Raw genomic sequence first — 71,301 nt, 5'->3', positions numbered from 1 at the left:
TCTGTCGCGGTACTTTTGGTCTAAAAAACGTTCTTATGTCCATCTTCACACATGCGTTTCAGGCAGAGAGTGTAGAAAAAAACAGGCACTGCAGAGGAAGCCGGCTGCTGAAGGGCTTCTTCTTCAGTGGTGGAGGCTCAGGCAGGCTGTATACAAACTACTGCTAGCTGCTCTCTCTCTGTTGGACTTTGGTACTGCATGTTACTTCAACGTTTGAGATCCGGGGCTTTTCATTAAAGATTCGGGGCTTCAGCCCAAGTAGCCGGGCCTAACGCCGCCCCTGGGCAACTGTATTGAAAATTAGAGTAAGCAAGGGCCATGAGTTTTACTTTTTGAACAAAATCAGCTGAGATGGCAAACTGAAGCACTGCAGCGCTCCATGAGCTTCTCTACATTAGAGCTGGAGCTCAGATCACCAGAGACTGGATGGGACTGTGGAGGACAGACTCCTTTAGGAGCGGCTTGTTAATAAACATAACAATCGCAGCGCAATAAAAAGCAAGTTATGTCCAAGATAAATGGAAGTCTGCGGCAGTGCAGGAACCGCCCCCATACCCCCTTTATGCCGTCATCGCCTAATCTTTTATAAAAAGGATACAATTGCGCCAGATTACCGCCATGGTCTCAGAAATTATAAACGACCTTAGGCTCCCCGATGCTGCCACGGCGTTGCGGCTAATTGACGGCACTGCTTTGTAAAAACAGCTAGTGTGTATAGAGAAAGATGTATTGCATTTTGAAATGAAATGCTCATTTATATTTAACAAAATGTGTTTTTGAGAAAAAAAAGGCAAGTGTGTTTTGTAGGTGTGTGCTGTGAAAAGTGTTTGAAAAACCTATCTGAAGTGTAAGGGCTTGTTAGCTATTGAAAAAAAACTGTAAAAAGTCCTTCCCCAGTGGCTTATCAAGCCAACAGACATGTTAAAATATCCGACCAGAATATGGTCGTAATGGCATTACTTCACCTTGAAACTCAGAGAAATCATTAATAAAATCCATATTCTGCTTTGGAGGGCATTAAATTAGCATTATTAAAAACATAGTGGAAGACCCAAGTTCAAACACACTTTCTGATATTCCTGTCAGTGGTTTCCAAAAATCACTGCAATTTTCAACACTTAGATGCTACTTCTATTTGAACTAACAAATAACATCAAAATTCTGAGTAGTTTATTGCAATACAATGAATATTTAGGATTGTAGATGTTAGCGGACTGGAGCAAACCACTTTAGTCTTGGCCCAGATTTTATTAGCAGTTAGCATGTCATTCAGGTCAGAAATAAACCCCATATACCCAAATTGGGTATGTTCAAAAAGGTTTAAAACCGTGAAGGGACTTCAAATAGATAAAACTTCTACGTTTCCACAAACTGGCACTTCTAAAGATGAGAATAATCCCTTTAAGCAGCTCTCTGCAGTTTGTTAATAAATACAATTTAAGGTGTTTATGAATTGTGCTAAATTATGTATTAATTTTAGGCAAGCATGAGAGCAGGCTTTTTACTATGACATGTCTCTAACGAATTAATTAATCTGAATCAGCTCAAATGCATGCATTTTAAGTTCTCTTTTTGTTTTAAAGCTTCTTTCCGGAGTATTTCTCTTATCTAATGGCACCATCTAGTGGCTGACAAGCGTATCGCACAAAAACGCTGTTCCTTTGTTTTTTAAGATGGCAACTTCACGTTTCTGTTTATAAATGTGCTTCTGTAGCCAACAAACAGAGCTAAAACACGTTGTTTTACAAGTATTATTCTCATGTCATGTTGTGTTTTCACATATTTATATTTTAGAGACTTTCTTGTCCGTGAAAAGTTAATCAACTCTGCATCAGCCGAGGTAATTCTTAAATGTGAAGCATCTAAGCGGCAGTCTAATGCTATTGTTTAGTTCTGGTCGGCGCTCAGTTTCCTATTGCACGGAGCTCTGCCGGGCAGGGGGCGTGCTTAGCAACAAAAAAAAAAGGACGCATTGCTTATATTATATCACAGTACATGATGAGATAATCACTTTTACGGATTTCTGACAAATCATACATAATTGTTGAAAGAAGAAAACTCCAGAAAGCAGCTTTAAGTAACATTTACATAAAAATGAATAGTAACAGCCACTGAAATGTGTTTTGGAACTAAAGCAGGAGTAACCAGTTCATGAAACTGGGTAAACACTTTTGGGACATGATGCTCAAGAGTTTGACCTGCACTAAGGGACAAGGTCAGGTGACCCTAACTTGAAAACCTTTGATGATTGCTGACCAAACCAAACCCAAAGCGTGTTTCAACCTAAATGATTAATAACTTATCAAATCAAGTGCAATAATCAAACATGCTAGAGTCCACAATGTGCATCTGTTGCATCATCTGCAGCTCAGAGCTTCCCTTTGAAAGGCAGCCTGTCACCACAGACTGTCACAAGCCCATCAGCCATGAAAGCGGTTGTGCTTGCCTTGGTCCTGGCCTTCGTGGGTAAGTCGGATTCTCCATTTGGCAAAGTGAATGACTTTCAAAATTATTTTGAAGTTTGTCTTTGTGGTTTTTTTTCTTCTTCCTTTTAAACTTGGTAATTTAAAAATGTATTAAAATTCTAGGTATACACTGTCTATTGTTTGTTTACACTCAGTTGCAGCTGATAACATCTAATGATTTATAAGTATGTGTTTAGTTAAAAATGTGCTTGTGATTACTTGGAAACATACATTTAGGCCCTAAAGGCCAAAACATGCTTTTGTATTTTCTATACACTAAAATCCAAGTGAATCTGAATAATGACTTCAGAGCTACTTGAAATGATATTTTCAATATTGCTAGCTGTGAAACACTTCTTAAAACACATACACAAACACACAAACACATACAATTTAAAAAAAAAAAAAAATATCATGAACTGAAGACAAAAGAGTAAAAAGACGATACTTATACTTATTTTATTTGACTAACAGGCTTCCAATCAGAGTTCATAGAAATACATAACACTTATTAAGATCAGAATCAGAGTCAGAAGGGTTTTTTTGCCATATGTGTGAGAATCACAACATTAGGAAATTGCTGCGGTACTTGGTGCAAGGAAAATAAATGATAAGCAAAATTTGAATCAAGAAATAACCACAATTTAATGATAATATAGGGAATCAATAATTAAAGAAGCAGCTACTTTATACGAGTCAGTGTAGGTACTATCCAGAGCAGGTCAGTTCAGGTGCACGCAACACTAGGGTCACTGACCGGAACAAAGCTGCTGGAGTGGACAGATCTACGATTGTCATTCATGAGTCCAACCACAGAGGGGAAGAATCTGTTTTTGTGGCTACATTTGATCTAAATGACAATGCTATTTAAAAAATTTTTTTACTCATTGATCGTCAAAATTATCTGAATGTCTCTGGGTGTTATTCACTCCACTACTTGTTTCAGCAGTTGAAGATTTCCCCGTTTCTTATTGCCATGTCCTTATTTTATTACTGATTTTATTTGTAGCATTTATGAAAATTTAAAAAATCTTTTAGAGGGAATTCTGCTTACAAGGAAAACTAATAACTTTCTTTCCTTTCTTTTTTAGCCGCCCAGAGTCCCGATTTTGGTAAGTTCAATATTTGACTGTAATCTGAAAAATCAGTTACTGTGGAGTTTCAGTTGAAGCTAATGCTAGCAAAAAATTAATTATTTCAATGCATAAGGTTGAAAAAAATTATGGATGCTTCATAAGAGTTATATTTTTTAACTAAGCAAATCTGTGTTTACAGCCCCTGAGTTTGAAGCCGGTAAAACATATGTGTACAAGTATGAAGCTTTCATCCTGGGTGGACTTCCTGAAGAAGATCTGGCGAGAGCTGGAATCAAAATCAGCACCAAAGTTCTCATCAGTAATGAAGCCCAGAATACATATGTGCTGAAGGTAAGTGCTAAAAACCAAAAACAGAACATTTCCCTTTACTTTAGTTAAAGGGGCATTATGGAAGTTTGACAGCCAAAACATGTATAGAAATAATAAATTTCTTCTTCATACATTCTCCTGCAATGCCCTGATCCTGTAGAGTGAGCCCTGGCATTTTTACTGTGATTGCCTATTTTTCTGTAAAATCACAGAAAAAGAGAGCTGCTCGGGCCGAGCAGGCTGCTTCATGCGCGTTCACGCTCAGGCATAGCCCTCCGAACCATTCTTTGATCATTGTTTCACTGTCATCAAGGATATAAATGTTACAGATACATAAGATGTCACTGGTGCTGTAGCACGCCTAGTAAGACAACAGACTATCATGCAGAAGACCCAGGTTCAATTTTGGATGTGAGCATAGTTCATTTAGAGTTTCTGTTTTACATTACTGGTATTTTTTTTTCCCAGTAAGATGCCCAAAATTTTATTTGAGACTCGCCGAACTGCATTGAATTCACAGATAAAAAAGATGTGGGTTCAACTTTCATTTTGGAACAATTTTTCAAGCATGATCTGAGCATGCAGGAGGACTGACCCATCTTAAACCTTTGTCAGCTGTGCTGAAGAGAAAGATACAGAACCAAATTATTTCATTAATTAGCTGCGCATTCTCCTGTCCTCCGGGCTACACACACACGCACACACACACACAAACAAACATACACACACACACAAAGGACTGTCTCAGAGGCCTATTTGCCTCCACGTGTGAAGCTGACCCCCATCAGCTTCACAGAGCTCTGTCTCAGCTGTTATTTTTGTTAAGGAGTGTGCATGTACAGCCGTTACGCTTTTGGCCTGAGGGGGCAATCGCGAGCATAAAAATTCAAAACTCCGTAAAGTCCCTTTAATAAAATATATACATTTTTAATTGTAAATGTGAACATTGCAGCTTGTGGAACCTGAGCTCTATGAGTACAGCGGCTATTGGCCAAAGGACCCAGCAGAGCCAGCTACCAAGCTGAAGGCAGCCCTGGCATCTCAGTTTGCAATTCCCATCAAGTTTGAGTATACCAACGGTGCTGTTGGAAAAATCTTCGCTCCTGAGGAAATCTCGACTTTGGTGCTGAACATTTACAGAGGACTGCTGAATATTCTGGAACTGAACATCAAGAAGACCCACAAAGTCTACGATCTGCAGGAGGTTGGTCAAGTGTTGGTGGTCCATTTGTTATGTATATCTAAAACAAGAAATTAAATAGTGATACTAAATACCTGCTGTGCTTTACAGGCCAGTACTCAGGGTGTGTGCAAGACTCTGTATTCCATCAACGAAGATGAGCGGCTTGAAAACATCCTTCTGACCAAGACCAGGGACATGAACCACTGCCATGAAAGGATCATGAAGGATATTGGGTTGGCATACACTGAGAAATGTGAAACATGCCAGAGGGTAAGTTCAAGCTTATTAAATGCAAAGTAAACATGTGTGAAATCAGAACCGTGCCTGAACATGTGATTGTATGAACAGGAATCCAGGAACCTGAAAGGCACCACAACATACAGTTACGTCCTGAAACCAGTTCCCAGTGGCCTGATGATCCTGAAGGCAGAAACCAATGAGCTGATCCAGTTTTCACCTTTCTCTGAGGGAAATGGAGATGCTGAGATGAAAACAAAGTAAGTTAAATCTTCCTGAGAACCTGAGAATGAAGTTGTATTATCCGGGATGAATACAGATGTAACTTGCCTTTACCATTTCCACTTTACTCCAAAGGCAGTCTTTAGTGTTCCTTGAGGTCAAGAAAGAGCTTATTCCAACCATAAAGGCTGAGTATCATCAACGTGGATCTCTCATGTATGAGTTCTCTGACGAACTTCTCGAGACACCCCTTCAGCTTATCAAGATCAGCAATGCTAAGGCCCAGGTAGAAATTCAGACTGATCAAAACCATAAAAAGGAAAATACGTAAAACTTCACTTACAACAATGACACTGTGTCAATTTTATGTTCTTAGATTATGGAGAGTTTGAATCACCTGGTATCCCATGATGCTGAGATTGTTCATGAGGATGCCCCTCTGAAGTTTTTGGAACTGATCCAAATCCTGCGTAAAGTTCGCCGTGAAGACCTGGAGATGAACTGGAATCAGATCAAAAAGATGCCCACTCAAAGGTGGACTTCTGTCACATAACAAATAGCAGGCAATGAAAATAATGGGTATTTTTATAGAAACGTAATGTTTTTTTTGTTCATTTAGACGCTGGTTCTTGGAGGCCATCCCTGCCGTTGGAACCCCTGATGCCCTGGAACTCATCAAGGAGATATTCTTGGCTGAAGAGATTAGTGTTATTGAGGCAGTTCAGGCTTTCGCCACAGCCGTGCACATGGTCACAGCAGACACTGAGACTATCAAGATTTTTGAGGTTGGTAAACAACAAATATGTGACATTGTTAAGAGGATGAACCAATGCATGAAACATTTCTTCTTTATGCATTTCTTTAGTCACTGATTACCAACCACAAAGTCGTGGAAAACCCAGTTCTGCGTGAGATCATCTTCCTTGGCTACGGTACCATGGTTTCTAAAGAGTGTGTTGAGTCTGACTGTCCTGCTGAACTCATAAAGGTGAGATATCTTTCTTGTTTCATAATTTGAGGAAAATGTTTTAAAAGAAATGGAGGTTTTGACATTCCATCTCCCTCCACAGCCCATCCAGGACCGTCTTGCTGAAGCTGTTGCTAAGAGTGAGATAGAGAAGATCATCCTGTACATTAAGGTTTTGGGAAATGCTGGACATCCTGCTAGTCTCAAGTCAATCACAAAGCTCATGCCCATTCATGGCACTGCTGCTGCATCTCTGCCAATGAGAGTCCACGCTGAGGCCATCATGGCTCTGAGGAACATTGCAAAGAAGGAGCACAGACAGGTGAGACCTCAGTCTTAAAAATGTCAATGGGTCATGCCATTTCATCCAGTCTGCTTACAAAGCATGCTTTTCTTTTATGAAATAGGTTCAGGAACTGGCCCTTCAGCTCTACATGGACAAGGCTCTCCACCCAGAGCTTCGTATGCTTTCATGCATTGTCATTTTTGAGACAAGGCCTTCTATGGGATTGGTGACCACTATTGCCAACGCTGTAAAAACTGAGGAGAACTTGCAGGTTGCCAGCTTCACCTACTCTCACATGAAGTCCCTGAGCAGAAGCCCAAGCACCATCCACTCATCAGTGTAAGTGAGCTATCTGGGTGTCATTGTCAGAGAACAAAGATGAACATCCTTATTCACTGATGTTAATATCTTTGTGCTTCCATCACAGGTCTGAAGCTTGCAGTGTTGCTATGAAAATCCTGGGTTCCAAGCTGGATAGACTGAGTTTCCGTTTCAGTAAAGCCATCCATGCTGACTACTACAACAGTAAGCCATTTCTAAAATGACACATATTTCAGCAGATTTTTTAGAGTAAGCACGGCCTCACTCACTCAACTTTTCATCAGACACCTTGATGCTCGGTGCTGCTTCCACTGCTTTCTACATCAATGATGCCGCCACTATTCTCCCAAGAACCGTTGTTGCCAAGATCAGCGCCTTCCTTGCTGGAGCTGCTGCTGATGTCCTGGAGGTACAGGAAATTTGACAGCTAACAAGCTGCTTTGTAACTACATTTTAGGTTCCTGTTTTAACATCAGTCACTTTTACTTGGTTAGATTGGAGTGAAAACTGAGGGACTTCAAGAGGTTCTTCTCAAAAACCCTGCACTGTCCGACGATGCTGACAGGATCACCAAAATGAAGCGCGTCATCAAGGCTGTAAGCTAAACCACGAGTCACTTACAAAAGGATAAATCATTACACAGTCACACATCTTGGAACAGGTTTCTGTTTCTTTGTTCACAGCTGTCTAACTGGAGGTCCCAGCCAAACACTGAACCTCTGGCTTCAGTCTACATCAAGTTCTTTGGACAAGAGATTGCCTTCGCCAATGTTGACAAAGTCATGATTGACTGGGTTGCTGAGGTATGAGATGGACATCACCATATCAACTTCAAGGCAAAGTTGATCACACAACACTCATGATGAATTTTACCCCCCTGCAGAATGCCAGGGAAATCCCTATTAAGGAATATGGAAAGAAAGTTCTCAAGACTCTGCTCCACTCTGATATCGACTTCCACTATGCTAAACCTATGCTGGCTGCTGAGGTGCGCCGCATCCTCCCCACTGCTGCCGGTTTGCCAATGGAGCTCAGTCTGTACACCGCTGCTGTGGCCGCAGCTGCTATTAAGAGTGAGTAACTAATCAGTAAATAATCTGTTTGGCATAAAACTGTGTGGACTTTTTCAGATAGACTACATCATACAAAATGTATACAATCCTCAACGTTGTCTGGTGTGAAATTTTATTTAAAAAGTAGCCTCAAAATAATTCTGTTTCCATAGTCAAGCCCACCACATCACCACATCTGCCAGAGGACTTCGAACTCAGCAAACTTCTGGAGACAGATATTGAGTTGGAGTCTGAGATCAGGCCAAGGTAAGTTTAATTTCCAACACTTGCTGAATGAGGATTAAGAAGTCCAGGTTGTTAAACTGAACACTTTCTTTTCTCTTTAGTGTTGCTGTGAACACATATGCTGTGATGGGGGTCAACACTGCCATTCTCCAGGCCGCTCTGGTAACAAGAGCTAAAGTCTACTCTGTTATGCCAGCCAAGATTGCTGCAAGACTCAACATCAAGGATGGCGACTTCAAGATTGAAGCTCTTCCTGTGTCTGTGCCTGAAAACTTTACATCTGTGAAGTAAGCCTCACCTTTTGCATCAGACTGTAACTTTGAAATGCTTAATCATGACTTCTATCTGCATTGTTCAAATGGGACTATTCTCCCTAACTGTTCTCTTGTCTTTTGAACAGTGTTGAGACCTTTGCTGTTGTGAGAAATATCGAGGAGCCTAATGTTGAGAGAATCACTCCAATTCTCCCAACCGAAGCCTTGAAATCCATCTCAAAAAGGACTGTTTCATCTTGGATTGCATCCTCAGATGACATTGACGTGGTAAATTTCAAAACACCTTTAAAACAAACACAAGTCTCTATAATTGAGAATATGATTAAAATGTGTTTCTCTGTACAGTCAAAGTCCTCAGAGATCCTTCCCCTGGAATCTGAAGCCAACCCCATTGTCAACTACAAAGTTCGTCCATTTGCAAAGAGATACTGTATTAAGAACCACGGTGTTGGACTGAGGGCCTGCTTCAAGGTTGAAACTGAAAGTGTTGATTTCATGAAAAACACAACCCTGTACAATCTGGTTCTGCAACGCAATATCTCATTTTCTGTTAAACCAAGTAAGCACTTAGAAAACTTCTCTTCTGAGCATTTTGTACACCGGTAAAGCAATACTGATACTATGTGTCAATTGTTTCAGTTGAAGGTGAAGAAGTTGAGAGGCTGGAGATGGAGGTTAAAGTTGGGGCAAAGGCTGCTGAGAAGCTCATTAAGCGCATCAATTTAGATGAAGAAGAAAATGTTGAAGATGCAGGACCAGTCCTGATGAAGCTCAACAAGATCCTGTCCTCCAGACGCAACAGCTCATCATCATCATCATCATCATCATCATCATCATCATCATCATCCTCTGCCAGCTCCAGAAGCTCTTCTTCAAGCCGTTCCTCCAGGACATCTTCTGTCTCTTCCAGCTCTTCATCTCGTTCAATCAGAAAGAACATCAATGCAGCTGTTTTGCCAAGCAACAGCAGCAGCAGCAGCAGCAGCAGTAGTAGCAGCAGCAGCAGCCGCCGTCGCAGCAGCAGCAGCAGTAGCAGCAGTAGCAGCAGCAGATCTGTCAGTGATTCAGCCAGGACCAGCTCTGCATCAAGCCTTGCATCTCTCTTTAGTGACAGTTCAAGTTCCTCTAGCTCCAGCGCTCTTGACTCCAAGGTAAAAGCCGGTTTTGATCTTGAATGTTTATTTGGACATCATCAAATTTTGTTTGAGAAATGAATCCTAACCCTGATAATTATGCTTCTTCTTGAACAGCAAGTGATTGAAAAATTCCAGAAGAACCACAAGAGGCTTGTAAGTTTCATGATCAATCAACAATCTTTGGAAAAAGAAATAACATTAGTTTTGACCTGCTGCTTTATAATCTCAATAATTTGTTTCAGATTGTCACTGCCACAGAAGCATCTGAAAGCAGAAGCAGTGCTGCTAGCTTTGAGGAAATCTACAGAAAGGTAAAGTTTGGTCATCGGACATAACTCATCAAAGTATTCAGACCTTTTCTTGGATAGTTTTAAGTGTCAACCAGAAGTAATGAGGCATACCTGTTTCTGCAGAACAAGGGCCTTGATGAAGAAGATATTGTCTTGGTCGTCATCCTCCGTGCTGTCAAAAAAAACAAGAAGATGGTGGGTTATCAAATTGCTGCCTACTTGGACAAACCAACTGCCAGGGTTCAACTTATTGTTGCTGCCCTTGCTCCTGAGGACAAGTGGAGACTCTGTGCTGATGGAGTTCTGTTGAGCCAGCACAAAGTTACTGTAAGGCACTGTCGTCTCATTTCACTAAAACTTAAAAGTTTGCTTTTACCATAAAGCAAGTAATTCTTTGTCTTAATAGGCTAAAGTAGCCTGGGGAGAAGAATGCAAGCGATACAGCACCTTGGTTACAGGAGAGACGGGTCTTGTTGGTTCAAGCCCTGCAGCTCGCCTCAGACTTTCTTGGGAGAGACTTCCATCTGCTCTTAGACGTTATGGAAAAATGTAAGAAAAGCTATGCATTCTTCTGTATGACCATCAATATGGGTATTATGTTAAAGACAACATGACATTTCAAACTGTCTTTCAACAGGGTAGACGAATACATTGATTCTGAAATCCTGGATGACTTGGTTCACACAAAGAGCAAAAACAGCACCAGGCAGATCTACATCACTGTGGCTGCAGAGTCTGATGAGATAGTTGACTTCATTGTAAAAACACCAATGGTATGAAACTTCATGTAGTTCTGCCAAAACAATGTTACATTAAGGCTTTTGTGATAACTGAGATTTATTATGATCACAGAATACTACCTACAAGAAGAGTCTGCATCTGCCTGTCTCCATGCCAATCAACGAGCTCAAACATTACATCCCCTTTGATGAAGTCTTTGAGAAAGTTCACTTCTTGATCACCAAGGCAGCTGCAGGTATGTCTAGAATTATAATGTGCCAAATTGAATGTAGCCCAGAAAATTGCAAAGCACTTCTTTGGTTTTTTCTTCCAGTTGAATGTAGCTACCTCGACGACAAACTGACCACCTTCAACAACAAGACCTACACACATGAGATGCCCTCATCTTGCTACCAGGTTCTGGCCCAGGACTGCACAGAAGAACTGAAATTCATGGTTCTCCTGAGGAAAGACTCCAAGGAACAACATCACATCAATGTCAAAATTGCTGACATGTAAGTTTACAACACAAGCAAGAACAAATCTTTGATTATCCTTTATAAGCCAACCAATCCTAACAATGTTTTCTCCGTAATGCTTGTAGAGACATTGACCTGCTGCAAGAGAAACACAATGTGACTGTTCATGTCAATGGAATGGAAATTCCCTTCACCAGTCTGCCATACCGTCACCCAACAGGTTTCTTTAACAAGTTTATATGGCATGATTATCATTAACTTCAACAAAATCATTTGTATTTTCCCACTTTGAAGCCACAGTAATAGCAATGTGTATTGAATAACCTTTTCCAAAAATGAACCATACCATTTGTTTTATAGCTTCCATTGAGATCAGACGCCACGAAGATGGTGTTGTTGTGTATGCACCAAGCCATGGTCTCCAAGAAGTTTACTGCGACAATGATTCATGGAAGGTAAAAAGGAGCATCTATATATTCAAAAGATTAGAACTGAGACAAGGACATTTCAAACATGTCAGATTAATTCTAGCTACTAATGTTTCATCTAATTTTGCTTTGAAGATCAAAGTTGTGGACTGGATGAAAGGCAAGACCTGTGGACTCTGTGGAAAGGCTGATGGGGAAATCAGACAGGAGTATCGTACACCCAACGGGCGTCTGGCCAAGAACTCAGTGAGCTTCGCTCATTCCTGGATCCTGCCCTCCGAGAGCTGCAGGGATAACTCTGGTTAGACACAAATTTAAGAAGTCTGAATCCTATCCCAAAGTTGCATTTGCAAAGAATCTGTATTAAACTCTTTTATCAACCCTTTTCTCTCACAGAGTGTCGTCTGAAGCTTGACTCAGTGCAGATGGAGAAACAGGTGACCATCCACGGTGACAACACTAAATGCAACTCTGTTGAGCCTGTGCCACGCTGTCTGCCTGGCTGCATCCCAACTAAGACCACCTCTGTCAATGTTGGCTTCAGCTGTCAGTCTATTGGTGAGTCAGAATTAAAAACAAGGAGATTGAAAATAAAACCAATGTTAAAATACAGTTTCTAACCAATTTGTTCTCATTTTTACAGATTCTGATACCAACCTCTTCGACAGAAGTGTGGACATCAGGGAAACCACACAGGCTCACCTTTCCTGCAGCTGTACTGCCAAGTGTTCATAAGACAACCATCACTTGTCAACCACTAATATAATGCATTTTATCTGTAACTATAAATAAACTGCATTTGAAAATCATCTAACTGAACAATTATTGTTTCTTTTAGTTTTTTAATTAAAATGAAATTCAAATTACTGTGTGACAAGCAGTTCTGTTGTGATTGGCATTTGAGAAGTTGGCATTAAAAATGTCAGCTACAGAAAGAACTGAAAGGAAAGACAATTAATCATTTCACATATGAAAAAAAGGTAAAGAAACCCCCCAAAACATTACAAATCTCTTAATAAAAATTTAAGTGACAAATAAATAATCAAATATTGTAAAAAAATAATTCACATAAAAATTAACAACGTTTTTAATGAAACTATAAGACTACACAGGTCCTTCTCAAAAAAAAAATCATGTGATAAAAGCTCGTTATTTTCTGTAATGTACTGATAAACATTAGACTTTCATATAGATTAGATTCATTACACACAACTGAAGTAGTTTAAGCCTTTTATTGTTTCTAATATTGATGATTTTGGCATACAGGTCATGAAAACCCAACATTCCTATCTCAAAAAATTAGAATATTCCATCCGACCAATAAAAGAAAAGTGTTTTTAATAGAAAAAAAGTCAACTTTCAAATAATTATGTTCAGTTATGCACTCAATACTTGGTCGGGAATCCTTTTGTAGAAATGACTGCTTCAATGCGGCGTGGCATGGAGGCAATCAGCCTGTGGCACTGCTGAGGTGTTATGGAGGCCCAGGATGCTTCGATAGTGGCCTTAAGCTCATCCAGAGTGTTGGGTTTTGCGTCTCTCAACTTTCTCTTCACAATATCCCACATATTCTCTATGGGGTTCAGGTCAGGAGAGTTGGCAGGCCAATTGAGCACAGTCATACATGGTCAGTAAACCATTTACCAGTGGTTTTGGCACTGTGAGCAGGTGCCAGATCGTGCTGAAAAAGGAAATCTTCATCTCCATAAAGCTTTTCAGCAGATGGAAGCATGAAGTGCTCCAAAATCTCCTGATAGCTAGCTGCATTGACCCTGCCCTTGATAAAACACAGTGGACCAACACCAGCAGCTGACATGGCACCCCAGACCATCACTGACTGTGGGTACTTGACACTGGACTTCAGGCATTTTGGCATTTCCCTCTGCCCAGTCTTCCTCCAGACTCTGGCACCTTGATTTCCGAATGACATGCAAAATTTGCTTTCATCCGAAAAAAGTACTTTGGACTACTGAGCAACAGTCCAGTGCTGCTTCTCTGTAGCCCAGGTCAGGCGCTTCTGCCGCTGTTTCTGGTTCAAAAATGGCTTGACCTGAGGAATGCGGCACCTGTAGCCACTTTCCTGCACACGCCTGTACACGGTGGCTCCGGATGTTTCTATTCCAGACTCAGTCCACTGCTTCCGCAGGTCCCCCAAGGTCTGGTATTGGTCCTTCTTCACAATCTTCCTCAGGGTCCGGTCACTGAGGTGCCTTGATACAGAACTCTGGGAACAGCCTATTCGTTCAGAAATTTCTTTCTGTGTCTTACCCACTTACTTGAGGGTGTCAATGATGGCCTTCTGAACAGCAGTCAGGTCGGCAGTCTTACCCATGATTGCGCTTTTGAATAATGAACCAAGCTGGAAGTTTATAAAAGCCTCAGGAATCTTTTGCAGGTGTTTAGAGTTAATTAGTTGATTCAGATGATTACGTTAATAGCTCGTTTAGAGAACCTTTTCATGATATGCACATTTTTTGAGATAGGAATTTTGGGTTTTCATGAGCTGTATGCCAAAATCATCAATATTAGAAATGATAAAAGGCTTGAACTACTTCAGTTGTGTGTAATGAATCCAGTGGCGGCACCAGGGGGCGCTATAGCTACCCCTGGATTAGTCATTGCACCCCCATAGCACTCCCAAGTAAATATTAGATTTTTTTTACAATTTAATTTTAATTTAATGTGTGGATGTGATAATATTTAACATACAAAACAAAAATAATCAGTAAATTATCATATAGATAGTTAAAACTTAAACCAAAACAGGAAATTAATGTTAACCTTTGACCTCATTTTCCACCTGTGAACGAGTGAAAGGTAGAGCTAGTGGTAAAATGGATCAGTTTTTGTTGTCCAAATTTCCACAGGTTCGGTCAGAAACAAATGAATCTTTGGAAGTGATCTCAGACCCACAAAAACCTACGGATCTGGATGAAGAGAGTCAACCCTCAACCGCCGCAGCAGTCGAGGGTTTTGCCGCTGGAAATGCTAACACTAACGTTAGCTAACCTTGCAACACTATATATGGTTTTCTGTGTGGCTGTATGTGTTTATGATTTCATGGAAAAGTCAGCGATTGTTCATATGTTTATGATGTATATTAATGATTGCTTCAGGTGTTGTTGAGGTTTTGTGCACGCATGTATATCTGCTAGTGTTGAAGGTGTTTTAGAGAACAATAGGTACGCATAACCACTTCCTTCATAGCACCCTCAGTAAAAAGACTAGCTCCTTCATAGCACCTGCAGAAAAAAATTTCTGGAGCCGCCACTGAATGAATCTAATATACATGAAAGTCTAATGTTTATCAATACATTACAGAAAATAATGAACTTTATCACAATATGCTAACTTTCAGAGAAGGACCTGTAAGCCTAAATAAAGTATGCAATTTCAAACTTTAAAGAAGTAATAAACAATTTAATTATTTGTACTAATGCAGGAGTAGACTATCCTTAATACATGCACTTTATTAGATTTAGCATTACCTTAAGCCCAGTTCAAATAGAAGTATTTTTAAATTGTCTGATGTCTTTCAAAACATGAGTTCACAAACGTAACAATAAAATTATTGGATGTAACAGTTTTGGTCTTAGTGTACAGCAACACAGAAAAAAACTACACACAAACCGATTACACGCATTAGAGCTACAAATGCTAATATGCAAAGCAAGCTAGCTTAAAACATTTTTTTCATGTTTCTTAATGTTCCAACATAATACAGCTATGAATATGTTGTGGAGATTTAACAAAAAATAAATAAAAAAGACAGAAAAAAATGATTCTCTCATATTTGTTTAAAAACCTCAGCCAATTACACTGCTTGGTCCAAAACCAATATTGGACCATCTGGTTATCTGTCTCACTGAACTGCTTCACTTCCACATGTACCAGGGTCCTATATCCATTACACACATGTGCATTTTGCAACAGAACTCTCTAATATATAATATCAGAAAAGGAATAAAAGCCAACTGCTACCACTTTAACAATAGGATAAACAAACTACCACAGCCCCAAAGGAAATACACCATTTGAAGTTACAGGGGAAAAAAGATGTTTGGATCTATGGCAATTGGTGTTAAGCGTTCTGGTCAACTAGGGCAATGCAGGTTCCGGTATCCAGCAAAAGTGGATAAGGGGTGATAGTTGGCAGGAGGGGTAATATTCCTGTGACTGTGTTTGTTTTTAAAACCTAGCTTGTTTAGCAGTTTTAATATTCCCTGGTCAGGCAGGAGGTATTGTGAGATCCAAGGTGACAGAGTACAAAAACATAGTAGAGGAGGAGTGTACAACGCAGCACTCTTCTATCACCTTGTTTTCTGATTGGCTACATGTAATTTTCAATTGGCAGCACCCTTTATTTGTCCTCAAAAATCGGACCAAGACAATCAAAAACATTTGAGAGTTCGGATTTATGGTCCAAACATTTTTGACATGCTTTCGAGCAGATAAGAGCACTCACAGCAGAAATACAGATTATCTTTACAGCTATTGTGTTAATTAGGCTGTCCTTGAGATTTTTGGGAGGGGAAGATTGTGTCAGAAATCTACATATGGTAAGCGAATGATTCACATACAACCCCAGAAAAAGTTCTAACATAAAATTTAGTTAATAATCCAGTACAAATTTTAAAAAATCTTTTATTTAATTGTTTGGTCAACTTCCTTATTGCATTTAGAAAAACTGTTGCATTAATCTATATATTTTTAAAACTCCAAGAAACTATTTTAAAATAATTAACTACCTTAGAAAATAGTTCAATGAACATCAGACAACACCAGCTGTAGCATTAACCAGCAAGCTCAGCTGAGAAACAACTTATCAAAAACATGATAATTTGTACACCCAAAATGACCAAAACATCCTCAGATATATATTTACCACATACTGTGAAACACTGAAACGATAATTATCAAAAAGAAATAACTATTTCTAATTTTGCTCCCATTAGGCCCATTTCCACTATCGGGACTTCGGCGTAATCTTACCGGACGCTTGCAGCATGCCTCAATTTCACCGGGCTGGCCCGAAAGAACCGTTGTCCAGGCCATTAACCAGTGGAGTATCTGATCTGGGGTATGTACTCAGAAAGGCCCGGTAAAGTTGCTGGATGGGACTTGTGGTTAACTCATGCTGATTGGTTTGACATCAGCCGACTTGGCCAAAACAACCAGCATTGGTAAAATTGGGAATTTCTGGTGAAGTTGAATAGAAGGAAAATAAATCAGTGTTTCTAAAATTCTAACAGCAAGATGTGTGGCATGTGGCAGAAATCACCCCACAGCATCGTAATTTACGGCGCTTTGTGGTCTCACATAGAAACACAAAACACTGCTCTTCTGGTCATTGAAGGCTGCATTTTACATGACACATCCATGCTGAACGGATTAAATTACAGCATACTTTGACAGAAAAAAACTTTTAATGTTAACGTCTGCAGACACCTTTCGGCGTCAGTAACATCATTCACTACCGGAACAATTACAATGTGCTATATCTTAGCAGAGAAAGGGCAGATTTTACATGGTTACAACAGCTGAAAGACAGAGACATTGTATCTTCTGGACAGTTTGCTCCCTCCCTGAAACTCCTAGTGGAAAAATAGCTATGAAGACAGAAAACCATAGGGAGCCTAAGTCTCCTCCCTTTCCTGTCGGCTCATGGGTCCCCGGAAGAACGAAAAAATGAATGCAAGCGGTGGGGGGGGGTGTTGCTGTTGAGTGATGGAGGAGTAACCCCCAAATTCCACTACCTCCGCTCCTCTCCGGTCCGGTCCGCCCCCGCCCTCCGCAGCCGCTCGCTTCCGAACTCAATTTTTACTGGTACCCGCTCTACAACGGCTCCGCTCCGGAGACCTGAGGTGGGCAAATAAGCGTGCGCGGGATTTTCAAGATCTTGCGATACGGTCTGAGCAATAAACGCGGAAGTTAGATCCAAACACCCGTTGTGTGGGAGAAGCATCGGCATGAACTGTTTAATCTGCCTGTCATTTGTGTTGAGAGATCAGAAGTGTTTGGATCAACAAAGTGTGACTACTTTGATAGTAGAAACTGTATTTATGGCTTACTTTTGTGCATTTAAACTTCAGCCGCCACTGATAGTTGTTAAAAGTTGTTAAATCTGTGCATATGAAACAAAAAACGCCTTTTGTTTATCGATGTATTGTGAAAAATGGAAGTTGTGCTTGCTCCTTTTCCTGTTGGACGGTTGTGATTTCTGTCCATTTACTGCGGAGGTGCTCCGGCGTCCAGCGAAAATAGGATCGATTCTATTTTTGCCGGACGCCGGAACAGAGGGCGGCGCACGGCGCCGCACTGCCGGAGCACGGCCGCAGTAGTGGAATTGCTCTGATTGACTACAACGGGACCGATTTTGCTCCGGCGTTCGTGTCGGAGCGGAACGGAGGTAGTGGAATTTGGGGGTAAGACGTGTTCGGTCGAGCTCTGATATCTTTATCCTAAAAAAACACTAAATTTCTTCAAATCCGGTCTTAAGTTACGGGGAACGACTTAAGAAGATACAGAAGTTCATTATCAAGGCCAAGGAGGAAAAAGTCATGTCGAAAAAGGTGAAAATCGAGAAGAACGACCAACAAGATGAAGGCCCCAGCCAACCCTCGGACTTGAGTGACACATCTCTACCCGGGGAGATGGGAGGCGAAACGGATCCTCCCAACCGGGAAATACTAGCTGCCATTGCTAACCTTCGTAGGGTCGTAGCCCAGATAAAGAATGATATATGCACCACCATAGATGCACGTATAGAAATGGTCTACGCGGAGCTGAGAGGGGAGCTAGCTGGAGCTAAGAGGGAAAATCAGACCTCTATTACAACCCTTGAAGAAACCGCAACCTCGCACGGGAAGACTATTAAAGAGCTGGAGAAGTCAGACTCACATCACTCTGATGATGTACTCGCTCTCCAATGCCAGGTAACAAGACTGAACTCCGAAGTGGGCAAATTAACTGAAAAGTGTGAGGACTTGGAAGGTAGATCAAGAAGACAAAATCTTGTCCCCGGGACTATGTAGCCGATCTTCTAAAAGACGTGCTTTCTCTAGACGAGAAGCCACTTATTGACAGAGGACTCTGCAGAGAAGTCCTGACCCCCGAGAACCTCCGAGACCCATCATCCTGAGGCTACACTACTACCATACGTGTGAGGACATCCTACGGGAAGCCAGCGCGACGAAACAACTTTTATTCAAAGGCAAGAAGATTCAAGTATTTCCTGACTACCCTCCATCCATGGCTACACGAAGAGCTCTGTTTAACCGCGCCAGGGAACTACTGCGCGATAAACCCGGACTCAGGTATGGCCTGCTCTACCCTGCAAGACTATTAATCACTCACAATGGCACACAGACATCCTTCATTGATCCTAAAAAAGCCAAAGAATACGCGGAACGCCTTTCTGATCCAGGGTCATCTGCGGGGACTGCAGACTGATGGACACAAGCTCCCCGAGTGACTCTCTTCACCGGGAGCAAGCTAGCCTGGTGGCTAACAATAACATTCACTGCAACCTGAAAATTAGCAAGCAACAATTCAACTAACACTCCATTGCAGGTCGGTAAAAAGCTATGTGCAGATTAATGGTCATGTTCTCTACGATTTAGAGGCCATAACATTTCGGTACCCAACTTCTTATATAAACGAGCGTTATTAATCCACTGTATTTAGCTCTATGATTATGTTCAATGCGTTTAAATGGACTGTCAATGGGACACATTCTCACCTCCTGTTTCTAAAACTATAGTTAAAGGACTATTTTGTTATCGGGATAAACAAATGAAAATAAAGATAAAGTTTGCAATTTGGATTGCCTCCTTCAGGCATATATAACTGCTAATAGAATGGAGATGCTACACGTGTGTATGTAACCCCCTACTTGGTCCCACTCCCCATGTACATGCTTCTTATGTTGAAATCTGTGCTGATAGCTCAGAGCTGATGGACTGATTTTGAAGTTAACAGTTCACCCGTTGGTGTGGAAGTAACCGTAGATATATGTTTTAGTTTTTTGTGTTTTGTTTTTGTTCTTTTTTTATATTCCCTAAGAAGGCTTCCGCCATTCACTTTTAACTGGCCAGAGTGGTTTATTTTGTTTCTTGTTAATGTGTGGTTCAGGTTGACAAGGGGTGGGAGACGTGGGTTGGGAGGACAAGGCCTTATAAAATTGATTATCAATAAGTGAGAACACGAGCGACAGTACCAAGCAGCAGAAAAACCTCACCTTTTCCAGCTGGAATGTGTGTGGAGTAAATAATCCAGTTAAAAGAGGAAAGTGTCTGTCGCATCTTAAAACCCTGGCCTCGGACATCATATTTTTACAGGAGACCCACCTGAACAATAAATCGCATAACAGGCTCAGGGCAAGGTGGATAGATTTACCATTCGACCTTTTCTTCCATAGCCAGAGACGTAGCAGTCTTAATTAGAAAAGGAACACCTTTTCTGCAGAAAAATATAATAACTGATAAAGAGGGCCGTTACATTGTAGTGATTGGAGAGATCCAGAATGTGCCGCTTACACTGGTAAATATATACGCACCTAATACGGATAACCCGGTATTTTTTCAGAAGGTGTTTGCACTAATACCAGATCTGTCACAGACAAATTAGATAATTGGGGGAGACTTTAATACCGTTTTGGATGCATATCTAGATAGATCCTCCATAAAGAAACCTCAGAGAAATGCCTCAAGTGAATTAATAAATACATATATTAAAAACAAAAATATCCTAGATATAAGGAGGGTGATGAAACCCTAAGGACGGGACTATTCCTTTTTTTTTTTGCCCGTACATAATTCCTATAGTAGGATAGACTACTTCCTAGTTGATACTAAATTGCCACTCTTTGTAGTGGATGCTCAATATCAAAGCATTGTAATCTCAGATCATAGCCCACTTTCCTTCTCATTATGTTTAGATCAATAAGACAAACCGCATACCTCTTGGCGGTTAAATCCCCATCTGCTCACAGATAAAAAAAATTGTGATTACTTAAAAGATCAAATTTCACTGTACTTTGAGATGAATGACACTCCTGAAACGTCCCCCTCTACTCTCTGGGAGGCATTTAAAGCCTACATTAGAGGCAGTATAATTTCATTTGAAGCGTCTAAAACGTTGCTGAAATATGAATATAACCTAATTTTATCGGTAAAGATAAGCAGAGCATTCCTGTATACTCGACAGCGGTGCTTCGAATTTGGGGATAAGCCACATAAATTGTTTGCACGTCAGCTCCAAAAAATGGAAAATGATAGGACAATACATAAAGATAAGGCCAGTGATAATACGTTGCTCACAAAACCCAAAGATATTAATAATAGATTCGCTGAATGTTATAAAGAACTATATACTTCTAAATCCATTTTAGACCCTGAGACTATGAATAAATTCTATGGTAAATGTAATCTACCCAAACTAGATGACGAGATTGTAATTCATTGAATGCAGAGCTCACAACCCAGGAGGTTCAAGCTGTCATTAGTACATTAAAGTGTAACAAAGCGCCAGGTCCCGTTGGACTCCCCGGAGAACTATATAAAAAATACAGTGAAAAGTTGTCTCCCTATCTACTGTGGGTATTCAAACATGCTCAAGAAGACGGGGCTCTACTGCCGACCTTAACTGAAGCTGTGATCACGGTAATTCATAAAAAAGGAAAAGATCCACAAGAAGTAGGTGCTTATCGCCCTATTTCGCTCCTGAATGTTGATGGGAAGCTATTTGCTAAAATACTTGCTAACAGACTGAGCCCTTTATTGGAGAAGTTGGTTCATTCAGATCAGACGGGCTTTGTACCTTATAGAAATTCCACCTTTAATATTAGACGCCTCTTTAATATTATGTACTCAAGAAGGGATCCACACTCGGATCTTGTCATACTCGCACTTGACGCTGAGAAGGCGTTTGATCAGGTCGAATGGCGATACCTATTTGAAGTACTCAGTAGATTCAACTTTGGAAATGGTTTTTTGTCACTAAATAAGCTTCTCTACAAAATCCCAACAGCCCAAATTCTAACCAATCGCACACTGTCTTCCTCATTCGGGCTGTGCAGGAGGACGAGACAGGGATGCCCCATCTCCCCTTTAATCTTTGCTCTTGCTATAGAGCCATTGGCTCAAAGTATTAGGCTAGACCCACAAATAAAAGGATACACTACTAAAGACACAATTAATAAAATATCTGTATGCATACGGTATTCTTTATCTAACATGCCCAAAAATTACTATACCAGCACTTTTAGATAAAATCAATCTATTTGGAACCTTCACAGGATACAAGATTCACTGGACAAAAAGCATTTTACTCCCAGTTTACAGGGAGGACCTAACATTCCTCGCTAATTTTCCGTTTAGAATCACCTTAGAAAGATTTACATATTTAGGAATTGAAGTAACAAGACAGTATGCCTCACTCTTTCAATACAACTTCCCTCCTTTAATAGAGAAGCTGCACTCAAAGTTATTGTTCTGGGACACGCTTCCAATTTCTATGATCGGAAGAATAAACGCAGTTAAGATGGTCCTATTGCCGCAGCTGTTATATCTCTTTCAGAATATTCCACTATTCCTCAAAGACATTTTTTAAGCAATTAGATTCTTTAATAATTCCTTTTGTGTGGGGACATAAGGCTCCCAGAATAGCTAAGAAATCTGTGCAGACCTAAACTTGCTGGAGGATTAGCACTTCCAAATTTTCTATTTTATTACTGGGCCTCAGTGATTAAAATGTGCATCTTCTGGCTAAATACCACAAAGTCTCCACCTAATTGGCTTCAGATGGACCGAGAAGAATGCCAACCATATTCATTGGCTACAATTCTACTGGTCCCAACTAAGATCAGTCGGTTATTATACAACAACAATCCGGTTATTCATGACACAATTTGTATTTGGAAACAAATTAAATCCAGCAATAATCTCAAGGCCATATCCTTTGTATTGCCCATAGACAGAAAGCCTACCTTCGCCCCATCTGACTCGGGTGGAGCTTTCTCTAGGTGGAATCAGAAAGGCATTGAATGTGTTGGAGATCTGTATGTACAAGGGGCGTTCGCCTTGTTCTCCCAACTACAGTAGAAGTTTGGACTGGAAAAACACATTTTTCCAATATTTACAAATTAGAGATTATATACGTAGGCATTCTGAGGATTTTCAGACCGAACCAAAAACTTTATTTAATAGATGACTGCTTGAAATTGCAGATACATGAACCTAAACTGATAGCGCATATTTATAAGAACCTCTTGTTATTAAATTCCCCGCCTGCCCATATATATATATAGACACAAATGGGAGAAAGATTTTGGGGAACAGATTGCAGAAGATTTGTGGAACAGTGCCCTTGAGGAGATTTGCACCTGTTCACATAGTGCAAGACATTGTCTTATTCAATTTAAAATCATACATAGACTTCATTTCTCAAAGGAAAAACTACATAATATATATCCTACAGTATCACCTTTGTGTGATGAATGCAAAACCTCCGTGGCAGCTCATCTCCATGTCCTTTGCCCAAAAATAGGCAATTTTTGGTCTGAGGTCTTCAGTGTGATGTCCGAGGTGGTGAAATGTGTGATAGAACCGGACCCTTTATATATTGTTCTTGGAGTGTCTGAAACCTTTAACAAATTCAACAAAGCACAGCGGTGCTTCATTTCATACGGTCTTATAATAGGGAAAAAAGTTATCCTTACGAGGTGGAAGAGTGAAAAACCTCCAACAGACAAAATAAGGCTGGAGGAATTAACAAATACATTACATCTGGAAAGAATAAGATACGTTTTGAAGGACAAACTCCAATATTTTGATGCAACTTGGCAACCCTTTATACAGTACCTTGCTAATATTAAGCTGATTTAACCTTGCTCTTCTAATTAATTAGTAGGGTCCTGGAGAAACTCCAAAACAAGGTCTTCGTCGGGATGGTGGGGTGGGTTAAGTCTCCCATTTTCATTATTTTTAGCCTTGTCTTATTTCCCTATTTTGGTTAACCTGTCAGGTTCTGTTTTCTTTGCTGTTATGCATGTGTTTTGTTATTATAAGTTTGTATGTTTACACTGTAAAAGCTTAACAAAAATAGAGGGGAAAAATGAATGCAAGTCAATATGGCTAAAAGAGCTCTTTTCTAATCTGCTTTGCCTTACGCCCTGGATCTCACATATGATGTACTTCAATTTAAAAGGTAATGATGTGTTTCGACCACACCTGTCACGTACTTTGAGATTCATCAACTTGTAAAAATTTGTACTTGCTATGACTACAAGTCTGACATCGTTACGTCGCATATATGACGTTACCACAGAACCTCCTCTTTCCTAGCGTAGCTGTTACTTTCTACATGGTGAGATTTATGGTGGTTCTTTCCTCCTTAAAAAAATGATTTGAAGTTTGCTAAACTTACAGCCACTTTACATCTGCTTTTCTCCGTGTGTGGTTTGATGATGTTAATTTGGTGATGCGCATTTGTAGTCCTGGACATATTTTCACACAAAACCTAAAATAACTTTTGCTCCCATTTGAAAATAAGCCCTTTCTTGGCATCAGAATATCTAAAATTCACTGACATAATATGTGAAATCCATGGCACATAACAAACAGGATTAGAAAATAGCTTTTATAGCCCCATTGACTTGCATTAATTTTTTCATTCTTCCAGGGACCCATGGCCCATAACTAGATGGGCGTGACTTAGGCTCTTATATATTAACTTATATATAACTCTTATATGTTAACTAGAAACTTTTGGCTTTGAAAAACGTATCTTTTTTCGATGTGGGTTTTTTTTTTTGGCCAGTCAGGCTATTTTCTAAAATCACCAAACTCTGACAGCAAATATAGATTAAATGAGAAAAGTTTTTGGCTTCATTTGGAGCTGAGGTCTTTGTCGTCATTCCACAGTTTGTCTCTTGGATGAATATTTTCACAGAGGACGCTTCTTTCTCTTCCAGGTTTTGTTGATCTGGAGACAATAAGAGTTGGATTTTTTTTATTCAAATACAATACATGAATGCTTCAGAAATTAAAATGCAAATAAAAACTCTGTACCCATTTTCTGGGATAAGGTCAAGTGTGTGCTGCAAGTTGGAGATGGAAGGCGATGTGATAAAAGCACTGGGTGAAGAAGTTGAGTTTGAATAGCAGGAACTGAGCTTTTCTGGAGCCAACTGTGCACTCGAGTCTGCTTCAGCTGGTAAAATAAGAAAATAACTAAGTGACTGCTGTGATAAGATATTAAAAAGTGTTCCTGATTTCTATTTATTCTGCAAGTATTTCTAAGTAATAACTGAAAACTGTATAGTTTGCTAGTGAAAATATTGATTTTTCATCATAGTCAAAAAGTGGTCCAATATTAAAGTGTTCTATTATGTATGTCTTTCGAAGATTTCAATATATAAATACATTACATTTAAACTTTAATCGACTGTCATGCAAAGTTTCACAAGCAGTAGTTCAGGGAGAGACACTCACAAATCAAAATGGCACTTGAAGACTTTGATAGCTGGGGTTTAATAGAGTTTTCAAATGGACTCAAGCTTAAAAAATGGTGTTTAAGCCATGTTGCTCGATCCTCTTCAAAGACTTTTCTCTGAAAGGTAAATCAAAAAACAGATCATTTTAGAAACTATTCAAAAACTTGTGATTTTCCTAACAACTGTGTTTTCCTGATTAGTAGTTTTACCTCATGGCTCAGTCTAATAGCTGCTTCAGTAAAGTTACTCCTCTCTTTCTCAAAGATCGTTCTCTGTTCCTCCAGGTTTTTCCACTCCCCTCTCAGGCGCTCCTTCTCCTGAAGCATGTAACTGTCATTCAGGAGTAGAGCAGCATCTTCATCACAGGGGGTGCTCAGTTTCTGCTGCAACAAGAGAAAGTCCAAGCACATTTCCAGTCAACAATCATTTCATTATGAAGAAGTTTTGTTTGTTTGTTAATTCACATAAATAAAAGTGCAAAAAAATCATGTCATTACTTTAAAATGGTGGATTAAACTTATCTTCTAAACTGTGGCTCTAAAGTGAACTTTTTTTTCTAAACGAAAAATTAAACAACTTTTTTTCTAAACATTGTCAATTACAAAAATCAAACAAACACATAAAAAGAGTGTAATTGCAGTGCTGAGTTTGCTTTGTTTCCACAATAGGGGACACATCGGGATGATATTTACCATTTTTATCAGCATCGGCTAATATACCTGCTTGGTAATGGCAATTTAAATTCAGGGATATCTCCAGGCAGCCCGATGCTGCGGCAGAATTTTATTTAATTATATATTCATGTTCCTAAACAAAATCTGCATATTAACTGCTCAAATAATTATTTTCAACTAGATTGTCATTTTAATTACATGTTTTGCATCAACTGACGTTATTAGCAACATTTTATCATTCAGATAAGATGGAAAACATTTAGATATTGGCCACGAAAATCAGCCCAGAAAAATCTGCTGCACATATCAGCCATCTGCTTATCTTGATCTTCACAAATCGGCATTGGTGTCAGAAATAGGAAAAACACTATCTGTTGAATTCTACTCCACAGACCTCGATAACCCAGTAAATGTGTTATTATTTTAGACAAGCCCAAAATTCAACAAACTCTGTTCAGGAAAACCCTCACAAACTTCGTGTGGTCATTAGCATCTAATTCAAAGTAGTTGCCTTTAGCCTCTTTTGGGCCATTCCCATCTGTACCGGGTCGGCCCGGGCCGGGTAGCCCCAGTCGGCCCCAGCCTGGCCCGGTTGATTCCACACATCCTTGCCTTAAGCCCATGTGGGCTGATTCTACCCACCAATCAGAGGCTTGCTCTAATGGAAGGTGTGAATTTGCTGTCAGCAGTGGGCGTATTGGCCCTGGTCGGCCTGAAGCAGTACCCCTCGGGAAGAGGGCCGAGAATGAGCCTTGGTTGGCCCGGAAAAATTCCAGGCCACCCAGATATGTAAACAACCTACGCTACCCGGCCCGGGCCGACCCGGTACAGGTGGGAATGGGGCTTCAGTAAAGAGAATCACAGTCTTGCCTGTAGGTGATGCTGTTGTGTCTGAATAAAGTCTTTGCACTGCTGAATTTCAAGTTTGAGTCTTTCCATTTCCTTCTCACAAGTCTCTCGAGGAGGAACAGGATCACCGGTTGTACTTTTGCTCATCTGAGTCAAAGACACTAGAAAGGTAAAATGGAAATTAGTCATTTTCAAAAATGTTTTTTTTATTTACCCGTTTCACATCAACTACACACACACACACACACACACACACACATATATATATATATATATATATATATATATATATACACACACACACATAAACAAATATTTGTTTCGTTTTAAAGTATTGATAAAGTATTTAAAGCATTGATAAAGAAAAATGTAAAGCAAGATTGTTTCCTAATAAAACATGCTGTTTCTTGACCTTTTCTGCATTCTGTAGTACATTTGGGTCAATTAGAACATTTTTGTATTCTTGTTCTTTACCTTTAACTGTGAGCTAAATGGAACTTTTGTGCAGACAGGACTTGAATTTGTTGTTTGTTGATTAAATGTATTCTGATTTTAATTTTTTTTAAGTAAAGACACATTTTCCTTAAAATTCATCTAAGTTATCTATAGTGACAAGCATCTAATCACCTTGGCTGTCCAGTCTTTCGACGTGGCTCTTGAGTCGTCTCCACTGGAGGCGAATACTGTTGGTGAGTTTCTCCCGAGCATGAACACAAGTCAGCTCTGAGTCAAACACCTCTTCCTCATCCTCCTCTGAAGCGGCCTTAAGTGAGATTTAAAAAAAAAGTCTTTTAAATTTCCCTTCAAATTATGTATGAAGATGTTAAACTGAAGCAAAAACAAATTGCCCCACCTGTGTGCCACTTAAGTCAGCTTTCTCTCCTCTCAGGGACAGTTTTCTTGACCTGAGTACGGACATCATTTCCTTTTTCATCTGATGTAAAACTTTTTTCAGCTCAGCATTTTCCAACACAAGCTCCCTTTGTCTGGAGTCGTAGTCATTCAGAAGAGTCTTGTACATCTCCCCCTCATGCCTTTAGATAACAAACACACTTATAATTATTTATTTATTTGTTTGTTTAAAAAATAATCTTAAAATATCACATCAAACACTGGAAGACAACATCCCACAATGAGTTGTCACATGATGATTTACTCTTTAGAGAAATAACGTGTTTCACAGATAAACATGAATCAGAACACCAGAACCAAGTCTTTCTTTACAAGTTCTCATTTTGACTAAATGTAACTCAGTTTAACTTTTTAAAAACAAAATTCAAATAGACATACAAAAAAATTAACCTAGAAGTGAGCATAACATACTTTGCCTCTGTTTTTTCAGTTTTCCAAAGGCTCCTCTTGCCATCCGCTCTCCCAATGTTATTGAGGACATCAATAGCTTGAAGGCAAGACATCAAAATATATTTTTACATGTAAACATTCATACGTTTTTATTTGGGATTAATCATTTTGGAAGCAAATGGCCCAGCTAATGACAGTGTGACACAGATTCTATGAGGGTCTTTTATGATCTTTAACTCATTCACTGCCAGCCGTTTCCTGATGGGTAAAGCCCTTCGCTGCCAGCGTTTCTCACCGTTTTTACTGTTTTTTTAAGAGTCGCAGAACGTTGTGCGCTAGGATGATGTCGACGCCAAAACTACCAAAACAAAGCGTAGACTCACCTCTTACATCAGGAAGAATCCACGCGTTTCAAGCGTTATCCGTTCTTTCATAATCCGTTGTTGAATTGTGATCGGCAGAAGCTTTTCCGGTTCGCGCCTCACTTTTTTTTTTTTTTTTACAGCAGCGGCCCAAAACAATCTCCTAACACATGGATTTTCTGCTTCCTGATCATGTGACGAGTGGCGTATGTGGATGAAGATCGGCTTTAGAGCTGAGATGTTTGTTCTCACGGTGCGGGGGCTCGTTCTGATGCCCACACAGTAAAAAAATGCAAATGACGATTTAGTCGTCATTGGATTTAAAATGATGACTTTAGTCGTCAATGGCAGTGAATGAGTTAACATGTGTTTTCCTAAGGAAACTGCATAACTTCCTTGTCAAAACATTTGTGAGATTTACAAAACCATCTAAACACACCAACAGCTTATCTGTCTAGCTCATGCTAACATTTCCTGCAGCTGTCCAGCTTTTAACAGTTTATTATTGTTTATTTCCAATATATTTTTGCAGGTATTTTCCATTTTACCTTGTTTTCTCTCTTTCTTGTCTGCCAGCAGTTGATTTAATCGCTCCTTCAGTTTGTTGAACTCTCTTTCTTTCCTCTTCATGTCGTGATTGTACTGACTGGCACGGCTGGCAATTATGTTCTGAAGTTTTTGCACCTGCTCAAAACAGAAGCATCACAAACATCTGACCACAAATTAGGTCTAAAATACCTGCGGTAAAAGTTTCAATGCCACACCTCTTCTTTTTCGTTTTTCAGGCAGTTTTGCAAACTCTTGACTTTCAGCAGGAGCTGTCGTTCTCTCTCAAGAAGTCCTGTGTTTTCTCTTTTAGAAACATCAAGCTGTTCCTGCAAAATAAAAATGCAACTGTCAACAAAGCCTTTTCCATAGAACTTGATCAATTAAAACCATATTAGTTTTCAGAATTTACAAGAAGAAAGTATACTATCAAAGGAAATGCAAGAAACGTTTTTTTTTTTTGTTTTAATATTAAGTTGATTTCTACACCGTGCAGTAACAATTCAGCAATCTTGAGGTTTTCAAGGTTTTCTTATTCTAAAACAACAGTAAAACAGCAGGCAGGTACCTTTAGCCGAGTGGTTGTGAGCTTCAAGAAGTCTACATTGCTGTTGAGCTTAAGCTGCTCCACCTCCATGTTTTCCACAGTTCTGAGGCTCTTGTGGTGCAGCTGAATCAGGTCATACATGCGATTCAGCACAGCGACAACATTCAGCACTGAGCTGCCATCCAGCTCTGACCAAACTGGTGGGAGGCCCAGTGACGAGACTTCCTGCACCGGAAGAAAGAGAACAAAAAAAGAAATTATATGGAGAATAAAATATGTGTTTCCCTTACAAAATAACAATAATACACTTTCTTCATATGATTAAAATGCCTAAATTCAAGCTGAGCTGCCATGAGGCACACTCATTTCTACATCAGAAACACCTGAAAGGCCACTAACCATATTGATGTGTGACAGGCATTCCTGCACATTATGCTCTGAGCAGAAAATACTGATCGTGTGGGGATTTCTGTGGAGTGGCTGCAACGACTGGCTCAGCTGCCTCAAGGGGGGTGTTCTACTTTCAACAGAGCTGCGGCGACCGTCCTTGACTTGTGAGGAGAGAAGTCTGTCAAATACATACTCTGTACATTTCTGTGTTTAATTTAGACTTGATTTATTTTTCATTCAAAATTACATTTGATTTAGCATCCATATGTAACTATTTTATATGACACAAGGCAGAGAACAGCACAGAATCATTGTACTATAAATCAGAACTAAATAAGGGTGTCAAACAAAACAAGAAGCAAACTAGAAAAAAATTCTAACAGAGGCCGTTGACAGAAAGCAAAGCCTTTGTTTACAGAGATATTAAAATGTAAACTCACACAGCGAGGACTCTGGCATTGTTGCAGTGCAGGACCAGTCTGGAAAATCTATGGCATTTGCAGATTACAAACCACAAAATCCACCTACGCAGTCCTGAAATAGATGGTCAGATTAGCAGTGGCCATTCAACACTTTAGGATTACAAGGCTTTGGGAGTACATATGCAGTGATGAAGCAGGGGAAACAAACTACACACTGAACATCAGAAGTTCAAGTACATTAAGTATAACACTACACTAATTGTTTGTAGAAATTAAGAGGAATTTTCCCATCCTAAGGTTGCTACAGCACTGGTACAGTTGCTGTACCAATACTGCAACATTTGATAGGATACAGATTAGGATCAGGCAGATATTTTAACTCAAAGCACCAACTGATTAATCAAAATCGCCTAATTATACATTAGTTTGACATAATAAAACATGGAAGACAACAAAAGTCATTAAATAACCTGTATAAAATATCATTTTGGAGCAACAGTTACTATTAAAAACAAAGTGTGCATTCAAAATGTATATAGCTAATATATTTTGTAAATTTTCTCTGTTTGTTTACGTGTTTTCAGAGAAGACACAACTGTCTGTTGTTCATTGTGACACTTAATCTGATGGGACAGATGGAAAGCCTCGCACTGCCAAAAAGATTAGGCCTATAAGATCCCTTTTAGATTAACTACTCAACAAGTAGTAACCTTTAACTTAATAAGTTTTCATTTACTAATTAACTGAGCAGATACACTCGGTGCTTGCGTGCAATATTTCCAGTTAGTTCAGAATATTTTGTTTTTCCTCATTCATAAACGTAATGACATAGGTATGTTATGAACACCTGACATTAAACCTAAAATGTTTGGTGCATCAAATGGTAAAATTATTCTTTAAACCCGGAACAGGACAAAAAAGCTATAAAACACAGACAGAGGTCAAAGCATTGGGACATAGCTGGCTTCCTTTACCTGACCTGTGGCTCCTGTGGATGTACAGCTTCGTAGATGGGCCAACCCATTTAATACAACTCTACAGTAGCCTCAGCATCATTAAACGTAGTTACCACAGCTTCCTGCTATAACGAAAAACTGCTGGGTTAGCTAGGAACATATAGACACCGGTTCGCTCACGCTTTTATTTAGCAGACTTCGCCGCCCTGTTTGAACCGGTCTGAACCCGGTTCAGTAGCGAAAGCGACCATTTACTGAAGAAAACACCACTTAATGGCTTGAGTACTTACTTTACGTTGCAATTAATTATGTATTTCCAAAGTGCTTCCCGTTTGCCAGCTCTGTAGTCCTGTCCGACTGGCAGTGAACTTACAACCAACAGGCGCACAACCCAAACACAGCGCTGATTGGTCCACTCGTTGTCAAGCAACCAAACATGGCTCAATGTGATTGGCTGCCGGATGTGGGGCACTTCTTAATGACAATTAAATTTTTAAAATAACATCGAAACCGTCTCCTTCTGTGACAATGTGAGAAAAAGTGAATAGTTCAAACTAGGTTTAATTAGGAGGAATAAAATATTATTTAGAAAGGGCTTTCGTTCACTCTGCTCCTTCTGCATGGAACAGGCTGCAGGAAAACTGGAAATTAACCGAGTTTTCCCCCTTGAGTACATTTAAAACCAAACTGAGAACCATTGAGATGAAATTCCCTGTGTTGTAACTGCCTTCAGTCATTTTGTGCATAACATGTCTGTGAAGCAGAAAAATGTATAACTGTAACTTCCAGGACTCCCTTGAAAATTGGGTTTTTAATTTCAATGGGACCTTCCTGGTTAAATAAAGAATAAATAAATTTAATCTTGCAATGATTTTTGATGATGATGATGATGATGATGATGATGATGATGATGATGATTAATTTTATTATTTGCAAAAAGAGTTAAACTAGGGTTAAGTGGGAGTCATATTGCAAAGCAGGTGCCCTTTTGAATTTTAAATAAAGCCTTTAGAGCTGGTTAGAGGACTCAGGCCACCCTTACAGGAGTCAGCAGTGTTGCTGAACTCCCATGGGGATGAGGAGGAACCCCTCCCTAAAACTCCCATTGGCACCGCCCAAAAGGAGGTTTTAGATGACACTGGAATAAATAAACTTGAAAAAAACCAGAGACGATGAAACCCAGCTTCTCTGGAGGTTTTTAATTTCCTTTGATATTTTCAGTCTATGTGTCTTTTCTGTGTGGTTGAAAATTCTCTGCGTAACATCAGTCAACACATCAAATTGTCTGACTGTTGATTTAAAAATACATGCAAAATGCATTACACTTACAGATATATCTAGATATTTTTCTTTCTGTTCTACCAAATGTATTAACAAAAACAAAAAAATTTAGTATGTGTAAAATAAAGTAACATGCAGAAATTGCAGAACAGTTTGTAAGACATGTATTAGCTTGGGTACAAATGTTGAAAGAGACAACACAATGGGCACAAATAAGGGCGTGTCATCTGTAACTGCTGTGATCTCTGGGGCACTGTGGCTTTGGAAAGAAAATGTGTTTCACACAGAAACCTTTGAAGTTTATTTGCAAGCACAGATTTTTTTTTCTGCATACACAGAATCAAATCGTCGCCATAAAGGAAACTAACCTCTGAGCATATTGTCTGGATAAAAAGTCAAGGGTGAAGGGTCATATTTGGGTGAGCAAAACTGTAACAGTGACCTTTTCCAAATATCACAACAACTGGTTCTGAACTTTGCTGCCAGCATTCTCGGCCTGTCACCCACTAAACAAGGCACCTTATTACAGTAAGAATACAGTGAAAGAGGAAATATTTAGCTTTCTGGTCCACAGCTCTTGGTTTTGTCACTTGCCTAAACGTGATAGTGTCATTAGAAGAAGAGATGCTACACTGTGATGAGCCTCCCCACTCTCCATCAAGGCCATATGGCAGATTTGTGGAGGATCAATAAAAGCCTGCTCAGCTGCTGGCTGCTCAGCATGACTGATGACTTTCTTTTGGAACCCGGAGGCACCATGTCTGAGCAAGACAGGCTGAGAGATGCAAGGCAAAATGGCAAATTAATATATCTTTAAAAAGTTGCATTATGTTATGAATGTTTAGATAATAATATTTGGCTTTGCTCATTTTTTATTGATCCCTGTATGTAGATTTCCTGTTTAAGTAAAATATCTACATGAAATACATTAAAGTGGAAAAACAACCCTGATAGGATTGGAGATGGACTGCCAATATCTATGAAAAGCTTGGTTTCCTTCAAAAGATGGCAGTATTGTCCCACACTATGGCAAGCACAAATTATTATGAAATTATTTTCCTTGTAGTTTTTAAATCTAAGAATGCATACAAGTACAACAAACATCAGTGTCATATCTCCAAGATTACTAGCAATATTCCACTTTTCTCGCTAGTCCTCATCACAATTATAACAAATAAAGGCTTATATATATATATATATATATATATATATATATATATATATATATATATATATATATATACATACATATATATATATATATATATATATATCCAGATGTATTTAAATATATATATCAGACGTCACGCTAAACAGTCACTCGACAGACAAGGTTAAAAAAATATGATCGACCTTTTTCCCCATCACTTTCATTTTTATGTTTATGTATTAGGTATTTTTGAAATAGTAATTAATAAACATTCAATACCATTACAATTTCCTTTGATTTAATTTTAAATCAATATTTAGAGTACCCTGGTGGCACATAAACAATGCAATTTAACGGTTTTCTTAAAGCAGGAACGTTTAAACAGAGCTCTCTCCTTCCTTCTGCTCTGCGTAAACCTGAACTGGCCACCTACTTGTGCATAATCAAATGTCTATAGGGCAAACGATGGAAAAGCTATAGCCATGAGCTTCACTTTTGCCTCAGACAGAATTATTGCTGTTTTATGGTGTGGCTGAATCTGTGATCCGCTGCCACGCGGACTGGAATAACAAATGCTGCAGTAACATGAGTTGTGGTCAGGATCATGAGGAGTCACTGGCTGGAGCGGACTCAATTTTAATACGTCATCCCAAAATGGACGCTAATATGACCTTGAATGAAAAATGCTGTTATAAAACCTCTTAAAAGTTTTTTATCATGGAAGCGCGCAGCGCTCATTTCTGCCTTTAGTCTGACGGCACAGCGCAGCATGCACTTGTTGAATCAGTGTGTGTGTGTGTGTGTGTGTGTGTGTGTGTGTGTGTGTGTGTGTGTGTGTGTGTGTGTGTGTGTGTGTGTGTGGCACAGCTCCATAAGCCACTCCAGTCACTGCGTCTCGTTATTGGCGCTATTTAAACCAATGTTGTAAAATTACTTATGCCCAGCCCAGATGTGCTCACATGCACACCCGTGAGCCGTGGTTCCGCTGGAACGCGTCTGACCTCTGACAGACGCACTCTGAACTTCAGATCTTCAGCGCGCTGTTAATAGCCTGACACGTTTAGAATGCTGTCCCACAGTCAGTGTGCTAATATATAATAATGCCAAAATGCTCAGATAGGAATCATTTCTTGATTTATTTTGGTACATCCACAATGTTATTTGTGTGAGGTTTACAATGTCAGAACACCTGCATGAGACGGGGTGTTAATTACAATCTGCCAGAATGACTCACCTTCAGATTTCTCCAACATAGTTAAAAATGATCAAGTACGGAACATATGTTGCTATTAACAGCGTGCGCAGGTCAGAGTGCTGAATCTCGGAGCACATTATTATTATGAAGCTAGGGCACATGCAGAGGACACACACACACACACACACACAAGCAAAATATACTTGTTTTCAATTGCATTTATTGGACCCACTTACTTTTTCTTAGGCCCACCCACAAATGAGTTTCTGACTACGCTAATGGTGACATATGACAGACTTCTCTGAGCTCCGCAGCCATAACACTTTTCATCTCGCGCACCCCCAGAGGTGCACGCACCACACTTAGGGAATCCCTGATCTACATGATGGGGTGACACATCCACTGAGAGGAGGTTAGCGTCTAAACCGTAATCATGGAGCAAGAAGATGTGGGCAATACATCTAAACATTGCTGATATTCACAACACGGGATTATGAAACAACACTCTGGCCTTCATAGAAGTAAGAATTTACAGTCTTTAATTCATCATTTTGAGTCACTAAACCAGAAGTGTGTGGAGTTAGTGTTGTGTTTAAGCCACTTCCCAGCAGAATCTTTGGAGGTTTATTGTCAAACAGCAAAGCCCGACAGCTCCAGAGACCTTGTGTAGGTTGTGAGCCCATAATCAGCTGCCACACACAGGAAATAATACTCCCAAAAAATAAGTAAGATGTTTTTTTTAGTAGTGTTTTGAAACGCCACTGCTGCAGATGTAAGATAAATTACGTTTGGTACAATAAACCAGTGGTTCCCAGAGTTGGAGTTGGGACCCCACTGTAGATCACCAAGAACTACATGCAGTGCGTCATGAGATGGGGTCCAGAACTGGAAATAAAATTGAAAAACAGTTGCTGAAGCTATGTTTCTAGTATAACTGTTACAAAAGCTCAGCAAAATTTTCCCAAATGTTCAAATAAAAAAAAAATAACCTGAAGTCCATCTCAGACTCTTGAGACCATTGTTAGTAAGTTAAACTGGTAGACATGTTCAGAAATAACACAGTATGTTTGCAAAATGAAGAACCTAATGCTGTCAGAAACAGAGGTGAAAGGGTGATGATTTGGACGTATTTGGTATCCACCAGACCTGGTCATCATAGTCACTGAGTCATCCATTAACTCCTTTGTTTACAAAAGTCTTTTGGAGTCAAACATGACTTCCAGCTAAAGACTGGACCAAACTGGGTCATGAAACAAAGAAAAATGTTAAACATTGCAGCAAACTCACCACAGGATGCCTGATGAAAAAAGTGATGCAATGATCCAAAGTCCACATTCTGACTTCACTGAAATGCTGTGCTGGGACCTTCAGCTGTACAGAAATAAACATCTGCAAATGTCAATATAATGAAGCAACATTGAAGGAAAGAGTGAGCTAAAAATTGCTCCACAAAAATTCTGGTTGACTTTACAAGCTGGTTAATCATGAGGATATCTAGTTTTTGTTTGTCATTTGGCAGAGTCTGTTGAGTGTTTTTTTCTCAGTTGAGGTTATATTTGAATAAATTTATGTCCTGATATGTATGTAAAACCTTGAAACCAAATGTGCGTGTACTTTTGATGACTCATCAAAGTCTGTTTCTTGAGCACATGAAAAAAGTTAAAGTCATGAAATGAATGACCTTTGTTCGATTCACACCCAAAACAAACAGCCTGCACACTTTTATTATCTCATTATGTTTTTTAATATATGATCTGTAAACAGTCAATAAACTAATTACTCTGCTCTTAACTAATTTAACTGCTTTTATAGTAACTGACTGTTTTCAAAACAAATCAAACAATTAATATTTTAGGAATATAAAACCACAACTGATACCAGTGAAAATCAGACTTGTATTGTTGTACATCTTTTATGAACAACTAAAGAGTGTCACGTTGTGGGGAATGTTTAGGACCCAAATGTGCAGACTGCCCAGGATGACTCGAGGAAGAAGTTAGTAAAAGTAAAAATCCTTTATTTTAGGGAGAACAAAAAAATAAATCCAGAAAATGGCAGCGGGCCAAAAGTCCAAAAGTCCTGGAGAACAGGACATCAAAAGCTCTCTCAGAGCACCAAAACCTGAAGACCATAAGCTCACGAAGAGCACAAAGACCTGGAGACAAAAGCTCAAACAGAGCACGAACAAACACTCACAACATACAATGGACCGACACAACACAGAGACAAGACAGGGCTTATATAGACTGGGAAGAAGAGAGGGAGATGAATTGCAGGTGTGTGGGGAGAAGGACCAGGTGAACACAATTACTAAATCAGGGAAGAGGAAGAAAAACACTGGTGGGAAAAAACACACTAAATAAAGAAAGGCTGTAACAAAGGAAAATGACCTAAGAGAAAAACAAAAGACCAGAAGGCAATAACCATAACTATATTCTAAGGGGAAGCTGACACTAAAGAAAAACACTACAGACAGAAACTACAGGGGCGTGGCAAAGAGGGAGCCAAGAGAGCACAGGACCTGGGAGGGGGATGTCTGAGGAGGGAAACCTAGAGGGCAAATGGGGAACAGCCGGAGACACATGAGGAAGATGCAGACACGACATATGAGGGCGCTAGAAGACACAAAATGAGCACCTAGAGACCAGTGGAGGACAAAAGGAGACACATGAGATGAGATGCAGACACAGGCCATGACAAGAGAACATGCTGAAAATGAAACTGAAAGGTTTCTCTTGACATGAATCCAAGTTTTTAACCAATCAACAGTTTAAAACCTGTTGTGTGCTCTAAAGCGCATAGATAAGGTTGCAGATCTGGATAGCAGAGGCCAGTTTTGTAGCACCTGAACTCATTTTAATCAGATCCTTGATGTTGTAATGACAGACCATGCTATTCCTAAACCTGAGTCATCCAGCGTACATAGTAGTTTCCCAGAAAATGCAAATTACTCATGCACTTATCATCCAGATAATGTGTCAAAACAGGTGTTTTGGTGCAGTGAACCCACAGATGGTACAACAGTATTTAGAAGTAATTTTTATACTGATAGCAGTCTAAAATCAGTAGTTCAGCAAATGTAACATTTTTACTGTTGAAGCATGTGGAAAATGAAGTGAATCTTTGATTTTTGATCATATGTGGAGGAAAGAGATTCTGATTGGTGTTTATTATGCAGCATTATCTCCAGAGGAGGAGACTGGATGTTATACAGCATTTCATATTATTGAGCTACATTTTATTCAGAACATCTTTGCCTGAATGCAAGTAAATGTGGGCCCACTCGAGCTGTCTGATGATAAAACCACCATTTAACTTGCTCGCCAAGGAGAAAGCAATGACAGTCTTCTCTGCATTTTTCATTTGTGGCAATAAAGGCTTTAGTATAGTGTAAACTAATAATGATAATTTCTACAATGTTATGGGAATGATATTACAATGTAATAATGTTATGTATTTAGTCAAACATCTCTATATATTTGGAAATTTTTTTTGGTTTAGTATTTTTTTCTTTGAAGTTCAGTTAGTGCTTCAGATATATGAACTCAAGATATGCTCTACCACTCGGCAGATAAAGGGTTGATGTTACCAGTGTCAGAAAGAAAGCCTAGTCCATTTAGCGGGAGGTGTCTTTGAAGCAGAAAAGGTCAATAAAAGGTTTTAATGTTCAATAAAAAAATGTAAAGAATAATATAAGCATATTGGAAAGCTGTTAAAATGTATAAAGCAAGTTTTCAATTGAAAACTCCGGATGTAGCAGTACACACTTTCTGTAATTGTATTTTACAAACATCACTAGATTAAAATAGACCTATTAAACATGATCTTAATATGATGAAATGGAATTATGTATAAATAAATATGCTGGATTGAACTAGATTATAGTGATGTTAAATTAATTTGTTGGAATGTCTCAATACAGCATATTCTTTTCAATGGATTTGGTGTGTGTGTGTGTGTGTGTGTGTGTGTGTGTGTGTGTGTGTGTGTGTGTGTGTGTGTGTGTGTGTGTGTGTGTGTGTGTGTGTGTGTGTGTGTGTGTGTGTGTGTGTCATGACTGGAATTTTAAGATCCGTACATGAACAGGAGAATCCTGGTTTTAGATTTCTTTATTTCTTTATTCACAGACCATTTTCATAACATGTCTGTACACAATATACACAGTACCACTCTACTACATAAATTAGATCTGTGAAAGGGACTCCAAGAAGCTGAAACAACTTATTTAAGGATCCCATTAGGATTAGATCACAATAATGCATTCTCATAAATCTGACTTTTATCAGAAAATCATCAGAAAAAAATGAAAACAATTAGTCAAATCAAACCATACATGCCACAGAAAAAAATGAGTCAATTAATATTCAATTAAAATTCTAGCTCTCATGTGATGTCAGCAAGATATTGCCACTATGTGTTCATACCATGTATTTAACATTTCCATCTTCAAGAGAGTTTTAAATTTACTAATTGTTTTACAGTTCTTGATTGCTTCACTCAAGTTATTCCCTGTTTGTCCTCCTCTGGATGTAATACAGTGATATTTCCTGTTGGTTCTAATCAAATGTGTCTTATAAATAAATTTTCCACGTAAAGTATAATTTCCATCCCTTAGTTGAAACAACTTCTGGACACTGTAAGGGGCTTCTGGTTAAGTATTTTAAACATAAGTTGTGCTATTCTATAGTTAACAAGATCTTTAAACTTGAGAATTTTTAATTTAATAAACAGTGAATGAGTATGTTATCTATATTCTGCATTAGCCACTATTCGTATTGCTTTTGTTTTACAGTACACAGAGGTTCTAAATTGTTTTTTTATGTATTGCCCCATACTTCTACGCCATATTTTAAGTAAGGGACCATAAAAGACGAATATAGGGTTGGCAGAGAAGACGTATTGATAACCTTTTCAACTCTACACAGTATCGCTATTGATTTCGATATTTTTGTCTTAATGTAAGTTATATGTGGTTTCCATTTTAATTTGTCGTCTATTATCACTCCAAGAAACTTGATTGTTGTTACCCTTTCAATTTCAATATTATTTATCCTGAGTTTAGCATTTAGATCATTGTGTTTATTTTCAAAAATAATAAACTTTGTTTTTGGCAAATTTAATGTGAGTTTATTATCATCAAACCAGGTCTTCAATATTGAGAACTCCTTATGTACAGTGTCCAGAATCTGATTCAAATTCTCCCTACAACAAACTAAGGTAGCATTGTCTGCAAACAAAATGGGTTTAAGCTCCGTGCATGCCTCCCTTAAATTATTTATATGCAAGATAAACAAAAAGGGCCCCCAACACTGACCCCTGGGGAACTCCACACTTGATTCTGTGTGTGGGATTTAACTTCCTGCATTTGCACATACTGTTCCCTATTTTCCACATAACTCTTTATCCATAGATTTGCAACGCCTCTAATTCCATAACTATTTAGTTTCTTCAGTAACAAGTTATGATCCACTGTATCAAACGCTTTTTTTAAGTCAAGAAAAACTCCTATCGAATATTCTTTTTTTCTATTGCTGTTACTATCTTTTCTGTAAAGTCGATGAGTGAATGTGTTGCTGTCCTTTTTCTCCGACATCCATATTTTGTAATAAAGTTTTCCCGCCTTATAAGGAATAATTTTTCTAAAATTTTGGAAAATTGTGGTAGTAATGAGACCGGCCTATAATTTGAAAGTAGCTGTTTACTGTCAGATTTAAATATAGGTATAACTTTAGCTATTTTCATCTTGTGGGGATTTCTTACTTTAAAATTTGTTAGCAACATCAATAATTTCTCTTTCATCTGTTTCTTTTATAAATATGGTCTCCTCAATATTTATGGTCTTCTATATTGAATCTAAAACCATCATCGTGTTTCTCCCATAGAACTTGTGTGTTGAAGGTTCTTTTCTGTAGAACCTGTTGCGTCACACAAGCACGCCACTAAACAGATGTCACTTTCCAACGTAAAACACAAGCATACTCTCCAGGACATCTCTTATCTGTGGATGACGCCTGTGATTTTCAAAACTGATAGACAATATTTTTTTTCCATTTTGAAGTTAATGTGTGATTATTACGTCCCCGGCTCTCCAGGAGAGATGAGGAGGGGAGTAATAAAATTAGTGTGTGGGGAAATAATAAACAAAGTGCTGTGTCACTTAAAAAACAAGACTTTTATTACAAAATGAACGGGACATTTACAGGGAACTAAAAAGGCAATACTATATACAAAACAAGCGGAGATATTCAAAAGGAGAAACGAAAAGCGCCAACCCAGAAGGGGATGGGGAGAAAACAACCGAGAATATTATTAGCTGGGGAGATCCTAAATTCCAAGTCAAAATACGGTCCGAGGTCAAGAAGCCAAACAGTCTAATCCTAAATCCCAAATCCAAACGAGTTGTCTACCAAAACTAACGAGCAACCCGAATATTATCAAAGAGCGAACCGAGGAGAAGAGAATAGCCCAAACTGTTCCCAGTCTGCACTATCCTTAACCTTCTCAATGACAGTGGGCAGGAAAGCAGCTTTTAACAGCTGCTCCCTGATTAGCTGAGATTAGGAACAGCTGGCATTGGGAGACAAGCAAGGCAGAAGGCCACTGAGGCCATCTTGTGGCCAAAAGGGGCACGACACGTAACAGTGATTAAACGTCAAAAACAGAATTCCATAATTAGTGAGATACAACTTAGCAACTTCTCCAGCTCACTGTATACATCAAAATATATTTAGTGAATAAAAATATACCATTCCTGAACCTACTCCCGTAACTACTTTCTCTATTTTCATGCGTAGTTTTAAAGCTGCTTTAGCAAATCTACAGAACAAGCTAGGTTTTGAATGTAGATACAGTCACGGAATACTCACCGTGAGTATTAATGCTTCTGCAGGACCTGAAACCCACAATGCCAGGGGAAACAAGAGAGCACTAAACACTAGTTGTCAATTTTTTACGTCCAAACATCTTTTACTGTCCGTGACTTCAAATGATGTACTTCTTTTTGGGACTCTGGTAGTTTGTCCTAAACTTAAAGTGGTAGCAGCCGGCTGTTCTGTTCTGGTATTATTGAGTGGAGAACCTCTCACACTAGTGATGTTCTACTGCTAAATACGCAAGTGCGTAATGAAGGCTATGATTGGCAGCCCCCCCCCCCCCCCACACACACACACACACACACACAAACACACACACACACCACCACCACCACCGCCTTCCCCACATGCACTCTCTGAGTTTCTTAGTCGGATAAAAAAGAGATGTTAACAAGCGTGCACACACTCACACGTGCACACGAGCACAGACAAACAGCAGATTCACCACTCAGGAGAAGGGCAGACACAGAAACTGACTGAAGGAAGGATTTCCTGTTCACCTCCTTCATTAGAAAAAAGGGGAGGAGGACGTTTTTCTTAAAGAGGCGAGTGGCACACACACACACACACACACACACACATAGAATAATGACTACCCATTTGTACAGCACTATTAGACACTCCTCTATACAGGTTATCAGAAAAAAAATAATTTAGGTGTTACTCACTCTTTGAGGCATAAAAAATGTTTAAAGCTAATTTTCTCCAAATTTGCTATAGCAGCTTTAACATCACTCAGACATCCCAGGTGCATCTGAATTAATCATCAGTGCATCATTTCTACATTTTTGTTTGTACCATCCTGTGGCTTTTTAAGGCAGTATTGGTCATGTAAAAGAAGCATTTAATCATATATAGACAGATATGTAGTGACAAAAATCTTCATTTCAGTTTGTGATCTACTTTTGCTTGTAGCATTTTCTCAGTCTGATGGCATTTGCCAAAACGACAAAGCTCTTAATTTGAACCGAGAGATGGATTTAGACTTTGAGGTAGACATCTATTTGAACTCTTCTTTGCAGAACAAAGGGAAGAAAGAGTTTTGCACATAATTGCTTAGTAAACATTTTCTATCTTTGTCCACATGTGTTTGGTCTGATTTTCAGACAAAACCAATGCCTAACAAATCTGAACATCTGTGAAAATTAACTGCCTTTTCAAGAATGCGTAATTACAGCAGAGCTGAAGTAAAGACCTGCCACGCAATATAGTTTATGGTTCAAACTTTTGGGAAAGCTAAACCAGAGTGGCAGGCAGCAGTCACGACAGGTTTTGGGTTCTGCTGAGGGCATGCAGAGCTCACTACTGAGCAGCATGCATTTAATGTAAACCACATGACTTCAAAAAAATATTCCTAAAAATGTTTTTTCCCATGAAATAATGAAATACAGCAGAAGTGCATATTCATTTTGTCACTCCTCCCGTTGTTGAAATTCAAACACAACACTAAAATGTAAAATGTATGTAAAATATATTGTTTGATCCTCAAAACATACCTTTTTAAAACATATTCTTAGGCTTAAAGGAGCAATATATAAGAAAATTATAGTGAAATAACCACATAATCGTCCAATGTCCCAGTCATGTTGGAAGGAAAGTTTACATTGAAATGGATTTCCTTCTTAGCTGGCTGGGATGTGTCAGTTTTACTCCTTTCAAAAAGGCTGAAGACGGATGTAATATTTGTTTAAAATATGCAAGCTTACAATGTTGCCGAGTCTGCACCAGCTAAAGCTGCAGTAATTTGACATGGTCAGGCAAAAAGCTCAAGAGCTGTAAACAGCAACTCGAAGAAGCCACGGCATCTTTTTGTCTTACTCCTACTTCACACTAGAAGCATCAGCGGGGCGGAATGGCAGTGAAAAGTCTCTCCTTCAAATAGAATCCATTATAAGCTATGGGAGTGATTAAAACTGGCTGTGATGCAGAAATTTTCAGGCTCGCCCCAGAAGCGGCACGCTGCACCGCATAGCATTGGGTTCTATTTTTGCCACAAGCCACTTCTGGCAGATGTCAATTTCCACAATTAACATATGGCTAGACAGGTAGTTACACACAGTTTCAGTATAAAATGTCTGGTAATTTTCAAAATAAACGACTATTGAAAAAATGCAATTTTTTTTAATCTACCGGTATGTAGATTATGTCTATATGTGTGACATAATGGCTTGTTTGATCCCTGCATCTTTCGAGAAGTGCAGCGGTCTCTTGGCTTTAATCTTGGGAGTGGAGAGGAACCAACATCATGGACCTATTGCAGCATGGCGTCAAGTGCCCAAACCACCGCCCCCCAGCTCCAGGTTGGAGGTCAAAAATAGTTGTATGTATCTGTTAGCTGCCAATAAACAGAGGTAAATAGTGGCAAATTAAAATCTATCAGCATGGTTAACACACACAGTCCTGTAGGGTGCACAAGTAGACGAATGAAGGACAGAAAAGTTAAATTTACAGGTTTCCAGCTGATAAAATACGCTGAAGGCAGTGTGGATAAACCACCCACTTCGTGGCAGACAGTCTCGTGACAGAGCTGAAAATTTTTCAAAAGACGTTCAGCTCCCTCTTAAATGAAAGTATGTTATACCAAACATTTAAAAAAATCAACTACTTTTTAAATAAAAAGAAGCAACTCAAGTTTTAATGGGTTGTGTCATTTGTTGGTTTAGGTGATGAATGTATATACATCTGAACTGTGTGGACTTATCTCACAAAATGATTTTACCATGATGAGGAATGCTGAAAAGCAGGTTACCTGCAGTTTGAAGCAAAAGAAAATTGCAGAGTTTGTGGTTGCAAAGACTGAGTTAGCTTGCATTTCAAGTGTGTCAGCTTTTGCAAATAAGAGGGTGACGTGAAGCTTCAAAGGGCACACATGAAGAGTAACTATGAATAGTTTTACTGCTTATGGTTTACCCTATATATTCACATAATATACATCCAATGTTTCCACGCAAGCAACATTCATCATCTTTAGATATGAAAAGAAATACTTTTGCAGGATTTTTTAAATTGCATCTAGTTAGTAAAGAACATTTTGTGTGTTTGCATTCATTGACGAGACTTTTAGATTCATGTTTTTCTCTATTTTCTGTTATAGAGAAACAAGAGTTTATCCACTAACAGAGCTGAACAGACTATTTTATTCTGAGCTGCTGACTGATGAACTAATTATGTAACTGAAGGGTTTGTTTTTGTAAAAAAAAATACATTTGGTAATTTAGGTAGAATTTTGTGTGTATGCATCATTATTAATCTAAATCAGCACAGCTGCAGTAACTTGCAAATCGTGTTAAGCAGGTAATATGTTGCAAAAATACTAGTTTTGTTAGTGTCCATTAAATAAGACTAGACTAACTATAAAAGCATACGCTCTGCCCTGATAGAGAGATGTAATTTTATTAGTCGATTGTTACAGCTATCCAATTTAAATACAAGATGATATTATTGATAGTCATAGATCTGATTGATAAACAAGGTTTATAACTGTAAATTTCACATCCAGTCCCGCCTAAATGATGGACCAAACAAATTAGATTTTAAAATTAAATTAAAGGGACACAATTGTGTTTAACGTTGAAGGAAAGTGAACACGTTTCTTGTTTGACTTGCTTTATGGTAGATAAAAATCTTCCTTGTTTAAGTTGGGTCTCATTTATACATAATGTTTAACAAAGGGGTGTAACAGCCACTGGTACTGGCTAACTTGTGCCAGACAAACCAAATGTCAGCTTTAACATCACATCTTTCTTCAAATTTCAAACCAGAAACCTATACACGTGATCTTGAAATTTTTGAATATGGTGCAAAAGTTTATTTATGTCAGTAATTCAACTCAAAATGTGAAACTAATACATGAGATAAACTCATTACATGCAAAGCCAGATATTTCAAGTCTTTATTTGTTATAATTGTGATGATTATGCCTAACAGCTTATGAAAACCCCAAGTTATAAATCAGAAAGTTAGAATGAAAGTTCCATTAGTCACTGTGGATTCCACTGTCCATGGCCTCCACAGTGGAACGTAGTGGGTGGAAGGGGTTTTCCAAGATGGAGCTCATCTTTCCCAGCATCCTCCTTTCACCTGTCTTCAGTTGAGGAGATGTGTGAAAGGCCCAATCCCAATACTCGCACTGCGCCCTGCAGTCTTCACCAAAGTGCACTTGGAGAAAGTGCGCAGCAAGGCTTAGGGTGCGTGGTACACAAGTGTGCAAATAATTGATGAATTGAGACAGGGAGCATTACGTAATTGACCGCAACGCATGCCAGGAAGCTGTTCACTGTGATATTTTTTAAAACCTTTAACAACTTTCAAACAAACAACCAGACAACTATTTGAAATAAATTACAATCATTGCTTTTTTGTCATTCAGAGCATCAACTAATTGTCCTAAAATCAATTAGTTTAATTAGAATATACTTATTTTCAGAAAAGGCACTTGTGCATCAATGCGGACTTGGGTGAAGTGTGGATCAAGGGTGCAAAAGGGGCGTGATCAACTTCCGCACTTGAGAATCGGGACACCCTATGCACTCGCACCCCTGGTAGGGATCGTGCAATTGAAGGGTGCAAGTGTGGAAGTGTGAGTATTGGGATTGGGCCAAAGGAGGATGCTGGGAAAAATTAGTGCCATCTTGGAAAACTCCTCCCATCTACTGTGTTCCACTGTGGAAACCATAGACAGCTCCTTCACTGGCAGACAGACATTCCAGCTGTAAAACTGAATGCGATAATAGGTCATGGTTATCTTTTTAACATTTACACAAAGATAGCTTTTATCTCATTTAGCATTTTCTTTTATACATTTGACACAACTAGGGTAAGGTAATCATATTATTAATAACTGATTAATGTTTAACTTTTGGTTCAAGCGTTTTCATTTCTTTCTGAATTTTTTTTTTACTGTTTATTGTATGTTTAGATGTTTAGTGTTCTCTAATGAAATAGTGGTTGAGTCAAAGGGAACAGTGATGATTTTTAAAGAAACAAAAACCTTTTTCAATTTCTTTATATCATTTCATTATTGAATTCAAAGAGAAAAATATACATTTGTCAAGGTTTGATTTACACACAAAAAACGTAAAAAAACTGACTATATTACATAAAAGTTTATGATTTGAAAAGTTCAGAGTGCACAGGAGTGAACGTGTACGGCAAAGTTCAGGTCTATAAACAGACTAGTGAGGGTTAAATCTTTCCAGTCACTAGGCCAAAAGGCTACACTCAAAAATAATAATAAAATATTCTCGATTACATCAGGTCCTTTACAGCAGGGCAGGCATAAATACTGTACATGTGATGAAAAGTCATATGAACTGTGTCAATGATTTAGTAACAGAGTCTGTTAGCAGGGCTTGGTGAGGGTGCCACATCCTCTCAAATTACACAGAATGTGAGCGGAGTCTCCAGCAAAAAAAAAAAAAAAAAAAATCCAGTGTGATGCAACATCTGTCTTCACCTTTGACATGTTCAGGTGAGGAGCTAGGTGCAGCCAGAGAGGCGGAGCAGTTGTTGCTGCAAGAAAAGTGTGTCGAAGGCAGAAATGTTTCATATTTAACAAAGTGAACTGATCTAAACAGCCAGCAGCAATAACGGCAGAAAGGTCGAATTGATCTATTACAAATAACATCTCACTCTGTATTCAAGTAGTGTTACAGTACAGCAGTTAAAGTGTTTTATTCTTGCAATTATCTAAAAACCATGTTCAGCTTCTAAAAAAAGTGAAAAAAAATGTATAAAATAAAAGGAAATCAGCCTTTTTACTTCTTCCACTGTAGTACTCAAAACGACACATGCATCAAATAAGCAGGATTATATCAAAAAGGTATACAAGGGAGAAAGTAGATGTTTTCAACTCTACCAGAAGTAAAAAGGGTTTGTTTACACTTCTTTTGTCAGCCATTAGAATACAGTAAGTGGAATCTTCCATTACACAAACATGGAGTTAAGATACATAATACCGATAAAACATCTTTACAGCCATTAGGGATTTAGTGGTGCGTGACATTTTCTTATCTCGGTTGAAACATGACTCCAGCTCCTAACTGGACCAAATGGTTCGCAGTATCTTAGTAAGAAAAGTGTCTGTGTAAAAGCACAAACTGCAGAGGATGGCTGGGGGTGTGAAATCAAGCCTCTTTTTCAAGTCAACTCCAGTTTGCATCTTCTTCATGCACACAAACTCCAATCAGGGCACAGGCTCAGCAGATTCATCCCAACGCGTCCATTTCATTTGTTACAAAGTTCTTGTTCGTCGTTTTTCGTTTCCTCAGAGGACGGCTGACTGTTGCCTGTATCAGGACCAGAGTTCAGAGACCTGGTGGTGGATTGCAATGAGCGCTTGAGACGTCTGTTGGTGCAGATGCAGCACAAGAGGCTTTTGATAGTCTTCCACATTTCCTCATCCTTGTAGGAGTAGATACAAGGGTTCATGACTGAGTTGGCTACGGCCAGCAGGAGCAGCACGCGTTTCGCTTTCATGACCTCACAGCTGCGACAGTCGACACCGTCCATTAGTAGGACCACCAGCCCGGGAGTCCAGCAAATCACAAAAGCCCCTACAAGCAAAAACAACAGAGAGACGGAATGAGATGTGGGTGAAAAGAAATGTGTAAAATTCACTCATCAGAGCGCTTTTGCAGGCTTCAAAAACCAGCTGCCAGCATCAAAACTGAATGTAGAAGTTTTTTGATTATTGATTTTTGTGGATTATCCGAGTAAAATTCTAATCCAAGTTTCTTTATGAAGCACTTTAAAAAAAACTTGTTGACCAAAGTGCCAAACAGAGATAGAAACATCACGAGAGAGCATAAAAGGACATTAAACTGGATAGGACAGATAAGACAATAACAAAGTAACAGAAGTATGTTTTTAAAAGTGATTTCAAAGCATTCAGATCTGAGGCAGTTCTGATGCTGACTGTTCCGTAGTTTAGGGGCACATACTGCAAAAGGCCAGTCACCCCAGCATTTACATTTATAACTAGCCACTTCTAATAAGATTTGAGCAGATGGCCTAAGGGCTCTTGCTGGTTTGTAGGGATGGATTTGCTCAGTCAAATAGGATCTGTGCAATCCAGCAGTGGGTTTATTTTTCATAATTTAGTTTATACGATTTTGTAGCTCACTTTTAACACCTCGCACTGTCTTGTAGCTTTTTTGGTTTTATTTGTGCCATTTCAAATGGTTTTTATCATTCGTCGCATAATTTTTATTTTTTATAGTGCTGTTAACTGTTCTCTTATTCTGTTTGTTTTTAGTAGGAATTTTTATCCTTGATTATTTATGCTATGCTTTTAAGTATTTTACCTGCTTTCATTGTGTTTTGTTGATTTGTTCAAGCATTTGGCTCTTTTATGTACAGCACTTTGGTTAGCTGCCATGCTATTTTGAAATGGTGCTTTATAAATAAATTGGTATGGTATGGTATGGTATGGTATGGTATGGTATGGTATGGTATGGTGCCAGACCGTTTATTGACTAAAAACAAAAAAAAATCCATCTGAAGCTGAACTGGAAGCCGGTGGCAAAAGGCCAAAACAGATGTGCTATGTTCAAATTTCCCTTTGTTCGTCAGAAGTAGCAACATTTTGACCTGCCTGAATATTTGACACAGACAATTTATTTATTCCAGAATACAGAACAGTCAAGTCAAGTCTTGTGCTGATGAAAGCATGAATCGCATTCTCAAGGATGTTAAATGAAAGAATTGGCTTGACTTTTACTCATTAGACTCAAATAGGAAAAACTGCGTCACAACTGAGTTTGTTTATCTAAGTCCAGATTTTAAATTTATAAAATTGTTTTACTCACTTGTTCTAAAACTCAAACGGTCACAATCTAGGCATGAAATACTACAGGTGAAACTTGAAAAATTTGAAAATGGTGCAAAAGTCCATTTATTTCAGTAATTAAGCTAACCTCTACTGCACACTGGAAGTATCAGCAGCACAGAAAGGTTTACTCGCGACAATTGCTGCACTCCAGTGCACATTGGGAGAGTCTCAGCTGCAAAGCGGCTTCTCTGCTGTGCTCCTTGCTCGACTCACGAGATCACGAAACCATTTGAGTTCATGCAATTCACCATTAAACTCAAAAGAAAATCACATTTGATATCGCTGTTCGATGTCATATGTGATGTTGTTCCTCTCCACTGCCAGTCTTAAAGCCATGAAAAACACACCGCTAGACTTCTGGAACAATGCTGGGAGTAAATAAGCCATTAGGTCGCTTGTATTGACGTAATCTAGATATCACGTTAAAGTCCCATTAGTCATCACACACTGATGAAATTCATTTCAGCATTGGGCCCATCCCCGTGGGGAGCGGTGAAATTGCATCGCTGCAATTGAATTATTTTGAAAGTTATTGGGGATTTTACACAGAAACAGTGTGTTATTTCCTGTCTAGCCGTATGTTAACTTCGGAAATTGTTGCGTCCCAGAAGCAGCTCGCAGCAAAAATAGAACCCGGTCCAATTCTAGGGTGCACCTCAAAATTGCAGCGTCGCTAAAGACAGGATCAAATTCTATTTTTGCCACGAGTCGCTACTGGGACGCAACAATTTCCGCAGTTAACATAGGGCTAGACAGAAAAACACACACTTTTTCAGTGTAAAATCCCCGGTACCTTTTAAAAAAGTCTATTGCAGTGGTGTGATTTCAAATTTGTTCTGCAGCTCACCGCTCCCCACTGGGATGGGTCAAATGCGGCTGGTTTAAATCACCCCATTGACTATAATGGATTCTACTTGAAGCCGTGATGTTCGCTGCCTTTCCGTGCTGCTGATGCTTCCAGTGTACAGTAGGCTTGAGCCTGTAGTCTAAGTCTTTGCAGCTGTTTTGGATTCATTAGCTGATCACAGTGTGACACTTTTAAGTCTAGAATCAGAGACAGCCCAGGACATACCCAAGTTAAGCGACTGCTTGGGGCCCCACACCACTAGGGGGTCCCCAGGAGAACCAATATTGTGTGAAAAAACTTTCTATTAACTTTAAATTACATAAACACAATTATGTTAAATGTGAATGATGTATTTTTTATTCTAATTTTTTAATATTAGTGTAATTTCAATTCATTTTTTAGTGATTGTGCATTTTATAAAACTTCCAAATTTCAAGAACAAAAGACTTAAATTATTTACAGTAAATTTAGTGTTTTTCCTTTCTTCAGACAATGATTTCAAATATTTTAAATAATATACCAAATTTAAATAACACTGCATTTTAACACGCAAATTATTATTATTATTGTTGTTGTTGTTGTTGTTGTTGTTATTTAAAGCATATGTAAGGTTAACATTATAAAACCAGTATGATGTAAGCTAATAATATTGTGAAACCTAGGAATTATGAATTATCTGGTGTTGATACTTTGGTATGGGGGGCCACAAAGGAAAGCCTGCTTAGGGCCCCGGACAAATCCTTGTTCCGGCCATGTCTAGAATATTGAACCTTTTCACAATATTCTAATTGTTTGACAATTTAAATTTTGGGTTTTCATAAGCTGTAATACATAATCATCACATTAATAAAAAATAAAGGCTTGAAATATCTGTATTTGTACATGATGAGTCTATCTCTACCTTTTTAAGTTTAATTAATGAAATAAAATGAGATGAAATTTGCACTATAATCAAAAATTTCAAGCTTCTCTTGCATTACTTTAAAACTTTCTCCACAAAACAGCCATTATTTATTTGCACAAAGCAAATGTTCTCTAAAACGATAAAACAAAGAGTCCTGGAGTGAGATGTTTAACTTCCGAGTTCATAGCTCATCACTTGTCTTTCTTATTTGTTTCTCTCTTTCTGTGTTTGCTGAATAGTAAACAAAGTCACTACTGCAAATGCAAACTATCTGTTATCTTCAAACATGTTTGGGCACAAGAGCATGAGGGATTCGCAGAATGAGGCTGCAAGCAGAAACTTGCCTGCATTTCCAGCATCTGTGCCTTCAGTTCTGTAAAATGAGCCCATTCACAATGGAACAGCTCGCTCATTGTGACCCCATGAAATGGAGTTCCAACAACAGATTTAGATGCATTTCCTTGTTTAAAAGTGTCCAATAATTTTTCTAATCCTCTGACAAAGCAAAGATGTTTCCTGGCACATGTTTTAAACTTGTTTTTGTTATTTACTGGTTAACAGAATCACTTAAGATGACTAATTCACAAGCAAGCCCCACCGCAAAGGCTTAAAGTTAATTCTAATGTTTGGCTTCTAACATGTTAAAATTTGACAAAGACGTACAAAGATATAGCAAAAACACAAGATGAGTCCTTCCACTAACATATTTTCAAGTAACTGAAAAATAAGCTCTAGAGCAAAATAATCAAGTTTCTGTTCATTTCTTTTCAAGTTTTGTTTCAGCTCAGGTTTCAGATCTACATCCAATTCAGCATTTCTTCACTCTGCCCTATACGGACAAAGCTTGTGGGAGTTTACATGCATTTCAGAACAGGTTTGGCCAGTTGCAGTGAGGGACTAACACCTGGTAGATTTATTCATGTCTTATGTCTGGAGCCAAGATCACATATCAGCATTTGCTACTCTGATACACGTTAAGTGCTTAAAGCAATCTTAGAGAACAGACACTCATAAATGAAATATGTACATGTGCCAACCACGCGTTCAGCTGAGGGTAGAAGAAACTAGAGACCAAAACCATGCACAACCTATAGAGAAATGCATCTGAGAACAATTCACAGAATCCTAAAATATAGTTTTTTCTCCTCAGGGTGGAGAGGCGCGGGGTTTCTCTGTGAGCTGATGCGGTGAATGGTTTACCATGCAGGACTATGTGCTTGCAGCATGAGATGATTACACAGAAACAAGGGTGTACACAGGCAAACAGCTCCTATGCTCCATATACAGTGCAGTCTGGAGACATGTGGACGGATGATCGGACAGACCAAAATTATAGACTGCTTCTTTTGATGGGGGAGACACAACAGCTATCTCATGCATTTTAGTATTCAGGTGGATAGAGATTGCAATGAAAACAACTGAAAAACACGGAGATTAACCCATTCAATCTCCAAAGTCCTACAAAAACATACCAGAGAGAGATTTCTAAAATCAGAATCAAACATAAACACAACCAGAATAAGATTTTTTTCAGTTCTCCAAAATGGGAAAATAATTGTTAATGTCAAGTTTCCTGTTGCAAATCCCAAACAAATAAAACCCAGACAGGAGTTGACATAAAGACAGTTGAGATGAGCACTTAGCAGGCGCTGGTGCTAAACAAGAGCTTGTTTAGTACGAGTCGTTTCTGTTTCAACCACTGAAAGATGTGACTCTGGCATTGAAATCTTCATAAATGTTTACTGGGTCAAAGCAAAAGTGAGGAGATGAGGGCATGCTCAGAGAGGGCAATAATCAATAAAAATCTCGAGTGCCATCTTTAAAAATGTTCTACTTTGTTTCACTTTGCGACAGAAGATCAATTCTCCTTGTACTCTGATCCTCTAAAGAAATTCAGAACACAATGAGACAATTTAGGTTAAATAATAATCACATGGCACTGAATCTGCTCCCTGGTTGCATAAAGGCCAAATTTTTCTCAACCTTAAGAACCTGTTGGAGCACTAGCCTTAGAACTGGAACCTAGAACTGTAGAAAAGTCCAAAAAGAGAACGTATTTCCAAGACTGCCAAGGTACCTACACAACCCAAAGATTTTCACTGACAATTAAGATATTATTTTGACAAAAAACTTTGTTTTAGGTGTTTAACCTGTATTGAAATTTAGCAAAAGATAGTTTCTTTATAAACATTTTTTATGTTTTGCAAATACAAACTATTATTCACCTTTTAAAGCTAGAAATAAAAGTAATTAAATCAAGTTTTTAAAACTGAAATATTTATTGGCTAATGGAAACATAACAACTACATCAAAGTTGATTTTATTTTTTATGTAACTGTATAAAATAAAACAGCAATGGCGTCACACCCATCCACCTCCGGTCCATGGGTCCTCTACTGTTTAAAAAAATGAATGAAGCAATAAATGTTATTTTCTGATCCTGTTTGATATGAGCCATGGATTTCACATAAAATGTTCACGAAGTTTTAATTTTGTTTTGATGCCAAGAATGCGCATTTTTTGACAGGTACCAGAAGTTACTTTTGAGGACTTGAACTGCTCGTCTCACCAAATTTTCCTCATCAAATGAGACAAGGAGAAGAAGAAAAATGGCTGTGAGCTTATTGAGCTTTGCATCCTTCTTCCAGGAAGAAAGAATGAGCATTAAAAGTGGAGAAAACCACTAGAAACCTGGCCATGTGGTTAGTAGCAGCTACTAGCAGCTAAATTAATAGCAGCTAAATTGGAGTACAACATATGTGTGATTTAGGGCGTAAGGCAAGTAGACCAGAAAAAGTTTTTTATAGCTCCATTCACTTGGATTCTTTTGTTTATTTTTATTTTTTCTCATTTAGGGGACCCACAAGTTGACCAGGAAGGGGAGGAGACTTAGGCTCCCCATAATGAAATAAAATTGGCCCTTGCCACCTGTAGATCCTCCAGCAGACATGTATAGGACAGGTTTCTGATGAAAATACTAATACTAAGTCTCCATTTGGCCAGAAGTGGCTTGATGCACATTTGTGACAACAACAGTCAGTAAATTTCTCTCACAGGAAGGGAAAAAAAGTTTACAATCCAGAGATACTCATCACCCCACAACATCCAATCAGCAGGCTGATTAATGGACTCATCATCAGTTATGATGCACAGATGAAATTTAAAGAGCAGCTCTTACCAATCACTACCATGACTGTCTTGATGAGCTTGATGGGAGTCTTCTTGCGGTTGACTGAGCTGTTAGTGTGCTTTGAGAGCGTTGCTGTCTTCCTCTTTACGTAGAGGAAGATTCTCGTGTAGACGACCACCATAACGATGAAAACAACCAAGTTGGAAATCGACCAGAAGACCAAGTAGCTCCTGCTGAAGAGGGGAGCAAGCTGGGAGCAGGTATCGAGGCTGCAGATACAGTTCCAGCCCAGGCTGGGCACAGCGCCCATTATTATGGAGATGGTCCAAACTGCAAAGATCAGCAGGGTTACCCTCCTTTTTGTCAGGTTGCTATGAACTTTCCAGTTAAGAACAGAAATGTAGCGCTCCAGAGCTATGACAAGTAGGTTAGCGAGCGAGGCTGAGAGGCTGACATCCAGCAGTCCTTGGCGGACAAAGTAATGTGTGACTGAAAGCGTCCTCGACACATTACCTGTGTTAAACATGAGGTAAACGTAAGCTATGCCTGCGAGGAAGTCCGAGGCAGCGAGGTTTGACAGAAGGTAGTAGAAAGGAAAGTGAAATTTCCTGTTGGTGATGACAGCAGCTATGACCAAAGAGTTGGCTGCCAGGATGAAGAAGCAGAAGAGAGAACCCACAACTTGGACCAGGATGAGCTGCGTTTTGTCCCATTCATCTTTCTGTCCACTGTTGTTGTAGAAGAAGCCCATGGACTCATTATAATGGCAGCTTAAGTACTGCTGTGCCATTTTACCGGCAGCTCTGTAAAATGAAAACACCCCAACTTAGAATGTGAAACAATTGATCATGTAAAAACACAGTTTTAAATTCAACTTTATTCATATTTTTATTACATTTGCAATTGTCTCTAAATTGTTGCTTTGTGAGTCAATATCTGTGGGTACTCCTGTTTCAGGAAGTAGACGTTAGCTGGAGGAGTGAGGAGCAGAAAACAGCAGGATTTGGAGTCTTACTCGTTATTTCCTGATATTCAGACATCTCTCCTGTGATTGGCTAACAGCAGCACAACTCTACCACTGACCCCTTTATTTTGCAATGCTGATGTTTTATCTCCACAAATAACACACGTCTAAAAGAGTTTGGCTGCGCTGTGATGTGGTGAATGTTAGTGGTTAGCTTCTACTAACTGAGGTGTTCTCTGTGGTTTCATGGATGCTAAACCCCCCGTCATGTGCCACGATGGGTGAATCCATAAAAGATGAAATGTGGAGTTTACCCCTTTCAGGAATTATGCATGATTTTTCACAAATGCATAAAAGTGATTGTCTTATATAATGTTGGCAATTTGATTTTTTATTTTTTTTTTTTTTTTGCTAATCCTGCCCCTTTTCCCGTAGAGCTCCATGCAATATGAACTGAGTGACAGTCAGCACTAACCAATAGCGTTAGACTATCGCTTAGGTGCAAATTTAAATCACAAAGCACGCACGAGCGTTTGATGATGTCTCTCGGCTGATGCAGAATTGGCAACCTTTCTTCGCAAGTCAAAATTACACGAGCATAATAATTTTAAAACGATGTGTTTTAGCTTTGTTTGTTGGTTGAAGGAGCGCATTCATGAATGAGAGGCGTTGATTTCAGCTGTAAATACGTAAGAGAAAACCACAGCTTGGTGCGTTATGTTTGTCAGCCACTAGATGGTGGTATCAGATAAAAAAGTTTCCAGAGTTGCACTTAAAGAGACAATGTGACATAGAGCTGTCATGCTTTTCTGAACCAAGCATTTTTACATCTATTTTCTATCAGAACCAAATGTAGGAAAGAGGCGTAGAAGGCTAAACACCTAAAAAGTTCCTGAGCATGGATGTCTGCAGCTCACCACTCCCCATGGGGATGCAACTAATGCAGAGATGTAATTTCACCTGTGTGTGACGAGTCGACTATTATTTTCTTGTTCTGCCTGCATGTTAAATTCAGAGTGACTGCAGTATTCAAAAATAAGTAAAAAAAAGTTTCTCAGTTAACCTTCTCTTAAAGCCTTTCCTGTATAAATCACTGATCACATAATTAGCCATGTTTATGCAGCAAAGCTAAAACAGAAACAGTCATAATTAGAATACAGTATCATTACTTTGTGTTCATTCTCTATTAATCATACGTGCTGTTTAAATGTTTTGCAAAGGGTTTGAACTCTATTTGAGGAACTCGAGCAATGAAAAATGCAACATAAACTGAAGAGCTGATAATTTTAACAGACCGGTGCATTGTTCTGGGTTTCTTTAAATGACTGCAAGAAATTCCACTGAGAATATTCACACTGAATCAGACTCACAGGGGTAACTGCTTTGTTTGACCTCTGAGGTTTCACTATAGCATTTAACCTGAGCAGTGTTTCAAAGGAAGAAAATTTGGATCTGAACACATCTTGTTGAACAAACACTGACTTGAGCGCAGATCTGTGCCGAGATAAAGGTTTACTCAATGGTTTCATTCATTACGCAACTGGATAAAAGAATATTGCGGTGAAACAAAGACATTTGTTCAGAAAAATAAACTAATTAAGACAGAGAGAGCTTTATTCTAACAAACATAAGATGATTTAATTATATGAGTAAATAAGCAAGCGAGTTTACCTGCGAGGACGGACTTTTTCCTGTGTACCTTAGACTAAAAGTTGTGAAATCTTCCGTGTTGAGAAGAAACCCATTGGAGCGGTTCTGCTGGCAGCTACGATCGGGGGAAGTGACAGAAGCAAGACGAGACTGAAGGAGTAAAAGAGGTTTCAGCGCGGTGACGCACAGGGCGTGAACCACCCACACTCAGCTGAGACCACAGGGGCCAGCGCGTTTACGCACCAGCCAACCGACCACCAACATTTAACTAGTTTAACCAAGGTAAACTACTCACATTAACATAAAAAACACATCTTCTTGCACGGGATGAGGTCTAGAGGTTCTAATGGCACCTGCTCAAAGCCGTGAGACGTTCAAGGACCCATTACAAGGTTGCGGAGCTATGAGTATGAAAAAAAAAACACCTTTATTCCTGCTGAAGCGATCCAGATAATTAAACTAAAAGAAATGGGTGTGTGGCAAGTTTTAGCACAGGCACGTCTAAAATGTGATTCTGTGAGCCCTCCCAACTGCTGAAGTAGAAAACATTTTTATATTCCGAGTTTTACTCATTTGAGTCGTTTTTTGGGAATACAAATAAAACAAATAAAATATGTTTCGATTTATTTTTTAATAATGACATCTGTGTGGACCAAGAGGAATTTTGACTTGATGGTTTTGTTATGACAGATTTGGACAGCCCTGGTTTACACTCATTCAGCTTGATAAATTTAGTGTATGTTTATGCTTACCTCCTTGGATTTAATATTGCATTAATTTAGGGATTTCATGCCCTTCATACAGCTGCTGTCTCTTTGTGGGTCTTCTGGGGCTCATCTAAGATTTTCAAAACCTTTTTGTTTTATCATGTATTAATTTACAGCACGTTTTTATGCTGTTTTCTAAATTTAGATTGTTCCGTTTCTTTAGTATCGCTTGAATAAAGAGTCACAGCTAAATAAAAATAGCCAGTTATGGTCTGACATGCTACAAGAAATAATTTTCTTCCCCAACACTGGAAAACAAGATGATTTGTTGCTCCAAGTAACTTGTTTTGGACATAATGAACCCGTTACTGAAAAGTTTCTTCTAACACTGTTTTCAAAAGGAAAACAATCTGGTCGTGTTCCTAAAAGATTTTAATTCATTGTTCTCAACAAAAATTGATTCAGAAATAAATATTACTCATGTTAAAGCATTTAGTCGTCTCTATATTAGATACTAAATTATTCAGATATTTTGGTGAGATAATATGTCAAGCAACATTTATTTCCCTCAGATTTGTATCAATCCACAGACAATGTGTCTAATTAGCTTGCATCCATTTCCCACTTTGCCAACTAATCTGAATCCTCCTCCCACTGCAGTTTCTTGCAGGTCTGAAAAAAACAGGATCTAATAATTTTATTTGACTGCAACCCTTTTTTGTGCCATTTTACTGTAGGTTTCATTCATCAAACAAAAATCTACTTGTTGTAATACCACATTTACTGCAAAATTACTTTGAACTGCAGAAAATGCATTACATGCAGCATGTGCAGAGGTAAAAGAAAAAATGGCTCAGCAGACGTTTACAAAACACCCTGAATTCCTAATCTTAACATTTTAAAAGGTAAAGTTCCAGATTAATGTTCAGTAGGAGGAATTATGGCTCATGTTACACTTCGAAGGTTGTGCACGTTAAACTTTATGGTTTCCAGGACTTAGTGGAGGGAGCTTGAGATTTGCAAAACTGTATCAGATAATTAAATCACTGTTCCAAGCATCATCCTCCCTGGACCAGTTTATCTGAAACAAAACTCTCAGCTAAGCAGGATGACATCATCATTTTCTGGAAGTATGCAACACACACACATGCATGCATACACACGTACATAATATGTTGTTTATTGAAGGGAAACTCCGGCATATTTGCCACACTAAGTCAAAACCTTGAATGATGGTTTCAAGTATATTTATTGTATAAAACTTTAATTAAAGTAGGACCAGACAGGCTGGTCCACTTTAGAAACTGCAGATCAGCTGCAATTTTCACTCACAAAATGGTAGAAAAAAAGGAAATGTCCAGTGAGCAGCAGTTATGTAGACAAAAACTCAAACGAACTGGTCCACATGAGACACATGGTTTAGGCTGGTTCAGGCTGCTGTGTAATGTGGGGGAGATGTTCTTGTATCACTTTGGACCCATCAGTACCACCTCAGGCTGGTTTAAACACCAAAGCCTATTAGAGCTTTGTTGTCTGTCACTTTATGATCACAGTGAACCCATCTTCTGATGGGTTCATCCAGCTAGATAACACACCATGTCACAGCTCAGATCATCTCCAACTGTTTCTTGAACATGGTGATAAGTTTACTGGACTCCTGCAGCCTCCATAGTCACTAGATCTCAATCCAGTCCAGAACCTATGGGATGTGTTGGAATGGGCGATTCACATAATGGCTGTGCAGCTGTAAAATCTGCAGCAACAGTTATGTAAATATGGACCAGAACCTTTAAGGAATGTTTCAGAGTCCATGACTTGGAAAATGAAGGCAGTTCTGAAGTCAAAAGAGAGTTTCATAAAGTACTACTGGCCTGGGTGTCTGGTGAGAATAAAACCCACATCAATTACTTTATAAAACAATTAATAAATAAAAATGCTGGGCTACGATATAGAAACTGATAGGGGGGGGGGGGGGAGGAAAAACGTCCAAATACTAATTAACTAGCTTGTTTTAACATAAATTGTGTTTTGCCTGTAGATATGGTATACAACAGCAAACTTTGGCATCAGATGCCTACACAAGATCTCCTTTTGTGATCAAGCTTAAATAGCTAAAAATGAAAGTAGATCTAAAATACATTTTCACAGGTTTAAAACATTTTAGACACATCCCAAAAGATCCTGACCTTACAGAATCCTTCAATTGTGCACGCGCACACACACAGACACATTAAACACCAAGATGATTTAGAACCATTAAGAACTATAGAAGCACCAAGTTTGCTCATGTCAAGCGTTGTTTTACAATGTTTTTATTTTAAAAAGTTTTTATTTTATTTTGTTAAAAGAAAAACTCTTGGTTTTGGTGCTCTTTTTTTTTTGCAGACAGTTATTACAGGTATAAGAGTGTAGTTGAACCCATTTAACCCTTAGAAGATCATTCTTTCACTTCCACAAACCTGTACCCTTTGCAGACATTGATATTTCAAAGAAGTTGTGCCCATGAAACTCATGGAAAACAAAACTAAATTATTCTACTTGCTGAATTTATGAAATTGTTTGCATTCTCTTTTGCCCATGACTTTCAGCAGTATTATCCTTGCTAACGCATAATTCTTAGCCAGACTGCTGTGGCTTTATTTGCGCTAATTGTTTTTTGAGAAGGACCTGTAGTAGGTCTCACGCAGGTTTGACTTTTTGGCATGCTACTTTTGATGACCCAAGCAATTTTTATTCAACTACAAGGAAAATGTTGGTTTATACTCTAGCCCTCCTTTAAGATGTATTATGTAAGAATGCACTCCTGTGGTCAAACTTGATTACTGCAGCTCATTTTCAAAACAAAAAGGGTCTTGCTCCTGTTCAGTCAAGGTCTGTTGCCAGCTGCAGCTCAGCACCAGAACATTCTAGATGACAAGCGAAAACAAGGCATACACAGTGATTTTAAGTAGATTAATACATTTCACTAATATCGAGTTGTTGATAACTGAAAAAGTAGCTTGAGATATTTTTAGAGGCAACAATTTTTTTCTAATTCACCGTTAGTTCAATGTTGGCCTCTAGAATCCTTCACTCAGTATTAAGAGTAAAACAAATGAGGCAGTGGCTTGTTAGGGGTACAAGAAATAACGTCAATTTAGGATTAGCTCAAATTTCGAATGCCGGCGCTGCAGCATTAGCCAGCACAGACATAGCAACCCCTCTGACTCAAAAATTTAAACAGTGACAACATCCCTCTCTAGCAATTTTATTTTAATAAGGAAACCCTCCAGCCAGCTGAGAAGAAAATCGGTTTCAACGCAACCTTCCAACATCATCGAGACAGTGTTTTCAGATTACGTCATTGTAAAATTCTTACATATTGTACCTTTAATTTGACAACTAAATGACGTTTGTTGTGATATTCTTAAAAGTTGCCTCTTTTGTTGCTTCCTGTTTTATTTTAATTTATCCAACTTGTTTTAAGAACTCTTATGAAGAATTATATAAATAGAAACCATAGTCCCTCACCCAGACGTGGGTCACCAGGGCCCCCCTCTGGAGCCAGGCCTGGAGGTGAGGCACGTTGGCGAGCGCCTGGTGGCCGGGCTTTCACCCATCGAGCCCAGCCGGGCACAGCCCAAAGAGCAAACGTGGGTCCCCCTTCCCATGGGCTCACCACTCGTGGGAGGGGCCAAAGGGGTCGGGTGCAGTGTGTGATGGGTGGTAGTCGAGGGCGGGGACCTTGGCGGTCTGATCCTCGGCTACAGAAGCTGGCTCTTGGCACATGGAATGTAACCTCTCTGGTGGGGAAGGAGCCCGAGTTGGTGTGTGAGGTTGAGAGGTTCCCACTAGACATAGACGGAATCACCTCAACGCATGGCTCTGACTCTGGAACCAGTTTCCTTAAGAGGGGTTGGACTTTCTACCATTCTGGAGTTGCTCCCACTGAGAGGCGCCGAGCAGGGGTGGGCATACTAGTTGCCCCCCATCTTGATGCCTGTACGTTGGGGTTTACCCCAGTGAATGAGAGGGTAGCCTCCCTCCGCCTATGTGTGGGGGGACGGGTTCTGACTGTGGTCTGTGCTTATGCACCAAACTACAGTTCAGACTACCCACCCTTTTTGGAGACCTTGGAGGGGGTGCTGGAAAGCGCTCCTTCCGGTGACTCCCTCGTTCTGCTGAGGGACTTTAACGCTCACGTGGGCAATGACAGTGAGACCTGGAGAGGTGTGGTTGGGAGGAACGACCCCCCCGATCTGAATTCGAGTGGTGTTTTGTTATTGGACTTCTGTGCCAGTCATGGATTGTCCATAAAGAACACCATGTTCAGACATAAAGGTGCTCTTGGCACCAGGATACCTTAGGCCGCAGCTCGATGATCGACTTTGTTGTTGTTTCATCTGACCTGCGTCCGCATGTCTTGGACACTCGGGTGATGAGAGGGGCGGAGCTGTCAACTGACCACTGCCTGGTGGTGAGTTGGCCCAGATGGTGGGGGCGGATGCCGGTCAGACCAGGCAGGCCCAAACGTATCGGGAGGGTCTGCTGGGAACGTCTGGCAGTCTCCTGTCAGAAGGAGCTTCAATTCCCACCTCCGACAGAACTTCCAAAATGTTCCGGGGGAGGTGGGGCACATTGAGTCTGAATGGACCCTGTTCTGTGCCTCCATTGTTGTGGCGGCCGACCAGAGCTGTGGTCGCAGGATCGTCGGTGCCTGTCGTGGTGGCAACCCCCGAACCCGCTGGTGGACACCGGTGGTTAGGGATGCTGTCAAGCTGAAGAAAGAGTCCTATCAGGACTTTTTGGCCTGTGGGACTCCAGAGGCAGCTGACGGGTACCAGCAGTCCAAGTGGAATGCGGCTCGGGTGGTCACCAAGGCAAAAACCCGGGCATGGGAGGAGTTCGTGAGACCATGGAGCAAGACTTCCGTACGGCTTCGAGGAGATTCTGGTCCACCATCCAGTGCCTTGGGGGGGGGGGGGGGGGGGGGGGTGCGCTACCAACAGTATCTATAGTGGGGACGGTGTGCTGCTGACCTCTACTCAGGACGTTGTGGATCGGTGGGCAGAGTACTTCGAAGACCTCAATCCCAACGACACGTCTTCCAGTGAGGAAGCAGAGTCTGGGGACTTTGGGTTGGCCTCTCAAATCTCTGGTGCTGAGGTCACTGAGGTGGTTAAAAAGCTCCTCTGTGCCAAGGCTCCAGGGGTGGATGAGATCCGCCCAGAGTTCCTTAACGCTCTGGATGTTGTGGGGCTGTGTTGGCTGCAATATCACGTGGACATCGAGGGCAGTCCCACTGGACTGGCAGACCGGGGTGGTGGTTCCCTTATTTAAAAAGAGGGACCGCAGGGTGTGTTCCAACTACAGGGGGATCACACTCTTGAGCCTTCCTGGTAAGGTCTATTCAGGGGTTCTGGGAAGGAGGATCCGTCGGATTGTTGAACCTCAGATTCAGGAGGAGCAATGTGATTTTAGTCCTGGCCGTGGAACACTGGACCAGCTTTATACCCTTAGGGGGGTCCTGGAGGGTGCATGGGAATTTGCCCAACCAGTCTACATGTGTTTTGTGGATTTGGAGAAGGTGTTTGACTGCGTCCCTCGGGAGGCCCTGTGGGGGGTACTCTGGGAGTATGGGGTAGCAGGCCCTCTGATACAGGCTGTTAGGTCCCTGTATGACCGGTGTCAGAGCTTGGTCCGTATTGCCGGCAGTAAGTCGGGCTCGTTCCCAGTGAGAGGTGGACTCTGCCAAGGCTGCCCTTTGTCACCGATTCTGTTCATAACCTTTATGGACAGGATTTCTAGGTGCAGCCAAGGTGTGGAGGGCATCTGTTTTGATGGCCTGAGGATCAGGTCTCTGCTTTTTGCAGATGATGTGGTCCTGTTGGCTACATCAGAACATGATCTTCAGCTTTCGCTGGAGCAGTTTGCAGCTGAGTGAGAAGCAGCTGGGATGAGAATAAGCTCCTAAATCTGAGACCATGGTCTTGATTTGGAAAAGGGTAGAATGCCTTCTCCGGGTCAGGGATGAGGTTGTGCCCCAAGTGGAGGAGTTTAAGTATCTCGGGGTCTTGTTCACGAGTGAGGGAAAACTGGAGCGTGAGATCGATAGGATTGGTGCTGCATCTGCAGTGATACGGGCGCTGTACCGGTCTGTCGAGGTGAAGAGAGAGCTGAGTCAGAAGGCAAAGCTCTCGATTTACCGGTCGTTCTACGTTCCTACCCTCACCCAAGGTCATGAGCTTTGGGTAGTGATCGAAAGAACGAAATCGTGGATACAAGCGGCCGAAATGATTTTCTCCGAAGAGTGGCTGGGCTCTCCCTTAGAGATAGGGTGAGAAGCTTGGTCATTCGGGAGGGGCTCGGAGTAGACCCGCTGCTCCTCCACATCGAGAGGAGTCAGTTGAGGTGGCTCGGGCATCTGGTCAGGATGCCTCCTGGACGCCTCCCTGGTGAGGTTTCCCGGGCACGTCCAACCGGGAGGAGACCTAAAAGTAGACCCAGGACACGGTGGAGGGACTGTCTTTCTCCTGGCCAGGGAAAGCCTTGGGATTCCCCCGGAGGAGCTGGCCCAAGTGGCTGGGGAGAGGGAAGTCTGGGACTCTCGCCTTAGGCTACTGCCACCGCGACCCGACTCCGGATAAGCGGATGAAAATGGATGGATGGATGGATGGATGTTTTTTTTAGTGCACAGCTCATACTTTGCAAACTACTGGAGTAAAAAAATAAATAAACAGAAGCAATATACAGCTAATTATGTGTGGATAAAATTTCATCCAGGAGGACATCGTGTTTGCTCATCCAATTTCTGCTTGCACATAGAGACAAAGACGCTCATAAAAAAAATTCAATTTAGTCAGATAAGAGGCAGCGACTGTCTCCACTGACTCCATGTTCAGTTGCTGAGAATGACATAATGGCATGGTAACTGAACTGGAGCTACACTTCCTTACACACTTACAGATCTGGAAGAGAAAACGATGACAGTCCGGAGATTAACAACTCTGGAAGATGCAGGGAGGAATCCTGAGTCACAGACTTAATGACTTGTCAAATGATAATAAAATGGGCCTCGGAGTGGAAACTGCTGCTAGTATAAACACACAAAGTTTACCTTACTATAAATTTATTTTACAGTGTTTACAAACATTTGAAGCTCCTTTACAATTCTGGCGAAAACAGCATCTTTTTACACCACAGAACATAGTTTTCTCAGTAAACACAAAAGCATTTTCCTGAACAACTATAAGCTTAATAGGGAAATTTAAGAATAAAATTGTTTAATGCAATCTTCCAGTCACTGTTGAGACTGGTTCTGTAGACAATTATAGTTACATTAAGGACAGACTCATAAGATGACTTTGCAACAGTCATCATCTGACATCTGATTTTAAAAAATGAAAAGAAAGAGGAACCGATGTTAGGTAATTTGGATAAAACTAAAACGTAGGGGCATTCTAACCCACATGATTCTTTCACTTCTCACACATTATTCAGACGGTGAACATAACCACAGCAGTAAAACAAGAGAGCTCTAGCGTAAGTGGAGCAGGGAGGTGGTGGTAGTAACTGGGGTGGGGGTGGTGGGTTCTTCCCCATGTTCAGCTTAGCCCCAGAGTAACTCTGTAATCTGCCCATCACTGGGTGTGTCCACATAGCTCCCACCACTAATTCCACTGCTCTCAGGCGGAGGGAGACGGAGCCAGACCACAGCGTGGGGGAAATCTTGCTGATGATAGGGATTGGATCATTGGAAAGGAATGCACAGAAAACCGGACGTATAGAAAAAGACAAGTCATTAAGCAAGGTGCAAGATGTGCAAAAACAAACATTTACAATCATTTCATTGCATAGATGTTACAAATTTTCTAATTTCGTACATAAATACTAATAAATCTGATAAAAATAGGTAGATTTTTTTGTTAGAATTAAAATGGATTTTATAGGATTCTGCAGCAACAAAATAGGCACTCCGGTTGTAAATATTTTAAAGTCCTCATAAATTTCAACTATGCTTAAATGAGAGCCAGGTACTAAATGCTGAGCCTCCTATGATCTGATCACATAACTTTTCTTTAATTATTCAATAAAAATGCTACTTATTCTTTTGTGCCAAATCTATACATATCTTTTGTCTGACCCAATTTAGGATTTTAAATGATTGCTCAGTTCAACTGAACAATCAAATAAGGTGCATAAACTGAGAATGTCACTTTGAGTGGCGACAGGTCAGACCTAACTACACCCAGCAATGAGATCTCCAGCATGTGCGTCTGAAACGCTCAACCAAGTGAGCTTCAGTGGAGAGGTGCTTTAGGTAGTGACTTGTTTCAAAAGAACCAAGGTTAAGGCTTCAAGTCATATGATGACATAGATCCCTGATGTCAGACTGACATGAACACAGAATCACTAAAACTACTTTATAGGCATAAATTTGCACCATTTCCCAAAACAGCCAGCTTGATGGTGTAGAGACTGCCAGTCATTTCAATCCCGCTGTCTTTTCTGCTAAATCTGCTTGAGATTTATGGCACCAAGAATCCCCTGAAGCACATTCTTTCAACACGAGTGCAAACAAACAGATCAAGGACTCAAACTCATGGATGACTGGCAGTTTCTTTCAAATATTCTCCTTTTCCTTAACAATTAAGTGGAACTGTTAGCCACTAAATCAAAGGCTTTCAATAACAGAAAATGTACTAAAAATGAGGGATCTAAGGGCAACTGTGGAAAAGATGGATAAGTTATTTAGCAATTTATTGCACAAACAATCATAACTTAGACAATGTTCCCAGACTGGAATGACTCAACCAAACATCCCTTAGCCCTCCACGAGTCTGCACCTCTGAAGAATATCAAACATCATAATAAGTAAGCTTAAGACAATCTTCTTAGAGGGAGCATAACAAGTCTGTGTCGGTGTGTTCAGATCTGAAGAAAAATAGAATCCATTGTTTTTCTTCTGTCTAGAAGTTCAGGGGGCTACCACAACCCAAACACATCTTGTTACAGGAACGTCAAAAGCTTGTGACTTGTGTGAATCTGAGCACCTCAGTAAAGATGGACAACTACTGCAGCATCTTAACATCGATGTGAGCGCCGTCGTACCGTCTGCAGTAGCAGCAGTAGCACATAGAGTCTCTGAGCTCAACATCTGTGTGGCCGTTGTCTGTAACAGGGAAGTCTTTATGCTCTTGGAGGAATTTCTGCAGGTCTGTCAGTGGGAACCCATCCCTCTGGTAGTTCTGTAGGCATGAAGGCATTACACATTTTAAAAATCTTAGAGCTAAATCCATCAGGTGAGATAAAAAAAATTCAATATCTGTGTTAAAAATAGGACTTGTTCAACGCTAATGACTAACCAGTCATTTGATAACATTATCATTTTTTAAGCCTTTAAACAAAGTTAAGTTCAAACCAGATCATGGGCTTTAATTACATCGGTAATTTCCCCTACAACCCAGGTTTTGTTTAATTTTACTATTCATGTTTTAAGTTTACCGCCATAAATCATGAATGAGAAAAGAAACTGCACAGTTTTCCATTTACTTTGTTTCGAGTGGTCAGAAAGTTTCTTCTGACCACTTCTATTGATTTCTCCAAAACTTAGTTACAGCTATTAAAGCTGGGGTACACATTTTAGAATTTTAAAATAACTTCAGAAATGCTTAAATGTGACTGACCCTGTTCTATGATTTAAAGTAGGTCATCTTTCATAATGTATACTTCCTTTAAGTCCCTCCTCCTCCACCGCATTGGCCATGTTCAAGATGAGCCAGTTCTGCGCAGATTAGATCACTGGTGATCAGCACGCAGTGCATGCTGGTTAGATTTGTGTCTGACTTAACGCCAACTTGCTCGGACGTCATGCCTCAACCTGCCTTTAAACTTTAAGCTAACTGTGGAAGAGAAGGGAGGGGAACAAATATGGATTTATCATTTGTGTATTGGAGCCAAGTGATTAGCGCAGCATCCAACTTTACACCGGATGTGTAAGTGGTTTTTCTTTTTTTTTTTTTGTCCCCCGTGTCTTGTCTTGCTGTGAAGTAAACAGAATTGATGTCCGAATGCCGGTGACAAGCCTTACAGATTTACTCTCAGGTGGAGCATCAAAGCGTCTGCTTTTAATGTCACGCCTGATACTTAAAATTTTATTGTTATTGTTTTTGAATGCTTTTTAATTCCGACCAGACATGGAGTCAGAGGTGAAAGAGAAAGGAAAAGACAAAAGGTGGGGGTGGGGGGTTCCACAAAAATAAACAACAATGAGCAAGAGTCTGCTTCTAGACCTGCAGAAACAGAAGAAAAAAACACAAAAACAAAAAAAAAAAAGGGACACAACAACAATTCAACAAGATCAACCATTACCGGTTCCCAGAGTTCGACCCCTTCTACTGGGGTGCTGATGAGCAGGCTCCCTAGCCCAACGCTGAGCACGGCAACCCACCACCCCAGACCCCAACCGGACGGCTGGATCTCCCTCCTAGCCTCCAGCCCCAGGAAGCCAAGCGACAACAGAGGTGTGCTAAGACCCCTAGTGTCCCTCCGCCTGCTCCAAAATGGTGTTAGTGAGTGTTGATGAGGTGTATTCCATGGCTGTGGTGAGCGGGCAGTGGTGGCATCGTCTGGCCTATGCCAGCTGATGCCACCACACCACCCCACTTGCACCCACAGCCCTCAGTGTCTAAAAGCAGTTTAAAATTGGAAGTGGGCACCAGCACTTGGGATGAGGCTGAGAAATCCCCCTGCCAAGTGCCGTTGGATGTGCTCACTCCCAAGGCCCTAAGTGTGTGTTTGCGTGGAATGTCGTTGGTGGAAGTGTTTAAGGTGCAGATAAAATTGGGGGGCAGGTTGCCACAGGAATGCGGAAATGGGGTCCATACCCGCACTCCCTGATGTGTCCACCCCCCAAGGTCCTATGTGCATGTTTGTGTGATGAAGAGAGGGAGCAGGAGGAGAGAAATGTGTGGGGATGGGGAGGAATGGCTGGTTGGGCCCTCCAGGGAGCCAGCTCCCCCACCGGATGTGTAAGTGTTGCATAACATTTGCTAAACAGCCTGCAGCAATTAGCTGCCATTATAATGGATGGGTATGTTTCCATCAGGAGCGATGAATTATGTTTTGGAAAAATCCCAGAAGCATAGTGACCCATTACTTATGCTCTCAGTCTGTTTTTGTACATACTACCTTTCCCCGATTGATTCAAAACCAGACAGGAAGTCAAACAAAAGCAGTTAACCACATCCACATCCAGAATCTTTCAAAATAAAAGTTATACAGATTTCCAGTTATAGAAAATATAACTTGTCTGCTACAAGGCTATTTGTGTGATGATGATTAGGTGTGGTTTTCAGCTCCTTTAAGAAATGGGAGCAGGGGTGGGAGCTATAGCCTGTCAATTTTCTAAATCTCCTCTCCTTGAGGACATCACGCTATGGTCCCCAGCTTTAAGGGTTTCTCTGGAAAGGCTTTGAGCCACTTACTTTCTGAATCTTTAGTTGTCTCTTTGCAAGACCCAGACAACAAACTGCACTTAATACCCCATTCCAATTTCATTTATGAGAGTTACCTTAATGGTCTCGTAGGAGTCAGTGATGAGGGCGATGAAGAGTGATAGCACCATGTAGATGAAGAGAGAGATGAAGGAGTAGAGGTAAGCCCGACTGAAGAGCCATACCAAAGTGTTGGTGTCCTTCAGCTGGGCAAAGGTGGTGAACATGTCATCTCCATTCAGCAAAGAGAAGAGACATTCTGCAACCCGACTCAGGCCCTCAAACTAAAAAGAAGAAGAAGAAGAAAATATCATTTCTATAGCGCCGCTCAAGATAAAAATTACAAGGCGCTTCACAAAAACAAAATGTAAAAATATAAAGAAGCATTTAGAAAATGTTTAAAAATATATTTAAAATGAGCAAAAATAGGCAATTGATTTTAAAAAAATGTTAGAGTGAATAGGAAAGAGGGAAATCAGTGGATCCTGAGGAAGGTGGAATAGGTGGGGAGAGCAGAATAAAGAGAGAGTGGTGAAGAAGGTCATACAAAAAGAAACAGGAGGAACATGTTAATCCTTTTATATTTTCACCTTTCACCCCAAACAAACCTTTTCTGAAGTATTTGGATGGAACCTTTTAGCTATTCGTGTACCTTATGATAGAAACCATGTTCTGCTAGAAATAACATGACAAGCCATTTAAAATCAACATCTCCCTGTGATGCTAGGGACCCAGGGCACAGCATTGAAAGCCAGGTTTTAGCACATTTTCTGTTTATTTCTTCGGTAAATACTATGAGGATCTTGGAAAGTCTAACAGTGCACAGCAGGGGACTCCCGGGACACTACACTGTAAACTTCCCGTTTGCATTGATATTTGTTACTCCAACTAAACAGAAGTGAAACAGCTGCTAGCATGTACACACAGCTGGTCACAAAGCTTTGATTTTCCAAATGATTCAAACTAAGCCAACTTTGTGACGCCGAGGTCACAAAAGTCTAAACAATTTAATTTAGTGCTTAAAAAAAAAGACTTGTTTTAAAGCACATCTGCAGTCAGACTTCCGACAACCATTTATCCCATCGGACATAGTGACTCATTTCCCCTGATGGGAGTTGGTGTCAGAGGATCGCCCAGTCAAGCAGTCATAAATCTGATAGCTTTATATTGACAAAGTGCCAGGATACAGATAATGCAGTTTTGCATCTTATTGCTTTTTGCCTAAATTAGTTTTCAGACTGTAAAATTATGTGGTTTTTAATCTTGAATGCATCTAAATTACACCCATTACAAATGGATTAACTGAACAGCCAATCTGATAGAATTTTTCGTGGTTTCTAATCTGCTCATCACAGAACAGGATCAAGTCATCTCCCATTTCTCAAATTTTTCTCCCACTTTTGCCTAATTAACATCATTCTAATTTTATTAAGTCGAATGCTTAAATTAAGTTTTAAAAGTGTTTTAATGTTGGTGTGTGTGGCAACACTTCCTCAGACTCCGTGACTGAAGTCAGGGGGCTAATTAAAAGCATGTACTGACACCTGGTGGCTGAACTGAAGGAGTACAGCATCTTACAGACCGGTGAAGGTTTTCATTCATCCCTGATGTGGTTATAATGCTAGGTTAAAACAAAAAAAAATATTCTCCATCATGATTCTCATCTAAAAACCTTTAGGATGAGGGAGATGGGAGTTATCTGCGAGTTGGCACGCAACAATGGAGCGCTGATTACAATTTTTAAGATTTTTCTCTGATTTGAGAAATCTTTGGAAAATCACCAAAGTGTTTAATCCTCCCACTGTCTTTATGGGTGACCCTGCGAGGAAAGTAAACCACTGAGCAGGATTGATGATTTATCCCCTGAGATCCACGTGGCAGGGGTGATGTGGTGCTCACTCCTCACCCCTGCTACATGGACCTCACGGGATAAACCATCAACCCTGCTCAGTGGTCGACTTGCCTCACGGGGTCACACCCATTAGGACAGTGGGAGGGTTAACCGTTTTTAATTTAAGGTAGCATTATCTTAAAAGAAGG

The 71,301-nt window shown here is 39.8% G+C and overlaps 4 protein-coding genes across 7 annotated transcripts in view; 1 reads left to right on the top strand and 3 right to left on the bottom strand.

Annotated features, from left to right (window-relative positions):
* Positions 1-2,337: 2,337 nt before the first annotated feature.
* LOC107392618 (vitellogenin-1) lies at positions 2,338-12,522 on the top strand. Its single transcript, XM_054752319.2, has 34 exons — positions 2,338-2,466; positions 3,557-3,577; positions 3,741-3,892; positions 4,824-5,075; positions 5,163-5,324; positions 5,403-5,551; positions 5,649-5,799; positions 5,890-6,047; positions 6,133-6,298; positions 6,379-6,501; positions 6,584-6,802; positions 6,888-7,105; positions 7,194-7,291; positions 7,372-7,496; positions 7,582-7,683; positions 7,771-7,890; positions 7,971-8,160; positions 8,313-8,406; positions 8,487-8,672; positions 8,786-8,927; positions 9,006-9,219; positions 9,300-9,811; positions 9,911-9,949; positions 10,039-10,107; positions 10,210-10,413; positions 10,493-10,635; positions 10,724-10,859; positions 10,939-11,062; positions 11,141-11,321; positions 11,411-11,505; positions 11,646-11,740; positions 11,849-12,014; positions 12,110-12,271; positions 12,357-12,522. Exons 1-34 carry the CDS (start codon positions 2,427-2,429, stop codon positions 12,446-12,448), a joined length of 5,100 nt encoding a protein of 1,699 aa, XP_054608294.2. The 5' UTR covers positions 2,338-2,426; the 3' UTR covers positions 12,449-12,522.
* A 10,356-nt stretch (positions 12,523-22,878) lies between these two features.
* On the bottom strand, positions 22,879-31,656 carry LOC107392695 (afadin- and alpha-actinin-binding protein). Of its 3 annotated transcripts, XM_054752320.2 has the most exons (15): positions 31,547-31,649; positions 31,275-31,381; positions 30,319-30,412; positions 29,888-30,039; positions 29,510-29,713; positions 29,160-29,270; positions 28,944-29,079; positions 28,055-28,130; positions 27,585-27,765; positions 27,359-27,494; positions 26,753-26,892; positions 25,418-25,591; positions 25,207-25,324; positions 24,784-24,925; positions 24,574-24,697 (listed from the first exon to the last, which is right to left on the bottom strand). In XM_054752320.2, exons 3-15 carry the CDS (start codon positions 30,335-30,337, stop codon positions 24,601-24,603), a joined length of 1,686 nt encoding a protein of 561 aa, XP_054608295.1. In that variant the 5' UTR covers positions 30,338-30,412; positions 31,275-31,381; positions 31,547-31,649; the 3' UTR covers positions 24,574-24,600. The 3 variants fall into 3 exon arrangements, with proteins under 3 accessions (XP_015826085.3, XP_054608295.1, XP_015826084.1); XM_015970598.3 differs by lacking the exon at positions 31,275-31,381 and having other exon boundaries at positions 31,547-31,656; XM_015970599.3 differs by lacking the exons at positions 24,784-24,925; positions 31,275-31,381 and having other exon boundaries at positions 22,879-24,697; positions 31,547-31,656.
* A 15,089-nt stretch (positions 31,657-46,745) lies between these two features.
* lpar3 (lysophosphatidic acid receptor 3) lies at positions 46,746-57,453 on the bottom strand. The gene is made up of 3 exons (XM_015970597.3): positions 57,102-57,453; positions 54,515-55,269; positions 46,746-48,308 (listed from the first exon to the last, which is right to left on the bottom strand). Exons 2-3 carry the CDS (start codon positions 55,254-55,256, stop codon positions 47,980-47,982), a joined length of 1,071 nt encoding a protein of 356 aa, XP_015826083.1. The 5' UTR covers positions 55,257-55,269; positions 57,102-57,453; the 3' UTR covers positions 46,746-47,979.
* A 9,195-nt stretch (positions 57,454-66,648) lies between these two features.
* Positions 66,649-71,301, bottom strand: part of mcoln2 (mucolipin TRP cation channel 2) — an 11,521-nt gene continuing 6,868 nt past the window's right edge. The window contains exons 12-13 of one of the 2 annotated variants that reach the window (XM_015970596.3): positions 69,339-69,545; positions 66,649-67,014 (exon numbers count right to left, since the gene is read on the bottom strand). In XM_015970596.3, the coding sequence (XP_015826082.1) occupies positions 66,838-67,014; positions 69,339-69,545 (384 nt within the window). In that variant the 3' untranslated portion in view covers positions 66,649-66,837. The remainder of the gene's footprint in view (positions 67,015-69,338; positions 69,546-71,301) is intronic. The other variant, XM_054752321.2, reaches the window with a different exon arrangement.

The sequence above is a fragment of the Nothobranchius furzeri genome, chromosome 8, assembly GCF_043380555.1.
Source record: "Nothobranchius furzeri strain GRZ-AD chromosome 8, NfurGRZ-RIMD1, whole genome shotgun sequence".
Lineage (NCBI taxonomy): Eukaryota > Metazoa > Chordata > Actinopteri > Cyprinodontiformes > Nothobranchiidae > Nothobranchius > Nothobranchius furzeri.
The sequence above is the reverse complement of the archived record's forward strand: the minus strand, read 5'-3'. Positions and strand labels throughout refer to the sequence as shown.

Bases quoted from the DNA above. Each gene is read 5' to 3' on its own strand.
- LOC107392618 (XM_054752319.2), top strand. From the start codon at position 2,427: ATGAAAGCGGTTGTGCTTGCCTTGGTCCTGGCCTTCGTGG. The intron at 3,893-4,823 runs GTAAGTGCTAAA...TGAACATTGCAG, and splicing joins AGAATACATATGTGCTGAAG to CTTGTGGAACCTGAGCTCTA. The intron at 11,063-11,140 runs GTATGTCTAGAA...TTTTTCTTCCAG, and splicing joins GATCACCAAGGCAGCTGCAG to TTGAATGTAGCTACCTCGAC.
- LOC107392695 (XM_015970598.3), bottom strand. The intron at 27,766-28,054 runs GTATGTTATGCT...TGTTATCTAAAG, and splicing joins ACTGAAAAAACAGAGGCAAA to GCATGAGGGGGAGATGTACA. The intron at 27,495-27,584 runs GTGGGGCAATTT...ATCTCACTTAAG, and splicing joins CTGACTTAAGTGGCACACAG to GCCGCTTCAGAGGAGGATGA.
- lpar3 (XM_015970597.3), bottom strand. From the start codon at position 55,256: ATGGCACAGCAGTACTTAAGCTGCCATTATAATGAGTCCATGGGCTTC. The intron at 48,309-54,514 runs GTAAGAGCTGCT...TTTTGCTTGTAG, and splicing joins GACAGTCATGGTAGTGATTG to GGGCTTTTGTGATTTGCTGG.